This window comes from Hydra viridissima, unplaced genomic scaffold, assembly GCF_058129835.1.
Source record: "Hydra viridissima isolate aposymbiotic clone 2 unplaced genomic scaffold, HvirCarnegie_v1 scaffold_5, whole genome shotgun sequence".
Taxonomy (NCBI): Eukaryota; Metazoa; Cnidaria; class Hydrozoa; order Anthoathecata; family Hydridae; genus Hydra; species Hydra viridissima.
The window spans coordinates 7172777-7227818 of NW_028324304.1; the positions used below are offsets into that span (position 1 = coordinate 7172777).

The 55042-nt window shown below is 30.3% G+C and overlaps 3 protein-coding genes and 6 pseudogenes across 5 annotated transcripts; 5 read left to right on the plus strand and 4 right to left on the minus strand.

Moving 5' to 3' along the window:
- The first annotated feature begins 5046 nt into the window (after positions 1-5046).
- Positions 5047-6648, plus strand: LOC149888310 (uncharacterized; annotated as a pseudogene).
- Positions 6649-11088: 4440 nt separating this feature from the next.
- LOC145189413 (uncharacterized) lies at positions 11089-13513 on the minus strand (annotated as a pseudogene). The gene is made up of 2 exons (XR_016452988.1): positions 13298-13513; positions 11089-13196 (listed from the first exon to the last, which is right to left on the minus strand). The product of XR_016452988.1 is annotated as an uncharacterized LOC145189413 (transcript).
- Positions 13514-16823: 3310 nt separating this feature from the next.
- On the minus strand, positions 16824-17446 carry LOC149888311 (uncharacterized; annotated as a pseudogene).
- Positions 17447-25178: 7732 nt separating this feature from the next.
- LOC149888312 (uncharacterized) lies at positions 25179-30504 on the plus strand (annotated as a pseudogene).
- On the minus strand, positions 26239-28447 carry LOC149888313 (uncharacterized). Its single transcript, XM_090089241.1, has 2 exons — positions 28065-28447; positions 26239-27923 (listed from the first exon to the last, which is right to left on the minus strand). The coding sequence occupies exons 1-2, from the start codon at positions 28420-28422 to the stop codon at positions 26332-26334; spliced, it is 1950 nt and encodes a 649-aa protein (XP_089945367.1). The 5' UTR covers positions 28423-28447; the 3' UTR covers positions 26239-26331.
- Positions 30505-40911: 10407 nt separating the features above from the next.
- On the plus strand, positions 40912-41706 carry LOC149888314 (general transcription factor II-I repeat domain-containing protein 2B-like). The gene has a single exon (XM_090089052.1). The coding sequence runs from the start codon at positions 40912-40914 to the stop codon at positions 41704-41706; it is 795 nt and encodes a 264-aa protein (XP_089945178.1).
- Positions 41707-41721: 15 nt separating this feature from the next.
- On the plus strand, positions 41722-42237 carry LOC149888315 (general transcription factor II-I repeat domain-containing protein 2B-like). The gene has a single exon (XM_090089053.1). It carries the CDS (start codon positions 41722-41724, stop codon positions 42235-42237), a length of 516 nt encoding a protein of 171 aa, XP_089945179.1.
- Positions 42238-50058: 7821 nt separating this feature from the next.
- On the plus strand, positions 50059-53143 carry LOC149888316 (uncharacterized; annotated as a pseudogene). The gene is made up of 3 exons (XR_016452992.1): positions 50059-50100; positions 50246-50473; positions 50553-53143. The product of XR_016452992.1 is annotated as an uncharacterized LOC149888316 (transcript).
- Positions 51625-53713, minus strand: LOC149888317 (uncharacterized; annotated as a pseudogene).
- Positions 53714-55042: the final 1329 nt, after the last annotated feature.

Below are 55042 nucleotides of genomic sequence, written 5' to 3' on the forward strand. Positions count from 1 at the left end.
TAAAGAAAAAAATTATTTGGAAAGGTAAACTTTCATAGAGAAATAAAAAAGGGCTTTCTTTATGTTTTTTGCTAAAAATGTTCTAAATAATTTTGTGTCGCCATGAAAATAGCCGTTTTTGATTTACACAACCTTAGGCATGAACTATAACGAATGTTACGTTTGATGCACACAGGATATCAAACAGGATATGCTGTTACAACTTGATCCCAAAAATGAAAAAAACCGATGTTCGGAAAATCTCTGCATCCACTTAAATTCGGATAAATAATCAGCTATTATTTCGCGAATAGTTGGCCCCATAATTGACTTAAATTTGCTTTCGCTCGTCACCACATTGCTTCCACGTGATTTGTTGTTACCCTGTCTGTGGATCTACAAAGTTAAGTGTGTGCTTAACGGTACCATGTAAATATGCAGGAGCTTACAAATCATTATATGCTGCCCATATACACTACAGACAATAGAACTACCCAGCAAACATGCTTTCAGCGGACCGTGATGCGTAAAGCCACAGTCGGTATGCCGCTGCTGGCCCACTGTGATGCCTAATGCGGATTGCCGCTGCTGGCTAACCGATGATGGACCGTTATCTCGTATTGTGGTATCTTACCGCCTTTGGCTGAAAAACGGCAAAACACTTCGTTGTGGAAACGTTTTTAAATCGGCATGCCAGCTTCGGTAAACACATGGCGATACATTACAGTTTTGCCAACACAAATCCAGAGTTGGCTTTTAGATAGCGGTAATCTGTCATTATAACACCAAAAGAAGGCATTTCAACTGAAATGCCTGCTTTTGGTGAGACTTAGATTAATCGATGTTTAAATTGTGACTGTTTTATTAAAAATTCACCGAATTTAACTTATTAGTGTTTAAATATATGCTCAAAATTGTTATTACATTTATTTTTTAACAATATTTTACTTGATATTTATAACTCTGATAAAAGTATATACTAAGTAAAACAGTAAGTATTAAATAAGATGTAAAAAAAAAAATCAAATTAGTTTTTAGTCTTAAAATATTACTTATATAAATTTATATTGAATCTATATCTATACTTTATGTTATAAAATATAGCTATAATTATTGCTTATAAATATTAAAAGTTATATGATTTTAACATTCTTATAATTTTATAGCTATACTTATAGCTATATTTTATAATATTAAGTTTAGATATTGATATAAAGTATGAATATAGATTCAATATATATTAATAAGACTCAAAATTAAAAACACTAATTTATATATATATATATATATATATATATATATATATATATATATATATATATATATATATATATACATATTCAGTCAGTCACAAAAGTTTTCGTACACCTTACCATTTAGAGAAAACACTTAATAAAAACCATTTTAAATGCAAAAAAATAATTTTATATCAAAGTAACAAGAATATATTGTACAAGAAATAAAAAATAGTTAACTATATAAAAATATTAAACCAAATAAAAATATTTATTTGTAAAACTGAAAAAGTTTAATTTTTGAATTTATAATGTCACAAAAGTTTTCCTACACTAAATAAAACTTGTAATAAAAACATAAATATGAAAAATTAAAAAATCTTTAGCATTTTGATAAGCATCCATTGGCATTTACACAAGCTTTTAATCTTCTGTTCATCAGTGACATTAATTTTTTGATATAAGAAAATGGAATTTTATTCCATTCTTCTAGTAAGATATTTTTTAGCATATTAACATTTGTTATTCTGTTTCCTGCTTGTCTGTCTAAATAATCCCACACATTCTCTATTTGGTTAAAGTCTGGTGATTGGGGAGGAGAATGCAGTTGTTTTGGAATATTGTAGAGTAACCATGATTTTACAACATAAGCAGTGTGTTTTGGATCTCGATCCTGTTGAAATATCCAATTATTTCCTTACTTTAATTTAGCAGCATCTGATTTCAAATTATTTTTTATAATGTCCAATTATACCCAGCGATTTATATTATATGTATTTTTTAATATATACCAGCTTTAGTAAATAAAACAATTTATGTAAATTTATATATGTTTCAATAATGAGCTTTCGGACAAAATGGCTAAGAAAAAACTGATGCGTACATCAAGCTTTCCAATGCCATTAAATAAAGAGGCATATCTTAATTCAGGAGATGAATAACATTTTTAAATAAAATAAACATCTTTATTTACAAATTTGTTATTTTTATTTTACAATATTTTATATATTTTTAAATATTTTATATTTTAAACTCACTGGAGTAAAGTATTTGTGCAATAAATATTACTGTTTCCATGTTTTTCATTTTCATTCCCTTTTACTGTAACCTCTTGTATATGAGATTGTTAATGAGAATTTAAATTGATCGTGATATTAAATGTTACTAGTGAATAAAGTAAGATAGATTTTATTATTTTAATGTTATTTGTTTCAATGTTTTTTTTGAAAGATATCCAAAATATAAGATCTGGAGTCTGTCTACTGTTTGAAAAAATTTTATACTTATTTACTAAACCATTTTATTTCATTCAACTATTTGGCTTTCTTTATATTTTTTTCAAGGTATTTTCAAAGTATATTATATCGTGCTGTGTTTTTATTTGCATGGTTAAAACTATGTTCAATGTGCAAAGTATATTTTAGTTCATCAAATTATATTTTTATTGATGTGTTCTGTCTTTGATTCATTCTTTTTCAAATCTGCACTTGTGTCTTAGGCCTATGGCTTGCAAAAGGTTCACTATTGCCCTTAAGTTGCTGTGGGTTCCACAGTTTGATTTCCAACCTGGCATATAAGTACATCATTTTTAAACACTATTTTATTTGTTAACTTAAAATTAAAAGTAAAGATAATTCTTTTTAATGAAATAACAATTTTTTTTTTTATTGTTCATTAGCCCCTCAAGCGCATTCATAGGAATTGGTATACCAGGTAGAGTATTTAAGGTTACTGTATATGAAGTGTTATTTTTAAAAAAAGGCACGCTTTATGACTTTGTTTTTATATAGTTTTTTTTAAAGATATTTCCTTAGTTAAGATAATGTAGCAATATAATTAAGCAATGTTTAATTGTTTTTATGTTTTAAATTATGCTTAAATAATAAAATTAAATTTATATTTGTTCAATGTAGATAAACTTAGTATCTGGAGTTATTTGTCAATAACTGATGGTCAGACTATTTCAAACAAAAACGTTTTTAAGGGCTGAGAAGGTAAGTTTATTATCTTTGTTGTAATATTTATTTTCTTTTGTTGTAATATCTATTTATTTTATATTTTAAACGTTCGCTAAACGCAAGTTAAGCAATAATCTACAGATAGTAATATTTTATGTATTCTGTTTTAAATAAATAAAAATTATTGTGACTTTAATATTCATATTGTAATTGTAAATTGCAATCTTAAAATGATTTTTATAATAACTTCTGACTATTCTTTTCGTTCACCGAGCTTAAGCGTTGCCACGTATGACCTAATGATTTACAGTTGGGGTTGTGTTTTTTGGTACAAGGAGCATTTTAGTTTTGTAAATTCGTATTTAATGGCTATATACCTATGCACAAAGTCAAAAGGTATTTAATGTGCCCTCCAGGCATCGGCAGGATTTGCCATTCTTTTATGAGTAAAAATTGCGCTGAAAGATGTACACAATTTTTCTAACGACAAGTGCGTTCTATTCAAACAAAAAAAACAAAAATAATATTGTATATCAATGCATTTAAATCTAATGAAAACTTATTATAGGTCCTATGCTATTCCGCTATCGCTTTATCATCGATTTGCCGCTGACAGACCGTTGTTCAAAAGTTGTCGATTTGCCGCCATCAGTCCGCTGCCGAACCGCCTGCAGCTTTCCGCTAACGGACCGATGGAAATACGATGTGCAAGCCTACGCGGCAACGCAGCGGGCGGCCGACGTCGGCACGGCATAAGTGCTGACAGTGGTCCGTTGTCGGTCCGCCTGCTTGATGTTTGCTGAGTAGGAAGTATCCATTGATTTATGATTGGAATTAATGTTGCAGCATGGCGATTTTGGACAGGAACCAAAAAGCCTTTCTTCGTTGCAGGTTCATACCCACCAAATATCCACTGCTGCAGGATTATTTTACAAACTTGATATTTTCTTCTACAAAAAACAGATTCATCTATATTAACATTGCACCCTGTACCGCCTGTTGGATCAGGATTATTGAGGAAATATGAGACGTAAATGTCTCTTCAAAATTGATTCCAATAAACAATGATACTGTCGTTTCCGATAATTAACTCTTGCCTTAAATCACTTATTGATAATCCCGAGCGCTTGACTGGACATCTCCAAAAAACTTGATCAACTGACCCATTCTTTGTTTGCTGTGTCCAGGGCACGTTACATACACTACAATTCATACTTTCAACGAGTAAACTATATGTTCGGCACCAGTAAATTGTAACTTCGATATCGCATTTGATTTTTGCTCCTATTTCTGTCATAGAAAGTGAGTCAAATGCGACTATCGTTGGTCTTCGAAGAGCCATGATATGTTGATAAATGAAGAAGCAGAAAAACTATTCTCCGTTTTATATAACAAAAATAATGAAAATAAATTAACGGGGGGTTCTCAGAAAAACACTCCTTTTTATATAACAAAAATAATGAAAATAAATTAACGGGGGGTTAACTTTTAGTATTATAAGAAAGTCAATAGTTTTAAAGAGTTATTTTTTTTTAACAAATAATTTTTAGTTTATTTTAAAGTTAATTTTGCACACATTCAGTGTACTTGTCCGAGGGAAAAAAAGCTGAAAGAGAACAAACGGGGTCACTATCAAAGTATCAAATGACTTGTAAAGATACTAAGGAAACAGCTAGACAGGTTTCTTTAGAAAAGAGGAAGCTGAAAAGAAAGTCAAATCTAGAAAAACAAATTAGAAAAAAAGAAGAGGAAGAAACTTCAAAAAGTAAAGATTATGTTGAGTCTTTTATATTTATATTTTATATTTATATTTTTCAAATAGAATAGAAATGGAAGATGAACCTGCTTCAACAGATAAATGGAATCTAAATTTTATGTCCATTAGTCATACTGCTGAAACTTCTTTGAGATTTGATATTTCACCAGCTGCAACATCAGCAGTAGTTTCAGCTTTTCTTCAAGACTTTATTCTTGTTAACTTTTTAACACCTGAAATGTCCTATTTAGCTATAGATCCTAAGAATGTTATTAGGGTTAGGAAAGCAGTAATGACTAAAGCAAAGACATCTGAAGAAATGAAGTTTCAATTACAATCTATCAAAGGTATATTTGCTGATAGCGGAAAAGATTTTACCAGAGTTTTAAAGCACAACCCTGTAACAAAACGATTTCATCAAAGGGTTGTAAAAGAAGAACACATTACTGTTACTTCTGAACCTGACGGTCACTATATTACACATTTTACACTTATTAAGGCAATACCTCCTAATAAGCCTGCTAAACAAGCAACTATTGGACTATTTAAATGGATGGTTCCTCGGGGAGTACATAAATCTCTCGAAGTAATAGGAAGAGATTCAACAAACGCTGTAACTGGTTCAGGGAAAGATGGAGGTTTTTTGACAAATCTTGAACAATTGTTAGGTAGAAAGTCTTTCTGGTCTATTTGTATGCTACATTGCAATGAGCTTCCTTTGAGGCACATTATTGTCACTCTGGATGGACCCACCAATTTAAATGTTGGTTTCGCTGAACCAAATAGAAAAGCTATTTTAAAAATAAACAGTATGGAGAGAATTGATACATTTGAACCTATTGCGCAGTTGGAACCATTAATCCAGATCCCTGAAAAAATTCTAAGTTCAATGTCAACAGACTCAGCTCTCTGCTATAAACTGATTACATGATTGACTACAGGCAAGATGGACCCAAATCTTAAAATGGCTAAGTGTGACAATTTTTCTCATAGCAGATGGCTTACTATTGGCGAAGCGATTATTTTTCTCCATATGAGTAACCATGGCTTTACTGATGATGTGCTAAGAAGATTTCACTTAATTTTAAAATGGGTAGTTCAAGTGTATTTTCACATGTGGTATAAAATCAAAGTGAAACACAGTATTGTTGAACACATAGTAACGGAACACATAGTAACACTTTTAAGGCTGCTAAGAAAACAGGAGGATGAGATAAAAGAAATTGTTACTCCCTACATAAAAAATGGAGCTAGTTTTGCTCATTCTGAATCTCTGATTCTTCACCTTATAGCAAGCTCAGATAAAGAATCTAGGAGGTTTGCCAATAAAACCATCAAAGAGATACGGAAAAGTTCGGAGTATGGAGACACTCGATTCAGGATAAGGAAGAAGGTCCAACTCAATCTGGGAGCTATATCCATACAAGAACTGATCAACTGGGACAAAGAAGATAAATCAGAACCTGTATTTACATGTCAAATACCTACAAAAGATCTTGACAATTTCTTAGAGATACCTTTTGAAGCACCCTATTTTCCCCTACACGCACAATCTTGCGAAAGAGTGGTAAAAGAGGTGACAGATGCATCTGCATCTGTTTGTGGATTTGAGAGAAGAGATGGATTTGTCAGGGCTAGGTTGGCTCATAGACTATTAATGCCTAAGCTGCACTCTAAAAAAGATCTAAAAAACATTTTTTTAACAGACACTTGAATTTGATTATATATACAGTAAATATGTTTTAATATCAATATGTCACTATGCCAAACAAATGGTTGATATTATTGTCATTTGTTTTTTTCTTTTTCATATCTGACATCTTAAAAATAAACAAATTCTCTGGTAGGTAGAGAATTTTTTTTTCTTTTTAATTTTTTTATTATTACTTAATATTACTTGAAATTTCTAAAAAATAAAAAAAAAGATCTGGTAACCCCCCGGGCTCCCAGCTCGTCGGGCCTAGTTTAAACTTGGTTTTTCGATGCCAATCATTTCCCTAGTTTTTTTCATGTGTTATACACAAATAAAACGAAAAGTTCACAGATGTTCACTGAGATATAATTTTTTTAAATTCGATAACTTTACGTTCTGATATAAGGATAATTTACGATTTTACGGTGACAAAAGAACCAGTTCTCCCCGGTAGGTAAAAAAAATTTTTTCGAAATTTTTTTTCGAATTTTTATTTATTATACATGCTAGAAGTTTCTTTGTTCACTTTTTTTTTAAGTGACGTTCCCTAATATATATATATATATATATATATATATATATATATATATATATATATATATATATATATATATATATATATCTGTACCTCGGAGGGATACAACACTATGTCCATTTTCACAACTTTACAGGAGAGGAGTTTTAAACTTTTTTTCAACAAAAAGTGTTATTGGCACAGCTATTTATTGAGATGTTGAAACAATATTTTACCAGAACATTCTATTTATTGTTATTTACATCATGCAGTTGTTATAAATGAAAAAAAAAACCCTTTTTACGTTTTTTTTTCACTTTTTAATGGACATGGTGTTGTATCCCTCTAATAAAGTTATTGTATTATAAGACCTAATGTGGGATATTCAATAACAAACACAATACTATTTGACTTACAAAATGTATTTAACTATTTTATTTATAATTCTCTTTACAAATACAAATAATACATCTATGTATTCAACTAAAATGGTATTTTAGATGCAAAAAACTCAGTCATCATCACGTAAGTCTCCTTCAGGGTACTCACTAGTGGTATTACTATTATGCTTTAAGTTTTTATAAAAGTCATGGCAAACTGTAGGAACATATGGTAGTAATGCCAATAGATCATTATACTTTTGTTGTGATATTGGTATTGGACTTGGTGTTACCAGTTGCAAATCGTTTGGCAATGTAAGGTGTCGCCTTCGAAACCTAACAAGGTCAATCTCCTGGTTTTCATCAGCGAAATTACTTTTCAAAAACAGAGTTTCCATGCTGTTCTGTTTTACTTGCAGTTGAACACAGGTTGACAGAAGAACTTGTTCTTTGTTGACATCTTTTTTTCTATTAATAAAGGGTGGATTTTCACATGTTTTGACATCGTACAAAGACCTAAAATTTTTAAAATCTTCCAGTTCCATATTATGCGCAGTAAATTTCATTGAGGTCTGTTTAACTGCTGCCAATCCCAGGGCATTAAAATTGTCATGTTAAGTTTTTTTCTCTTCCGCTCTATCAGTGCATGAACAGTATCCGCCTCCATATGCGTGTTGCCCTTTAGTAGAAACTTTTGAGTGATGATTTTTACTTGAGGATACTTATTGAGTATCCAAAAGAAACACATAATAAGGCTAATATTCTTATTCTGGCCGTAACAATTATCCGACCACAGAATGATTTCTTCAATGTCACTGCCAGGAATGACGGTATCTGCCCATTTCAGTAATGCAGATCCGATTTCATTTCCGCCACGAGCTCCTTTGGATTCGTCCCACATAATACAATGGACTGACGAATCAGAAGAATCAAAAAGGGTGTAATTCAACGTCCAAAGTTTTTTCTTGTAAAAGCTTATGCAATTTGTTATAAGGGGTGACGGCAAACATTTTTGAAGATCACCCGTTAATACCTTAAGGGTTTAGTTAGCCCTTTTGGTGTCCTCGCTTTTTAAATTATACCTTAATTTAGATTCATCCAGATGTGCATTATGTTCTTCCTCAATAGAATTTGTTTCATCTAGAGTAAAATTATTATTTTTTAATTTTGCTTGAAAATAATCACATAAGTCACACGTGTCTATTTCTGGTGGTTTGAAATTCAACTTAAATTTTTTGTTGAACACAATTTTTTGTAGAGCCATTTTTTAGCTATTAACAAAGGGTTGAAATCATTTTCATCACAATCCTCTACATACAGTTCATACATTTTCTCTATGTTCAGGTGCGAACCCAAATACTTCATATCACTCTTTTCCCTACTGTAATGACTGCTATAATATGGGAAGGAAAAGATGTGTCTTACTACATTTTCAACAGTGTCATTATGTGTTTTATTGACGGGAGTTTGCTTACCCCTTTGATCGATTTTTACAATTCCACCTGGTTCAATATTTTTCAAAACATTAACTACCACGGTGTTAGGAGGCAAGGTCTCGTTTTCTTGAACGGACAGTACTATGCTTCTCTACACATGAAACAATGAATTGCCGTTTTATCTCATTTCCCTTCTCCTGACTCCAGTATGCATTAAAGATCTCCTGTCTGTCACTTTGTAATAATTTTTCAGAACATTTCAGTCTGCAAGAACAAGGAGGTTTAATAATTCTGGCAGGGACAACTTTACCCTTTTTACTAATATATTCTTCACCTGCAGAATACTTACGTTTCTGAATATTACATGCCCATTCACTGGTATGAACGACACGCTTTTTACCTCTCTGAGTGTAAATAGATTTATTTTTCACTTTTCTCCTTACGCCTACTGTTCCTTGCAAATCTAGGCCTACTTGATTTTCTGCAATCTAATTTAAGTCTTCCTCAAGTAAACGTAGCTCATGTCCATTTGAGTTTGTTTTAGCGCTAGTTTTATTTCTACTGACCTCAATTTGTATTTCATTAAATACAGGGACATCATCACTGGAATCCGTTTCAGAGCTTGGAGGTTCATAATTATTGTCCCGATCAGAATCATCATCATCTTCGTCGAAACGCAAGTCATCTCTATTATCCTCTTCATTTTCAACATCCTTGCTGTTTGTATGATTTGGTTCTGAAATAAAACAAGTCTTAACATATTACATATAAAACATAATATTTTGAAGTTTAGGTTCATGACAAAACATTACATTAACTGTTTGAGGTTATGTATATCACATTAAAAATAATGAGCAAAACAGTAGCTTACCTGTAGTAGAATCTTTTTTAGAACTTTTCAATAGTTCCAGAATCTTTCTGCCACGAGAATTATGGTTCATTATTCTTACTATTACTAAAAAAGAGCAAATATTATGACTTAAATACAACCAACTATCCGTGCGTTCTTTTGTACCCACCTGGTAATTTGCAGTTAACTTGTTTCTCCCGAACGCTTTCGGTTAGTTAGCTATGAAGCTTTGACACTATTGGCTGCTGAGAATAGGTTGCCAGGGCGACAGCACGTAAGCGCCGCCTAGATGACACACTGCGCATGTCAACCGATCTTGCCGAAGTCCAAACTGCGGTAAGATGAGGAAGTAACTGAACTTACCGAGTAACCTTAAAAGAACGCTTGTGGTAAGTTACGATGACTTCAAGTACCCATAAAAGAACGGGAAAGTGACTTCCAGTTAACCGCAAGTCACCAGGTGGGTATAAACGAACGCACGGTATGTAAACTCATCAGAACTGTCAAAAGTACTCTTAGTTCACTAACAATCCGCCAGGCTGTGTAGAGGTATACAAGTAGTAATTCCATATATATATATATATACATATATATATATATATATATATATATGTATATATATATATATATATATATATATATATATATATATATATATATATATATATATATATATATATATTTATATTAGGGTGTAGTGAAAAAACTTTTTTTTTGAAATTGAAAATTTAAATATTATTTTCAGATGTCCATAGACATTTTAAGATATACTATAAAAAAAAATTCTCCATAACTTCAAAATAAATTACCAAAATGGGGTAAAGGGGGGAGTTATTAACAATAAATAGTCATAACTATTAAACACAACATATTTTTTTAAAATTTAAAAACTGCCAGTAAATTTTTATCTATTTTAAAATAATAATTGGAAAAAAATTTAAAAAAATTAGGTAATTAGAGATTTTTTAAAGAAAGAGGGGGTGGGGCTGGCAGGGGGGGATTGAGTTTTGAGACCAAACCTAGATAAAAATGCTTTTTTTGTTTATAACCCTTATTTGCCACATTTATAGAGGGAATAAAATATCAAAAATTTTGGCTAACCCTTTCAAAAAATAAAAAAACTATATGAATATCAGACCTGCAAAATGAGCCTTTTATGGATTATGGACCTTGTTTAGTAAAAATTAAAATATTAATTCAAGAAGATCAAGTAAGTTAAGAAATATATATACTCATTTTCAAAGCATAAAAATTACATAATCATTTGTTTTAGTTTTTTTTTTTTTTTTTGTATTGTTTTTAGATAAGAGTTTACGGTGATGGCAACCTGCTCGGATAAAACCATCTCTTGAATCATGTCCATAGACAGCAGCACAAGCTCTTGTTGTTTTTTTAACAGCCCGCTCAACACTTTGTATGTGGCATGGTATGGAGTCAACAACCATGGGATTCACCTTAAAATCAACTATTGTCTCAGTAGTAAAGCTACATGTTTGAATAGGCTCAAATACATTATGAGTCCAAGAACATAACTCAGTGAGATTCTTAGCATCTATGTTTAAATAAGAAGAATGAGTCCTTTCTCGGACAGATGTTTCTCCTTTGTCAAAACCTCTCCTTATCTGTAGAATACGATCCACTGCAAAAACCCGTTCTTCCACTTAAGAACTGCAAAGCGAAGTGGCTAGAACAGCTTCACTGTGAGAAAACCAGGCTCCTGATATGACATATTTTTCAACAATATCCCTGGTAACCTGGTTCTGCATTTTTACTAATCTTAAGGTTTCTAAAACATGTCTTAGACCCTCAATAAAAGACCACCTCACCTTTATATCAAACCACATTGGATAGTAAACACCAACAACATATTCAACTAAACGACTTAAAGTAATAAAGTTTTGCCCAGACAGTCCATGAACTGATACCCAAATTCGCATCAGTCTATTTGCAGTGGTCAACCATCTGCTGTGATTAACAGGACCACACTCCATCTTTATAAGATCTATAGGTAAGTTACCTGAACGTATAGCCAAAATCATTTTATACCCATAGAGCTGATCAGTTGAAAGATCATCAATCACATCTTGATTTAATTCAATTGGTCTTTTACCAATGGTTATTGTTGGAAATGCCTGAGCTACTGGAAGTAATGTAGCACAACTTAATAGTTTACCCACGACTCCACTAAACCGATTACTAGAAGTTGTTTTACCATCTAGTTCCTGAATAAGATGCCTAAGCGGAAGCTCATTAGTATGCAGCATACATATAATCCATGTTAACTTTTTATTTAAAAGATCCTCTACTGTTTTTATAACCCCACCTAATCTTCCAGTGTTAGTAGCTGTAGAGTCTGCTCCAATATACTGTAAGTTTAAATCAAATTTTCTACACCAATCTGCTATAGGCTTGGCTATCATTAACGCAGATTTTTCGCCTACTCCAGGCTTAAGAGGAGAGAAATGGAATAAATATTTTCCACCTGGTTCACTAGTGACAGTGTAGAAGTCCATTTTTATTGTTTTAGAATAATATTTTAATGTTGCTTTATCTTGGTTATTAAAAAGAGTTAAATTGTTTCTACCGTCAAAAAAATAAGGCTTTAATTTCCTCTGACTGATACAACTGTAAATCTTCTGTCTGGAGCTTTTCCATTACTTTTTTCTTTTTCCTATGAATTTTGTGATGGTCAATAATCAGTTTATTATCTTTTTCATTAACAATCCCAAGATCTATAAGAACTGCAGAAGAAATGGCAGCAGCTTCTCTGTTACTTGTTCCGTATCTTAAAACTGTTTGAGCAAGAAGAGGAAAATGGTTTGTATTAATGACAGATTGCTTTATTCCATCGTCAATTTTGGTATCCATAAACTGGTTAGAAGATTCATTTTCTTTCTCAATCACATCCACCTCTATTTCTTCGTTAAAAAACTTATTATTACTTAACTCTACTTTCTTCTCCTCCAATTTCTTAAACATTAAAGTTTTTTCTTTTCTTTTGCATTGGTTAGCTAGCCGAGTATGTTCTTTTTATCTCTACAATGTATTTGGTACACACTTTTTATTCCAACTTTCAATCTTTGAGCTCTGATAAACTTCAGCTCTATTTCAGGAATTTTCAAACTTAATGGACAATCACAGATCGGAAGAATAGCACAATGAGAACATTTTGGGTCAGAACAAGTTGGATCTTCCTTGCATTAAATACTATGTTTGCAACGAAGAATATCAAATAGTGCATCCATTTCGTTACATAACTTATTCTTTTGAGTATTTGTCACTCTTCCCCAAACAGTTTGAGTAACTCTTTTCCACTCTTTTTCAATTCTCTGAACTATATAGTGATTAGGCTGAATTTGAATATTGATATTCACTTTTTTATACTGTACAACAACCTAAATTAAAAAAATATATATTTAAAACAGCTATAATAATAAAAGAGTAGAAAACAAATATATTATATAATAATTTTCTTAAAATATAAGACTTAGCTAACTTTACAAGATGATTTTTTGGCAGCTTCGTGAATAATTTCTTTTGACACATACTGAAAATTGGTGTCTAAGGCCTCCATTTCTAACAACAGTAATTGTAAAACATTTCTGAGGGTTCGTAATTCAGATGGTAACAAATCAGCACCAAGACCAATGAATTCTTTAACTTTTACGCTGCCTGGGCAAGAATTACTACGTGTCCTTTTTATTTTATTCATAACATGTATTAATCTATAAAAATGATTCTTGAAATCTTAAAAATTAACAAAAGTACATAAACAGATTACGAAAGTTAATTAGTTATCCTGAAATTGATTTATTTATTGAATTTAATTATTTTTATCCCTAAACTTATTTATAATTCTACTTAAAATAACTCTTTAACCTTAGCACATCGGAATCTAGAAAACACTTAACATAATTTTAAAGGTAAACAACGCATAATATATAGAAAGTAACTTTACAGACCAATAAAATTAGAGTTAAAGATTTTTGTTATTTTATGAAAATATTTAATACTGTTTTTATAGTAAAATACATTGTTTTGATAGTATAATAATTAATTTAGTAGTTAAAAAATAAGTGTTATTAATATAATATATCTAAATCTGTATTTTGTTTTTTATGCAATATTTCCGTTTAGTTTTCTTGCGACCAAAAAAAGTAACTTAATTTAATTTAATCATTATAAAAAATTTAAAAATTCATTTTGGTAATTTATTTTGAAGATATGAAAAAAAAAAAAATTCTAGTATATTTTAAAATGTTTATGAACATGTGAAAGTAATATTTAAATTTTCAATTTCTAAAAAAAAGTTTTTTCACTACACCCTAATATATATATATATATATATATATATATATATATATATATATATATATATATATATATATATATATATATATATATATATATACATGTCCAGTAGTAATTCACATGCTTCAGAAGGATAAAACACCAAGTCCACATGGTGTTCTATCCCTCTAAATGAAAGTGGACTTGGTGTTGTTTTAAAACATGCTATATCCGGTTCTAACTGGTTTTGGACATAGTGCTCTATTCCTCTAAGAAATATGAGAAAAGCTGATTTTAACTCTGTGATAAAGTCAATATGGAAAAAAATGGACATAGTGTTGTATCCCTCCGAGGTACAGATATATATATATATATATGTATATATATATGTATGTATAAACACACACACACACACACACACACACACATATATATATATATATATATATAAACACATATATATATATATATATATATAAACACATATATATATATATATATATATATATGTATATATATGTTTAATTATTTAAAGTTCACTGACGTTTTTTATTTTGTTTTTTTTGTCGATTATATATGTATATATATGTATATTTATATAAATATATATTTTATATATTATATATAATATATATATATATATATATATATATATATATATATGTATATATATATATATATATATATTACATATATATATATATATATATATATATATATATACTGTATTATTTTATTTCATTTTTAAATAATAAAGTTAATTATTTTGAGAGAAAAAAAGTTAATTGAGTTAATAAAGTTACTAAACAGATTTTTTTAGTTTATGCTGTTTATAAAGTAGGCCCCCAGTCAGATACGCCGTTTGCGCGTTGTCTAGGCCTGCAGTATAGATCATCGTGGAGTAAAACCGTAATAAAAGCATGCAGCAATGGTGCAAGTTCCTTTTGTTACACATATTTATTTTCTTTATAATTTTCCTCGCCGAGAGAATGTTTACCGACATTTTATACTATTTTTTCCTTTACAATATGGCTCTTTGAAAACCAGCTATTGATGATTTCGACTCTATTTCTCTTTCACAAATTGGAGCACGATTTATGAACAACTTGGACTGCACAATGCTTTACTGGCAGTCTCTATGAATTTTAACGTATGTGGCGTACCTTGCACACAGCAAAATTATATGCGAGCGGTGGATAAAGTGGTTTGTAGTTGCCCCATTAAACGTTACCGCAGAACTTAATCTCGCAGCCTCAGTCATATTCACTCTCATTTATTCTATCTACACCCTTCGACTCAATCAGAACTTCATCTACATTCAAACTATTCTCACCATCAAACAATCCTTCTTCAACCTCCTCCTCACATAAAAATTTTGGTCCAGATAACCAACTGTCACTCAATAGCTTAAAAAAAAACATACGAGTTGGAATATCTGCTAGATTCTCCAATGCTGCTACATGCCTCCATTTCTTCCTCTTAATCTCTTTCCTAATCACAACTACATGATTTTTCACCCAAGGTTTTCATGTTTTCTCTTTCCCTTTAATCAGATGCTAAGCCACTACAGAATCCGTCCAACAACTAACATTACTATTAATTTCGATTTTCTATTACTCGTTTCACTTCCCGTACTAATTTGCTCAATAACAAACAATCCAACAGTTCTAACCTAAGAACAGACAACTCTTTCAATGGCGCTATCTTTGTTTTGGCTGTCAAAAAACTACTCTTACAGCAACACTCGTCTTAACTCTAAGATAAACAACTGTACAATAAATCTCTCTTGAGCTATCACAAAATCCACGTAACTCTGCCGAAATTATTCTCTCCTCAACTCTAACAAACGCAAACCTCTTCATTTTTAATACATTCAACTCCTCAACATTTCTCAACAATTCTTTCCATTTAAACTCAATCTCTCCACTCACACTCGCATCCCACTCCGTTTTATCTCTACATAACATTTGAAAAATTGTTTTTAATTTGGCTGTTATAGGCGAAACAATGCCTAATGCATCGTAAATTGATGGCGAAGTTTTTAAGATATTCCTTTTTGTTTTTTTAAGTTCCCGTGACATTTGTATAAAGTCATTTAATTGAAAAATAAAATCATCATTTTTCGAGTCCCATTCAGTTCCTAAAACTCTTTTATACTCATGATCACTTTTGCCCAATTCTGTTTCTAAGTAAGTACAATCATCAAGATTGCTTATTTCCATATTTCTTATCATTTTATTCTCAGTGATTATAAGAAGGTAAAATATATATTAATGTTTTGTTACATTATCACTAAAATGTAAGTAAAGATAGTCTATAAGTCATTACTAAAATTCTTTTTTGGTTAAAAAACCAACAAACACTTAAATGCGAAACAAAATTCGTACTAACCTTTTGAATACACAACCAAGTATGTTTCAAATATTCTGCCAGTTTTGGACTATTTTGCAACTCTTGCGACTCTTCTAATTCCTGCACTTTTTTTTTGACAAATTTCATCAGTTTTTGAACATGCAATAGGTCGACGTTTTTCCTTTACTTTATTTTTCACCGAACAACATCCATTAGGGGTGTAAGAAAGCCATCGTTCCTATGCTTGTTCACGATGAAAGTCACAAATATATACCCGACATCCTAGTAAATGAACCATTTGTTAATTTTAAAAATAAATACATTTTATAGCACCAAAGATAAATTCGCTAATTAGATGTTTACTAGAATTAAATGGATTACTAGAGCACCACTATTAGTACATATAAAAGTAACAAATTTTCAAAAATCCAGGGAAAACCGAAAAGAAAAGTGACTATTTCTTCATTGCTGTAATCAGTTAAAAAATAAGTTGGTTGAAACAATGGATTCCATTTTTTGATGTACATTAGGGCTTCTGTTATTCCCACAGTTGTTTCGTTTTCACAAACGAAAATTGCAACAACTTGATAATCAGTGTTTGTTTTGACAACAGGAAAAAAAAGTTGAAGCGCATATCGCGTTGTACGATATGTTGCATCCAGAAAGGCAAGCTCATTCCCATATCATAAGAGTAATAATTGTTGCCATGCATCTTGATAAACAAACAAAAAAAGAATCTTGAAGATATGGATTGTCTTCTGGACTGCATTCTCCATTCGGCCGAAACATTATTGTTGCATCTGGAAAATAAAGTTTCAATTCATTTATCTTTTCGCGAAGACATTTTTGATCTGCAAAGACTTTGCCTTGCATTCTTTATATGATTACCAATCGTTTCATCTCGTGGAAAATATCGTTTGTTGGATTTCTTTGCAATCACATCTGAGTTAAGTTCCAGATGAACAAAGGCATTCAGGTGACGTCTCATCTCCGGAACCGAATTGACAACCGTTTTTAACAAGTTCAGCAATTTTTTCAATAATTTCTTTTGATAAAGGCTGATTAAGACATGCTGCCTTTATATATGTAGATATATGTAAATGTGTGTGTGTGTGTGTGTGTGTGTGTGTGTGTGTGTGTGTGTGTGTGTGTGTGTGTGTGTGTGTGTGTAAATATGTAAATGTTAATGTAAATGTATAAATATAAATACATATACGTATATCTCGAATCTCGGATACTATCAGAATCTTGGGGTTTTTTTCGTCTCAGTTCTTACGAGACAATATTTTTCCGAGTCGAGATAACGTACGTAACCAAGATAAACTCGAGATATTTTCAAAAATGTAAAAGCTATGAAAATAAGCTGAAGTTTTACTAAAAATTTGTGCTTTATAATTTTTTATTAGACCGAGGTGTCCGAGACGAGCGAGATCTGAAATTATAATATATATAAAAACACACACACATAAAAATATATACACATACAAAATATTGTAAAAAACTAAAAAAGTAAAGAAAAAATAAAATAAAATCAATCTTTGATCAAATGTAAAAGTGAAACTTATTATATTAACCCTCTGTCGGGCGCAATATTGAAACATGTGAAATCGGGCGCAATGTGCGTATTAGGCTTAGAGTTAAAAGTTGCTGCTTCTAACAACTCATATTAACATATACTATATTAAGTAATCACTGACCTTTGTAAAGATATATATAAAAATAATATTAATTTTTTTTTAAAGTCAGTCTTATGATAAAATACTGAGTAATATTACAATTTAAGTAATAAATAAAAAAAAAATCAAGTTTCAAAATAATCGTATGCATAAATAATACTAAACAAGACTTTTTAAAACATTCCATTTGTAAGTCACATTAATGTACTTAAATCATATTTATTCTGAATTGGATATTTCATGTTCACTTAAATTGATGCATCCGTATAGAGAAAAGGATTGGTGACAGACTAAAACCTGATGACTCATGCAAAGTGATTGGTGGCATTTTCGACATCCGTATTGAGATAACCTTCTTACACCCGTTTCTAAAGTGCACGTGACACATCTACGCCTTTTTGAAGTTGTAGGAAATTGTGATTTTTCTTGATCAATTCTTGGACGGAATCTTTGCATCCTAATATGTAGACTAATAGGTATTCCAACGATATTCATGCTTCTTCTCCGTAGGTGTTGCAATACCAATTCATGTGACAACTCTTTTAGAAATAATCTTCATCGTTTTTTTGCGAGGTTATTCCTAATGTAAATTACTTGCGAACTGATCCCAGCAATTATTGTATATTAAATTACCATAGACCAACGTCTGGTGTTTCGGTTCACGTTATAAGAAGCTCACATTTGATCTGCTACTTCAACTCCACACTTAGTTTGATTGTTAAAAGTGATTATATCTGGTTTCATTTGCTCTCCAGATTGAGGATCAATGGCATCATCACCGTACAAACTTGAAACTAGAATGACATTCTGTCTTTCGCGCGGGATGTTGGAGACCAAAGTATTTTCATTATTAAAACCAAACATGCTTGTGTTTACTTTTCTACCTTTGACTTTTATAAATGCAATTGGTAGCTGTTTTTTGTTTTTTCTGACAGTGCCGACATATGAAAGCTTCTTAGTTTTTAATTTATCTATGAGATCGAAGCTAATATACCAGTTATCCGCTGTTATATTCCGATCAAATTCAAATAAAGGTTCAGCGATTCTCATCAGCACATCATTTGGTTTGTTGCTAAAACAAAAAAGGCCTTGTGGTTGTTGCCCAGTGTAAATTTTCAATTTGACAGTATAAAACATCCTGACATTAACTAGACTATAAAGTTTTTACCGTATTTGTTTGGTTTTGAGGGTATGTATTGCCGAAACTGACATCTACCTCGAAAGCAAGATTTTCCCCTGGACTAAAACTTCTCTGACAATTATTGACAAATGTTTCAAACATTATTCGAACTGGGGCAAGGCGGTCGTTTTCTTTTCTTTAGTTTCGAGTTCTTCGGTCATCAAAACGAAGACAACAAATAAGTGTCTTAAACCGTTTGAGACTCATAACAAGACAGAATTTTTCGATGCCATCTCCTTCTTTTCCCCAAAGATCTTCCTAACTCATTCGATTTGCTCTCTATACTCCTGCTAAATGCAATAGTCCGATGAATGCTTTTACCTCAATTATGTCAGTGGATTTGATATCTCTTTGCCGCACAAGCCTATCCTTTACGGAGTCAGTAAAAATATTTGTGTATGTGTGACAATCAATTCAATTATATTGTCAGTAAAAATATTATTCCAACATTCATATGGAGTTTTGGCATTTTTTGCATTTCCAATGACTCCTGGAAGATGAATGCAAATGTTGTGTGACTTTCGACAACAACTTTTTTTTAGTGATTTAGTTAGCCACTCCGTTTTTTCATCTTTGCCCATAAAAGAGTTTCCATCTTCTTTGTAATCTTCTTCCGTTTCGTTTTCAGATTGCTCAGTTTCTGAATTAAGAATGCATTGTTCAACTTCATCTTCATAGTCAATATCACTTCTGCAAAATTGTCAATTTGTGTGGGTTCTTCTTCAACTTCTTCCTCAAGTAATTTCCTTAGTTCATCAAATTGAGATGCCACTAATTTTTTCTTTAATAAATAAATTAAGACATAATTAAACGCAATGCGCATATTAGGCCATTTGAAGATTTTCTATTTATTTATATGAAATACGCACAGTTAGTTTAATATTTACTATTTTAAAATGTGCGAAATAAACAAATCTGAAAAAAAAAAATTAAAAATATCTGCCTAAATAAATTTACTCAATCGGGCGCAATGAGCCCATCAGAACACACAGGTCAAACAATACTCTTTACGTTATCTGTAAAGTAAGAGTTTTAGTGAGAGGTTTTTATAAGTCCTTTAAAGACAGGAAATTACTAAAGATCTATAGATTTAAAAGCGCTCCGGTGTGGAGAAAGTAACAAATGAATGAACCATGTGCCTGTTAGATCAGTTGCGCCCGACGGAGGGTTAAGTATAAAAACAAAATTTACATCATTAATAAGATGGTTTTTAGGAACGGAAATGTCAGGTAACAATAAGATATACTTTCTAGGCATTGAACATTCACTTAAAATTGGCAAAACTGAATACAATTTCTTTGATGTCTCTCTTCTACCTCTTAGAGAATCTCTATTCAACTGCAATAAAGACAAACAGATTTAGTAAAACATTTTAAAAAAACAACCTAATTGCCAAAAATGAGCACAGTAAAATATATAGACTTTAGAAATTTGAAACCTCCTAGAATGTCACTTGTAATTAGAGTGTCCAATACCGGTCAAAAATCAATACTGGTATTTAGGTGTTATAAAAATATAATACAGGAATATTAAAATCGGTATTAGTTATTTAAAATTTTTAAAGCAAAGTAAATAAATTTAAGAATCACGAAAAGAAGAATACAAAGAAGAATGAGAAAAATTGAGAATGCAAATTTATTGATCTATTTGGTTGAACCTTTATCTTTTATTCGATGAAAGTAACCTTTTCAAAAACAAAGATCGTCCAGAGTTTTGTTGTCCATTCTGCACCGCAACTTGTTTAAAATAATACCGGCAGCAGAATATGCGCTTTAGAATTCAAAGCTAGTTGGCTGAGTTGTTTAAAGAAGATCATGAACCTGTTGTAGATATTTTCCTCGCACACCTTCATCTTTGAAGAGGCTCATTTCTTTTTATAGACACTTGATTATATCACCAGCGCGTTGATGTTTCCCGACAACCTTATAGTTTATTTGTGTACATGTCTTTTCTCATTGATTTTAAAGATTTTTTTCCTTCGTCAATCTCAACTTTGCAAACCTCAAAGTGAAGAATTTTCTGGGCTTGTTCTACAACATCAGTGCTTTGTTTCCAAAGTCCCTTCTGATTTACGAATCTCATTTTTCCTCATTTCTTGTTTATTATTTTAATTTAGAGTTATCTATTACCTCCTTTGTTTTTCATGTCATGGGAGGTTCTATATTTTTTTTTTATTGTAAATCAAATTATCTACGCTTGTACTCACATTGGTTGATCGTTTTTTACCAGATGTTTAGGATTACAAATACATAACCTTCTATACTTATCTACAATAATGCAGGGTCTATGATGCTTTTTGTGAATTTCTCCTACACTCAATATCTTATCATCTAGGCTTCTAGCCTCTATTTTTTTCTTCTAGCTGTTTGCTAGGTTTGGAAGTTTTTTTACAGCTTTTAAATCTTCTTTACAGCTAAAATATATAAATATTAGGTAAATAATACAATCTAAAATATATAAATATTAGGTAAATAATAATATAAAATATTAAGTAAGATGTATCTATCAAATAAAAAAAACTTGCGTTTTTGTTTTTTGGTATTATGCAAATCTTCATTTTCTTCTTCCGATGGAAAATCAAAACCATCACATAATTTTTATCAACTGTGAATAAAAATAAAAAAAAAAAAAATCTAATAAAATATTAAGTAAATGAAATTTTAAAAAATGTGGAACAATAAGATTGTCATAAAAAAAAACTGCAAAATACCTGATTGAATTTAAATTTTTATTATAGGATATTTAATCCAGTCATCTTTTGGTGGTCATTGCTGTGAGCAAACTCTAATAACAGTAATGGCTTTTGGCCAACAGACATTCTTATCTACTATCCAGAACGTGGGATTGGTCATTTCTTCCTCCCTCAATAACTCCTTCCATACGACTCTTGACCATGACATAATTTTACATGTACTGCAAAAGAATAGCATATTATTGAAAAAATATGTAACCTTAAAACTAAATAAATGAACCTCATGCATATATACATCGCATAATAAGTATTATATAGGCTGTTGCACAACACTCTTAACTGATTTCAAACTATAGTGATATATAAAACAATGTCAAATCATAAAACAATGTCAAATTACTGTTTCAAAAAGAAAGAATGACCTATTTAGGAATGATAGTAATTAATGTTTAAAAAAATAAAGATAACTTGTTATGTTAAAAACAAATCAAATATGTAAGTGCAATACCATGCCTGAGAAATAAATTAATTTTCATGACTTGATAATTTCATTGTGAATTTCTATATTTTTATATTTTCAAATTATTGCATTTAACTTATATTATTAAACAAGTAACTTTAGGTTTACATTTACAAAAAAGTGTTTTTGCTCTACTACATTACTTACTAAATAAACAAAAATAAATCACAATGATCCCGTAACATAAAAAATATTTAGGAACTTCTTATTAATATACATAAAATAAGAAACTTTTATTCAGATTCACAATTTTTGCAAACATAATAATTAGTTTGATGTGCACAATCCTCGTGTGCCCAATTTTTGCAGTCCATGCACTGAACGCACTTTTCCTTAGGTTTGCTTTTATAGAAAAGCTTCAAACAAATTAAGCTTTAACGTTCGTCGCTATCGTTATCGCTGTCTATATTTTTCCTTACTTTCCTTTTTTTAGCTGCATGTTTTGTATTGTTTTTATCCATTTTCATGACCTTTTCACGATTTTCAATTCTGATTTTTTCTTTTTCGGGTGTATCTGTATACACAGCCGACTTTCTTTTCAATTTTTTCTTGTGCTTTCCTTTTAAGTTGGAGCTTTTAAGAATGAGCGAACGATTTCAGGATTAAAAGCTGTTGACGTGGACGTTATTGGATCATCTGCAAAAGTTTGTAGCCTGTTTTCTGACAATGGTGTCACTTCTGACATTTGTCTATCGTTTATCAATGGACTGTCTTCTGTAACTGGTCTGTTTTCTAGTATTTGTCTATCTTCTAGCATTGGTCTGTCATTAACAAATGACGGCGCAAAATCTAAGTCTGTAAAATCTGTCTTTTATATGGTTAAATACCGGTACACTTAAACCCAGCTTGAATATTAGTAGACGTATATGCTATTGGTAAAACCGTTTGAACAATAGATGGTATGTTATTTATGGTCATGGTTGTACCTGGATTATTTCACATCCAAGCATCACTGGTGGAGTAAACAGCTTTTTTGAATGGGCCATATACAGAACGGTCCGAAGGCTGCAATTTGTGTGAGCAATGAGGTGGGAAATATTATTCTACTGCTCCATTTTCACTACAATAATCTAACGCCCGAATTGAAATATGTGACGAATGATTATCCAAAAGGAGGAGAATTTTTCTGTCTTTTGATGACGATGTGTACTTTTGAAAGTACTTCAAAAGTATCAAGAGTTCATCTTCCTGCGCCAATCTGACGAAGTGATACTGATATCTAATCCGAGGAAATACAAACATAGGGGGTATATAATTTCCTATAGCATTCACTGCACATACAACGGTAACCAGATTTCCACGTTCGGCAGAAGTTAAGGCGCCGACCTGACGAGATTCTCTTTTCGTCACAATTTTACATGGTTTCTGTACCGTCCTGACACCGGTTTCGTCTACGTTTTATATGTCTTTTGGTTCAAATTTGTGTTTGTTTAGAACCTTTTCGTAATTTTCAAAGAATAAATTCACGTTTGCTTCATTGAAGCTTAAAGCCCTTGCTAAGCTAGTGGGTTGGGCGCATCTTATTGACAATTGCGGGTGTCGTTTCATGAAACCGCTGAACAAATCTTCCTTTAACACTTGTTATTTTTCTATTGTAACGGCATATTGAGCTCGTATATAGATGCAATTTCATATGCCAGTCTTCTTATTTCCCGCGGCGAAAATCCGTAATATATATCAGCTGCCTTCATTATACGTTTCTTTATAGATATTTTGCTATCAGCAGTAAAAACTTTGTTTCATCCTTGGTAACTAAATTTACAGGTTAGTTTGATGTTTTTCTTTTTAATATATACTTTCGTAATGACGCATAGTACAAACCATACTTTTGTGCAGCTTTTCTATTAGAAACTCCCTCTTTGACTACATCATTTTAGGCAGATTCGTTCGTAGATTGGGGTTGGCTACACCTATCTGTTCTTTTTATGCGGTTTCCGGGCATCCTGAGGTAGAAAAAATCCACATTAGTTTACAGCAATGAGTTTAATATGTATTCAATAAGTTTTTTTTGACATTATCTGTGCTCTTGTCAACATTTACTAAATATTATATAAAAAAAACTTAAAATATGAAACCTGTATACTTCGTTACCTACAAGTAAAATACAGAGTTACGAACCACTACGAACATAAAAAATATTTATTTTATCAGTTTGAATGCAAATAAACCATAAGAAATATTAAAAATGATATCGTGGGGTCGGTTGTATTAGTTCAATTGACCCCGGGGTTGACACAACCGCCCCGGTAGGTTCCTTTTTATTTGACATATTTCTTTTATTTAATCGTAGTAAAGATAATCTAAATTCACACTAAATTACGTAAAAATAACGACATTTTGAAATTACCAAAACAGAATGTACTCACCTGACACAGAAATTATATTATTGTCTTCGAAATATGTTGTAAAAATGTTAGTTTTGCGCAAATAAACACTATGCGCCACAGAATACGTAAATGACTCATGCACCGGTGGCAAACAACCTAAAGCAACAGTGGACATTGATTGTAGGTAAAAGTTATCGAACATGGAGGCGTCCTACCTATAGTATGTACAGAGATATTCACACTGATACAACCGACCGACCCCTGCTTCTTTTGACCTCGCTCAACCCTAGATATTTTGTTGCATGGATAGTGTTTTTAGAAACATTGTTTGATGATATTGATGCTAGAAATATTTGTCAAGACTGGACATGGTCTAACTTAATTGATTAGAGACTGCGCAAAATTTAAATTTCAACAACCAACTAATTTTGATTTAAACACTCTTATGTTTTCTCATTATAAAAGCATACAAGCAGGAAAAGAATTGATAGGTAATTTACCTCATCCGAGGTGAATTACCCATCAATTCTTTTCCTGCTTGTCCGAGGAAGTGATCTTTTGTTCAATGATATTTGAAGACCGTTTTTTCAAAAGGGATATAAGTCACATTTTAAATATTTTGAAAAAACTAAAAAAAATTAATAATCTATTTAAACTTTCAACAAATAAAAATTTTTCTTTTTGTAAGCGGTAGTTTATTGTGATTTTCATAAAAATAATTTTACAATTAAAATTTTTCTTTTTTTGAAGTATACTTATAACGGGTTAAAATGTAAGAAGTTTTTCAAAAAGGGCATAAGTCCACATTTTTTTAGAGAAAAATAAGTATTTGTGACAAAATTATGTTTTAAATTGTTTGCCAATTAAGTTTATTTGGATGGACTTACAAATTTGTAACGTAAGTTCTTAAAACACACCTTATATTTTGACCACCTCATCCCTTGTTACATGATAAGTAAGACCCTCTCTGTGATTTTTCTTTTTTTGTAAAAATTTAAAATTCATACGTACGCTGTTTATAAAATAAAAAACTGTTGTTTTATGCCAGAAATATGTTTAATGGAGATTTGAAAAGCGAAAATATTTTAAACGTTTTTCGATGGTTTTCAGCCATACCAGTTCAAAGCATGCTGCAGATCAGTTTTTTTATTTTCATAAAAATACTAAATTGAGTTAATCAAACATTGGTTAAAGAGTTTTTAAGGAATTAAAGATGCCTATGATATAATTAAATTGTTTAATTAAACATTTTTGTTTTAATTCAAAATTTTACCAATAATTACCATCTGAATTAATTTACTGATACTCCCTTCAGCAGAGACGTCATTAATGTATGAACCCTTAATGTTTGGGACAAAAAATTATTTGAATGGATTTAATATTTTATTCTTTTAGTACATATTTTTAGACAATCTCATTTTAAGACAACAATAGAGAACATTTTATAATACAAAAAAACAAAACAAAAGTTTAGTAAAATTATTTTATTAAGTTTAAACAAACGGTTCATTTTCATCAAACTCATCAACATCATTCTGCATTACTCCCTCAATACCATCAAGAATACAGGCATAGAAGTCCTTTGCATCATATGGTACCTCAAAGAAAGCCATTAACTTTTTTACATCTGCTTTCTTTTCCTTTTTGACTTTGTTTTCTAATGGTCTTGGTATTGCTTCAGTCATTTTTGCAAGTAACTGTCCTTTTTTTAATAAAGAACTAACTAGACAAGGCTCTGCAGAATATGCACTTTGCACTTCGATTTTCTTTTGAGAGTAAATTATAATTTTCTGATCTCTCATTGGAAATGGCTTTTTTTTTTTAAGAATCTGTTTAGCCATTTTTTGGTAATCTTTAAGAAACCAATCTTCTCCTAGTTTTTGCACTGCTCCATGCTCTGAAAATATTTTGTAATATTCCAGAGGAGAAAGAATGGTTTCTTTTTTGCGTACCACTTTTTCTATACGCCCAAAAACTCGATCAGGAGGTAAAAAACTATGACCCCTGATTGGAAAAAAATGTTTAACAGCATTAAACATAACACTCGTTTCCACAAAATTTTTCAAACAACACAAAACAACAAAGTTTTTGTTCTGTGATGAACAAGCATCAGAAAATAAATGTAGATCTAATTTCACTTTAGCTCCTCTTTCTGTAATTAAATCTTTTTCCAACTTAGACAAATAGTGAACCAGGGCTGAAGAAACTTCATTAGATCCTCTACCACTCTGAGTTTCCAACCAGGTATAAACAAAAATGTTATCTTTGTTTTGTACTATTTGATCATGTCGAACAAATGTTAAATTATAGAGCCAAATTTGTCGAGCATAAAATACTTCACTAACACTTAATTTAGGAAGTGGTTGGTTTTGTTGCATGTCAAAGCACACTTTAATGACATTTTCATTTTTCTCTTTCATAAGAGAGTAGAATTTTTTTGCTCTTAATTTGTGCAGACGATATTTAGCAAACTCTTCTCCCTTTAACTTTGTATCAAATGTTTTTCTTATCAACTTCTTTTGTGCTTCACAAAAAGAACAGATATCTGTTCTTGGGTTTCCAAATCCAACATTAAACTTTGTGTAAAAAATGTTTTCAAATTTAGAAAGTGATGAAATACCCATATTTTCTTGGTTTCTATGAAGTTTCCAGTTTCTCCATAACTTTACAACATTTAATTCAGGTGAAAGGTACACTCTAACACTTTTCCCTCTCCCATAGTGTGAAACACAATCTTTATATCGACTTATAAAATTCACTATTGAATTGGTGATTTCTTTATCACCTATCGTTTGTCTAAATCCTCCGCGTTTTTCAGGTCTCAGACACCCATTTTTAGAGTAATATTTTATAAGATTATGCAATCTTTTTATTCCAACACATGTTATGGAAAGAAATGTTTTTTTACAAACTGGAACTGTTTTACAATTTCTGTCAGCAATACTGTAGTTTATTGAATGTTTTCTCAAACAAAAATATTCATTCCTTGGCCTGTGTCTTTTAACTTGAGTTAATTTAACAAACTTCAGAAGAAAATTATCCTGTTTAACTTTTAATTCTTCATTGTACAGCTTCTGGAAAAAACCTAAAAAAAATTTTGGTATGTCAAGATTGATATAATAAAGAATTATTTGTATTTTAAATTCATAGTATAGATTGAAACTCATAGCTAACTATAATAATTCTGAACTAACAAAAGTGGCTAGTGTAATACAACTGAGCTCACCAACAATATCCAGGTTGCCAAGATTGCCTGCTTTACATCTTTTGTTGTTGTGCCTACAAGCTATGACAGGTAATTTTCCAAGAGATGAATATCTCTGGCGTTTTTTCTCTCCTGTTTTGCTTATTTTCGATCTTTTCCGACCATGTCCAGGGGTTAGAGAGTAAGAAAATATTTCCAGTTCTGAATCTATTATTTTAGATACCATTTTTAGATAAAATTTGTTACGGAAGTTGCTACTGCGCAAGCGTGAACTTAAGTTTTTGCTATACTTTTTTCTAATGCTGGGACTTATGCCCTTTTGAAAAAACTTGGTGATTTTAATATTGAAAGTAAAGTGGATAAATAATTTTCTATCCATGTTATTATAGTTAGATTTGTTCCATTTACACTATAGAATCCAAAAGTAAAAAAAGCTCGATTTCAGCAAAAATGGACTTATATCCCTTTTGAAAAAACGCTCTTCATTTATCCAGGTTCAATATCTGATGCAATAACAGAAATAACTAAAGTGTTAAGTTGGCTCACCCTTGAACATGAATTAATGGCAGATCGAGGTTTCGTGGTCCAAGATTATTGTTCGATGAAAAGTGTTTATTTAAACCGACCAACACAAAAAAATTTAGATAAGTTTTCACATGGGGATGTTTTAACAAATTTTAATTTTGCTTCAACCAGATTTTACGTTGAACGATCTATAGAACATGTTAGAGATTGGTCAATTCTTAGTTTGGCCTATGCAAAGACTAGACTTACTTTCATCAACATGGAAGACTTTGTGTCATATTGTTAATTTAACAATGGTTCCTATTGGACCAAATCCTGAAAAATAGTATATAAAAGTATAAATGTAAAAATGTTTTTTGAAAGTAGTTTGATAGTATTTTAATATTATTATTTATTAAAAGGTCCTAAAAATTACCATAGGAAGTTTACGTATTAATTTTTAAATATGGGTTCGTGAAGGAAGTCGACTACCAGTTTTTTTGTTTTGTTTTTTCTTCGGATAAGCCAAGCGTCTTTGTTTTGCTCAACATTTTTATAATTTGCATATTAACTAGGATCATTTGGTTATATGTTTTGAATGTTAACATTTATTTGCATTTAGTTGCATTGTGCATTTCTGTTAAATTTCTGTTTTATGTATTGCTGAATACAATTGCATATATGTTGCGAAGGTAGTAAATTGTTTTCTGTGCTTGTTAAAATATTTTTATTATTTACAGTTATTTTAGGAATATTATTTTCTTTAGTATATTTTGTATTAGTAGACTTTCCAAAAGTACATACTATATTATTTTTAGGAACAGTGTAAATCGTTCTTTCCATTACACAATTGATATTATATTTTATAGTGGTTAACTTTTTAGTATCTAGAAAAGTAAAGTTAGCATTATAGGTTTGATTTTCTTTAACATAATTATGATCCATCAAGCAAAATATAGTAATTTTCGTGAAGTGCCAATTAAGGTAGTGAAAAAGTGATTACGACTTTACACTTGATTTAGATAAAACTTTGTAACAATGCGATTCAAAAGGAATTTGTGTATCTTTTATTTTAGACTTTATATTAAGTTTCATTTTAAGAATATCTCTTGAATTTTAAATTTTCTGGGTCTGCAACAATAATTTTTTCCTCGTGTACGTTTTCATTATTTTTTTTAAAAGCAAAATGAGCTAAAGTAAGTATAGTTTGACGAAGTGGAGCCATAGTTATTTAACCTTCTTTACTCCGACAGTGCTATTTTTGAAGTTGTTTGGTACAAGTAAGGGATATTATTTTTTCTTTTGTTTCATAAAAGTGATTTAAAAATAATAACAAAGCAAGATCATGGCAACATAGCCCACTGATACCAACATGACATTCACAATAAATTTTTGTGGAAAGTTGTTTTTAAATAAAATTACAGTAGGACGAATTTGTGCTCCGTAAGATTTTTTTATAAGTCCTGTAACAAACAACGTATCAGGTAAACTAGTTATCAGGTAAGTCTGTTAAAGCTTCAATAGTCACAATTTTTCTGCCTGTTAAGATAATATATCCTTTGTGTTGCTGTCCCAAATGCCTTTTCTTTTATATGAAGCATACTTTTTAAACATAGATGAAGTTATGTAAGGATGCAATGAATCGTGACTAGTCCAAGGAGCAGTTAAAGACGGATCCAAGAAAGTTTTAAATACTAAAATTATTTCTGCCTTTCTTTTTAGTTTTTCAGTTAGGGATGGAAATAGTTTAAATTTATTGATTCTGAAATATAACTCGTCTAAAGTGCCACTTCTTGATAAGCCATAGTCTGTTAGCCATTTTATACAATCTTTTTTTTTTAAGTAAAGTATCATCCATTGTAGTTTATTTTCAAAAAACTGATATTAAATTTTTTTATGCTATGATTACGGATTCATATATCCCCTATGAAGATTTCACCAAAATCTCTTACGCCGAAACCACACCTTATGAAAGTCCCTAATAAATAGCTCAATATAAGGTAAGTATGGGTATTAAGGCCCACCTAACAGACTTTTGGTCATTTAGGCTTTAAAAATTAAGTTTAAAAAAATATTTTCGATTGCTGCTTAAGATTAATCATTCCTTGATGTAAAAATCTTATCTGCATATTGAGGAAATAATTATAACAAAAGTTATTCATGTTTTTGTAGCATACCTTAATTGGGCCTTATTACCCCCTTATGGGGGTAATAAGGCCCATGTAAAAAATACAAAAAATAAATAAAGAAAAACCAGAAAAAAGTTTGGAAACATTCTTTTAATGCATAGTTTATCTCACATTTATAAAATAATAAGTAATCTTGCATATTTATATACTTTAAAAGAATCAATTTTTTATACAACAGTGAATAGCAACAGAAAATTAAAAAATTCAATAAAGAAATGTTACAAAGAAAAACATTATTCTTCGCAGAATGCACATACTAATTCTTCCTCATCTTCAGAATCATACCCCATGCACCCCTCGTGGTACCATACTTTACATTTACAACATTGTCGCATACTTTCTACAGACTTTTGCTGGCATAACAAACAAAACCAATCATTCACATCCACACTTACAGACTTACTTTTCTTTGCACTTGGTTTTCCTTTGCCTTTATTCTTTTTATTAACAGCTTTAGAAGTGGAAGATTGAGAATAATCGTTTTTCAGGTCTTTAGAAACATTTGCTTTTCCTTTGCCCTTATTCTTATTATTAACAGCTTTAGAAGTAGAAGATTGAAAATCTTCTTTCGTTAGGGCTTTAGCAACATAGTTAAAACTTTTTTTGCGACCGACCATAGCCATATTTTTCTTTTTAGCAGGACTCGGCATTAAATCATTGAAACTTGCATTAAGATTAATTTCAGGTTGATCGACTGAAACTGTTGAGGGACTGGGTTGGGTGACTGAAGCTGGTGATTTTTAGTGGGCCTTATTACCCGCTTTGAACCTGTTACGTTTATCGATAATGTATCCTTTTGTTTCAACACTTGCATATATATTATATGATGAGTAATGATAACGAATAAGTACTTAATGCAAATAAATGCAATTGAAAAAAATAGAAGCTTTATAAAATATTTTAAAATGTAAAAACACGTATCTTAAAAATTAGACTTAAGCAATTTTTGACGAAACTAACAAAGTAATCTTGCTTTGTCGAACGCGCGGTAAAGAAATGCTGATTTTTTTTTTGCTGCCAGTGATAAAACCAGATAACTCTAATATTTTAATGTCGAAAAAAAGTTTCACAATTTATTTTTCCCCTAACTTTGGATTAGTGGGCCTTATTACCCGCCGGGCCTTAATACCCATACTTACCTTACTCTTTTATTACAAATACTTTACAGTACTATTTTAAATTTAATATCAAAATTCATAACTTTAAAATAACAGCTTTTAAGAATTAAGTTGGTTAAAGTGTTCATTATAAACTGTAAGCTATGATTTTCTGCTCCTTATCTCTAATAGCTTTTTCCTTATATCTTTACCAATGTTGATAAAAATCTCGATAAGCAGTTTTCAAAGTTTGTTCGTTATAGGGCCCCAGGGGGATTCTTTATGACTTATGATATCCTTGATGTGGTAAAAGACGGTGTGATTTTTAGGTGTCACACTTGCACCACTTATAACTAGGTGACACCTTTTCATATTTTCAATTCTTTCAGCGAAGTTCTGTTGTAGAATGAATTCAAAGCAAGCTTTAACAAACTGATTGTAACTTATAAATGCTTCAAAAATGTGAAAGATATTCGGAACCAAATAGGAAAAGGAAATATTTAACTTTTTTCTATAGCGAAATAATATGATTTCATTATTTACATCACAGGATATCTTGATGTGTTCGCTATCACCCCGTATAAGTTGCGTTTGTGGGTGACCAAGGTTGGCATTATTGTGATTCGTGATAAGCGTGCTTCGGTGAATACCCCGCTTCCAGTCCCAGCCTGCGCCAACCCCCCACTTCTTGCATTGTGCAGCCTCATTTACTCTAAAATACCTTTACATCTTGCACCCTGCAGAATCTTGGTTTTCTGAATCACGTTGAGCGATCGTGCGTTACCCTGTTCTTCTTAAAGAACCTATTTCATTACCATCGCGGATGGTAGGGAGGTTTTCTCGGCCAGTTCCCACAGCTTTTTTCCTACCAAAGAACCTCATTTTCTGTTGCAACGACTCATTCCGATTGCCAGGATGTTTCCTCCAAAGATGCACTTGCAGTCCTGAGAGTAGCTCGTTAAATAATTGGACAAGCGAGCTATCTACGCATGGGTCATGTTACGGCTACTTATTTAACGACTATATGCGTTAAATAAGTTGTTCGTTAAAAAGGTAGACAAATTGCACGCATGCGTTGTATTAACAAACCAGCAGCCATATCTCATGCTAAGTTTGGAAAGTCAAAAGCTATTAATTGATGTTTTATTTTTTTAGCTAATAGTTTTGATTTAAATTCTCCGTTAGACTTAGAGATTTTCCGACTACAGAACGCTTTTTGAGCGTTAGATAAGAATTCAGTTTAAATTATATAAATAGATATACACTTACGCAGATAAACAGGAACTTAAAATTTATATTAGAAATAACAACGCAAATTCGTGTAGAGTTATTCTGATATTTTTCCAGAAACAGTTCGGAAGAAGTAAAATTAATTCATTTACTTTACAGAAAATATACGGGCTTCTCTCGACAACGATGTCACCTAAATAGCGCATATTACAAAATACAAAATGTGACCTAAATTAATAATTGTTTCTTTCGCTGCAAAATGCTTTAAATTAAAACGACGTTGAAGATACTACACAGTTAATAATAATCATTTTACTTCCAACCTATATGTAAAGCAATTTTGGTGTTTATATAAATATTTATATCAATTTCAATAAAAAAGTCCTAAGTAAAGTCAGCCCGCCCTAAGACAATAAATTCAAAATTTTTCCAGAATATTGAACATAGCGATTTCTTGCACGAGGATTAGGATGAAGCTCTTTTTCTGTCTTATTTATCCATCAAGTACAGATAATTGAAAAAAAGTCAATCTAAACTCTAAAAACTAAATTGTTTATATATTTTTCCCTCCTGTTTAAATGCAAATGCAAACATTACTCTCGATACAGTGCTTCTCAAAACTCCAAGCAACTCTGCTATTTCTCTAACACCTAGCGCCTGCCATACGTGCACTAACAAACGTCCTTATTTGAAATCTGATTAAAAGTCTGTCAAGAAGTTTTTTTTTGTTTTGTTTATTTCTTAATTATGATATCTGAAAAAAAAAAAAAATTTAGATCAACAGGATTAAGTGCATTCATAATAAACTAAAAAGCCAGAAAAATTCTTAATTTTGAAGATTTTGCTTTTTTTAAGCTGGTGTTCTAAGTATTTTGACTAACCCCTGTAAATGTTGAAAATCTAAAAAACATTGATACCAACTGAACTCGAATGTTAAAGTTTATACAAACAATACAGAAGAAACATTCCTATATGACTCAATAAGATTTCTAACAAAAGAAAACATCTCTAATCTACCATTCTCAATGCATATCAGGTGATGTCTCATTATGTCTCCATAAAATTAAACTTGGATCAATACCATGGCATAAAGCTGTTCTATTTGCAATTGCAAAAAGACCACAATCATTTCCGTTTTTTTTGTGTTTGACAATTCATCACTTCCACTGATGAGTAGTTGCATGTTTTACAATTCAAGTGGGAACGTGCAGCTGTGTTTACTGATAATAGTGCATCATCTTTATTTGAACTATTAAAAAGTGAATCATAGTACTGGACACACTTTGAATGTGAACCAAGATCAGAAGAGACATTACATGAAAGTACCAAGTGTGGTTTTCTAACATTAACCTTTGCACAATTAGATAACTTTCGGAATGAATATAACTAAATGAATTAAAAGAGCTAAAAATATAAGAACTTTGAAGCCCAGATATTTTAGGAAACTAAAATGAAAGTAAACTGTGCAGTATCAACTAAGGTATCATCTAGCCAGCCTGATGGGTTTTTTAAAATATTTAGAGCCTTAGCTTTTTGTAAACTCCGTTCTTCTACATTTTTTTTTTTTTTTTAAATGATATTTTAAAAAGCAGATTCAACATTTTTGTAAACTAAGTCAACTGGATTCCCTTCAACAACAACTAACTTTGTTGTTTAATTTTGTTACTGTCGTAATTGCTAGGAGAAGAGGAAGATTTTCTCACATCATTAACTTTTATTTGCTTTCTCCCTAAATCATACCTTATTATAGACGTATGTTTTTCATGTGTTCTTTTACCTAATGCTGATGCTGTGGAAGAGCAACTATAACTTTCTTCATAGGATTCTTCAATCATATATTTTAGATTAGTATTTTGCACACATTAGCTATGCTCTTTTAAGATGTTTGTAGGGGAGAGGGGGGTACATTAGGACACTTTTTTAAAAAGATATTACAGATTTCGTACTGTTTGACAAAAAATTAAATTTTTTGCTGAAAAAGGTAATTTAGGCATTCGTTCTTCAAAAAAAAAGCTAAGTCGAGCTAGTTCAAATAAATTATAGTTATTTTTTTTTCTTAAAATTGAAGCTACCTATTGTCCAAAACTACCCCACAAGAGGGGGTAGTTTAGGACAATGTTGGGGCAGTTTAGGAAATATAGTAAAAAGACAAGAAATGTTTCTTAAAGCCTAATTTTTTCGTTTAGCAGTAATTATTAACAATAACAGAATCAACAGAATTATTAGGAGTAACATAATTATAAAGATCTCAAACCATTAATGAGTTTTTTTATATATTCAAATAAACTAAAATGAAAATGCTTTTCAATCACATATCACTCTTATTAACAAAAAGATATTAATAACAAAAACAAAGAGTGTGAATATAAAATGGATGTAGATAAACATTAAATTTTTCTTTTTGTTTGAATTGAGAGAATTCATAACATTCAACCAAGTTTAAATGTAGAAAAATCAAATTTGAATATTATACCAGAACCTCTTGAAATGCTTCCTGCATTGTTTGGCATAGGAAGTTTAGCTAAGACTTCTGCAATTGGCACCGACCACTTATTTTGTATATCAGGAAAGTAAAATATATTGAATCCTACTTTTTTATTCAACAAATTAACAACCAAAATGTTTCCATTTATTTCTTCAATTCTGCAAACAAAAGCTAATGTTGCATTGTTAACTGTTGAAGCACATTGGACTAAACAAAAATCTCCATGATTTAATGCTTCTGTTTTCAATTTTTCTGTGTATACAACAGGCTTGTCTTTAAAGTTTAAACTTGTTTTATTTTGCAAACAAGAATTACTTTTATTGTGCATACAGGTAGAGCTAGAGACTGTTGCATTAATTAATTTTTTTGGGGGTTGATATGCTTGTTAAATATTTTCTGTTTTGTGTAGGTGATAGATTCTGTTTTTGGTGGTCTTTCTGGTGTGTCTGTTAAAATTCTTAATCTTCCTCTTTTTCTGCCTCTTGATGTTTTCTTTCTTGGAGGTGCTTTTGGGTGTTGTCTAATAATTTCAGGAGATAAAACTGGTGCATATGGCTGTGACGGCTCATCAGTTGAGTTTTTATATGCATTAAGTGGCTCATTATTTGGCACAGTAGTTTCAAAAGTTTTTACTATAGAATGATCATTAACATTTAAAATATTAAAATCTATGTAGCTTTTTTTATTATTGTCATTATTACTAGATTGATAAGAGATGTAATTAAGGCTTTGATTTGTTACCTCTGAACAGTCGAAATCTTCATTTGTGAATGCATTTCTTGAAAAAGGAAAAATACCACATTTTTTGAACCCTGCAGTAATATTATTTGGTGTAAATGAGCTATTATATGCAGGGGTTACTATACTGGCTAAATCATGAATTGTTACAGTTCTTCCTGGGTGATTTAACAACCAGTCATTTTGAGATACAGAAAGTTTTTGTTTAAAAGGACCCAATACTGAAACATCAAGAGGTTGAAGTCTATGTGTACAATGTGGTGGGAATGTAAGTAAAACAATTCCATTTTCTCTGCAAAAGTTGATTGCATTAATAGTACAATGGCTTTCGTGGTTATCTAGTAATAACAAAATCTTGTTTTCTTTATTGCACTTTGAATAGAATTTTAAATGTTTGAGCACTCGTATAAAAAGTTCTCCTGTCATCCATCCACTACTAGGGTTGTTAGCAAATTCAACACAACCATTAGGTCCTCCTGTTAGCATACGCTCTTGAAATCTTGCTCTAGGATAAATAAAAACTGGTGGTACAGTGTTTCCGACTGCATTAATAACAGCACACATAGTTACAAGCTGTCCTCTTTCAGCTGAGATGTTTTGACCAACTTGCTTTTGACCACGCTGAGCTATGACATTTGGTGCCTGCACAACAGTCATGACACTTGTTTCGTCTATGTTAAATATGCGTTCTGGAAAATATTTTGACTTACAGAGTACTTTCTCTAAGTTGAGTTGAAATTCATTCACATTTTGTTGGTTAAAACTTGTTGCTCTTGATAGACTTGTATTTTCTGGTTTGCGCAGAGAAAGCTTTTTGTGTCTTATCATAAATCCTTTCATCCATTCAATGCCAGCAATTTAATTTGGCTCCATAGTTCAGGACATTTTTTCAAAGCATTACTATATTCATATGCTAAAATTCCAGCTTGGTAATAAGTTAAACCATAATTTATTTTTGATGATTTCAACATAAAATTTTCTAACATAGCTTCTTCTGCATTAGTAAATACTTGATTCACAGAATATTTGGTTGAAAATTTATCACTTTACGATTTTCTATTATTTCTGAGCATTTTTATTCTGTAAGCTAACGTACTTTTAGAGAACCCAAATACACCTGCAGCTTCTCTTAACTTCATTGTTTTATCAAAAACATGTTTATCTGCAGTTTTTAAATTTTCCTCGTTTACAAATCTTTCACATTTTTTTTTTATAATTGCGCACCATTTTTAATTTTTGTATAATTTTATTTGAAGATAAGTTTGTTATGATCCGCGCAACACGTCCAAATGTGCCCCGTGAAAATCGTCTAACGCTGCCTCAACCCTGATCTCAGGAAACATTCCACAATTTTTTTGTGAAGAATTTATGCTTTATCGTTGAATTTTTTTATTTTACGTCGCAGAACATATACCTTTCAGAGAAAATGCAAAAAATAATTCCTTGGGTGGAGTAAATTTCTTTGTAAATCCTTACACTTAAGAATTAAATAAATTATAAAAAATATCAAAAACCACAAAACGTTTGTAGAAAAGCTACCTGACTGCCTTTGTGAAAGAAATCCTATGACGCTTACGCGTGAAAGTATTTTCAGTCGACGAATATATTTAACTTTGTTGAAGAGTTAGTATTTTTTGGATTATTCGCATTGTCCTAAACTACCCCTGTCCTAAACTGCCCCCCTCTCCCCTAGAGATCAAACCTTGATTTTCTTCTAAGTACGGCGTCATATTGGGCAAAGCTACAGTTGACTTCCACAGTTTACCATTTAGGAACACAACAGCATCAGTTGGTTTAAAATAAATAAATGTAGCATGCCCAAGCCAATCATGCTCCATACGGCTACATTTACGACCAATCTTTTTATAATTGCTTACAAAAACATTTTCACGTACTTTAAAACTAAATGTTTTGAAAACTTTCGATTGTTTTTTATCATAATACTTTTCCTTTTTTCTTTCTTTCTTTTTTTTGTGCAATACAAATATTGTTATCTACTATAGCATGAACTGCAATACAAGAATCCATTCTTTCTTGAATTTGTTTTTCAGTTGCATTACCTTTCAAAATGAAAATGTCATGAGCAATGAAATTATTATTACTATCATTAAGATTTTAAGTTGAACACAGGCGTGCTTCTCTTCCAAACAAATGGTGTGAACTTAAAATAGGTGTGAATAAAACAAAAAACAAAAAATATGGTGTGAACTTAGTAGATGATTATATAGATGTACGGACATCAAACAAGACTGGCTCTAGTAAAGAATCTCAATAATCCTGAGTTTCATTAGCTACTTTTGATAGAGCTCTCCTTATAGTCTGATTCGTTCTTTCATCTAGTCCATTTGTATGTGGATGAGAAGCTGAGTTTATCAAATGCTTAATATAAACAATATAAAATAAAAATTCATTTAAGTCATATATAAACTCTCTTTCTTGGTCTGAAATAATCTTTTTTGGAGGACCAAATCGATAAAACAACGTAGTTAGATATTTAGAAACAAAAGAAGCAGACTTTTCTGGTATTGAAAAAGCTTCGACATAGTTACTTCAAAGGTCAGTAAGAGTTAAAATATGTTTTATAGATAGTGTTGTAAGTGGAAGGGGACCCATAAGGTCTATACCTAAAGTCTCACATAATTCATTAACCTTCATAGGTTTCAGTTCTCGAGTACAAGTTTTAATTTTCTCCATCCTCTGACATTTGTCAAGTTCTTTTACCGATTTGGTCATATTACTAACCATACCAACGTAACATTATAAAAAGTATGTGTATAACTCTAGATATTGTATTAACTTTACATTAAAACTAAAAATAACCATGTTAAAAGTCTTTTAATGTAAAAAAAATTAATTACTTTCAGAGAATATTTAGTGAAAAACAAACTGACTCTAACCCAGCCAGTAAAAGGCACTTTTTAGCTTAACTCTAGTGTTATTAAGACCAACATGGGCACCATGATTAGAGTTATGCATATCTCTGAAAGGAAGTTTCTTTTCTTCGTTTGTTGAAAAAACTTGCAGCTTATTACAAGGGTTTATATAAGTACAAAATTCCATCTAAAAGAAAAGGATTAAATGAATATAAGTCAAATGTGCCACATTTAAACTAAACAGTACAGGTTGTGGCTGAATTTCAAATTTAAAACAGTTTTTTTTATTAACAAAGTCAAAGCATTTATATAGAATATTTTTATATATGATATCTGCAATATCTTATCTCCAAGTAAACTCAAACTTAAAACCCGATATTCTTCTAAAATTCAATACATAACAAAAAATTGAAAATTATTTGCATATTTTAGAAATGATTTACGTTGTGTCAAACTTAAAAATTCCTCAATTGTCCCATCACAAAGATGTCGTTTAACATCAGCAGCAGAATAGTCATAGACCACCATTTTCTAAGTTTAAAAGCTACTTTTTTAATGCTGGGGTCTTGGATCCTTATTTTTAGGTTTACAGTATGTTTGTGCATGCGCAGGGCTGTTTTTCTACTTATTTAATCGTCTGGTCAGTAACTGGTTACCCGGGTATCCATTCCAGTTTCCAAAGTAGAGTTTGAACGTCCCTTTAAAATATTTTTATGACTGCTCAGATTCCCAAAGTAGTTTGACACTAGATTTTTGTCAAAATTCTTTGGGATCAATCATTCAATAGCAGTTATTAACTATCAAACTCAATACCTCCTCCGTTCAAAAACCGGTTACCCCGGTACTAGCTTAGTTTATTATATATGAAAGCCGGATTTATACACAATAATAAGACTGTTTATTAAAGTTTATTTTTTAAAAAACAACTTGGCATTAAAAATGACAAAAAAATTTATTATTACACACACTCCTCACATGTCGTTGTTGAAACACAATGCTCATCACAAATAGGGAACTCACATATCGAACATGATTATTGAGTTTTGCGATGTTTTTTAAATTCGCTGGTGAGAAAAACATGGCATACCCCAGCAATCTTTTTACTATCTGTTGAATCAAGTTGTGCCTGGGGTTTAGAAGATTTAGATGCTGTTGGTTGCACATATTGCTTCTGCAAGCAGTGAATGGACTTCATAAATATAGAGCCGTAAACATTTTTTTTTTTTTTAATTATCTTTCTTTGGTGTTTAGCGTTCGATAAAAATATCTTACCTTGTTGAAAATATTTCTGAAAGTTTTCTATTTACTATATAAAAAAATCAATATCTTTAAAATATCTTATTCAACTTTTTTAAAATTTGTTTTGATATTATAAAAAAAAAAAAAAGTTTTCTGTTATGAAATGATGACGCTTACGATGGCCATTGAATGTTTTGACGACGAGTAGAAGTAGAGAAAGAAAACTGTTTGAACAATAAACAGCTAAAAAAGTCTTTTTTAACTAATCAAACTTCTCTAATTCAAAAATATTCAGCTCGTGCTCATTTTAGTTTTGAGGTGAGCGTAAATAGTGATGTAGATGATGGGACTTTAAGGTTCTGTAGCCTGTTTGAAATATCATGGTGAGGCAATTATACCCTGGAACAGGGGTGGCCACAATAAGGCCGGCGGGCCAACTCCGGCCCTCAGTAACCTTTTATCCGGCCCGTCAGTTAATTGTAAAGATAACAAAAAAAACTATAAACATATGTAATGTTAAAAAGGGGCAACACTGAAACAGAAAATGCTGCTATTGCAAGTTATGAAGTGAGTCTTCTTTTAGCTAAAAATTTTAAACCATTCAGTGATGGGGAAATAATTAAGGAATCTCTTGAAATTGTGTTCAAAAACATTTATCCTGAAAAATTGAAAATTTTAAATAATATCTCCCTCTCAAGACAAACAGTTACACGAAGAACATGTGATATTGCTGATGATCTGAGTTTGTCATTAACTGAAAAAATAAAAGCATTTCAGTATTATTCAATAGCCTTAGATGAATCAACTGATATATCACTAACTGCTCAATTAGCTATTTTTATTCGTGATATTGATAATGATTTTCTTGTTACTGAAGAGCTACTTGACATCTGTCCTATGCAAGGCAAAACAACAGGAGAAGACATTTTTCTTGGCATGAAGAAAGTTTTTAAAAAGTTCAACTTGAATTACAACAGATTAATTTCAATTACATCAGATGGTGACAGCTCAATGATTGGAAAAATAATGGGTGTTGTTTCCAGACTGGAAAATGAAATGGCAGAAAACAACTTGTCATTAATTAAGCTGCATTGTATTATTCATCAGCAAAATTTAACAAGAAAGACTGTGGATGTGGAAAATGTAATGTCTGTAATAATTAAAGCAATAAACAGCTTTAAGTCCAGTGCATTACAAAGTAGGCAATTTGAGGCTTTTCTTACTGAAAATGACTCTGAATATGGTGGTATGCTTTATTATACTGAGGTGAGATGGCTTTCTAGAGGTAATATGCTGAAAAGAACTTAAGATTTGAGACAAAATATGTTGGATTTTTTCAAAATTATCAACAAAGATTATCCACCAGAGCTAGAAGAAATAGAGTTTATTGGAAAATTTGCATTTCTAGTAGACTTGACCCAACATTACAATATACTTAACAAAGAACTCCAAGGAAAAGATAAATTAATTGGAAAAATGTACAACCTTATTCTAGCTTTTCAGTTGAAATTAACTTTGTGGGAGCAGCAGTTAAGAACTGGAAATTTTAGTCATTTTCCAACTTTGGGTGAGCTGAATCCTGGAAACACAGCAAAATTTGTTACCTGTATTGCTGAATTGAAAACAAGATTTTCAAAACGGTTTGCAGATGTTAAGAATCATGCAGACAAAATCCAATTGTTCACAGTCCCATTATCTGCTGATATTGAAACTGTACCAGAAAAATTCCAAATGGAGTTAATTGATCTTCAATGCAGCGATGTTTTGAGAGAAGCATATAATAAACAAAATTTATTGTTATTTTACAAACATTTTGACCAGAATAAGAACACCAACTGAGTCAACAATGCAAAAATGATGGGTGTCTTGTTTGGTAGCACATACTTGTGTGAAAGTGTTTTTTCTCGTATGAAATTTGCAAAATCCAAAACAAGATCTGTACTGACAGATACTAACTTGCAGAATACATTAAGAATCGCAACCAGTCAGTTGCCTATTGACATTAAAAATATTGTGAAAAAAGGCAGGTTCGTGATTACCAATAAACTATAATTTGTATAATACCTAATAGCCTTGTGACCAGCATATGTTGTTAGCTAGTAAATATGTGTGTTTAAGTGTTATTCCTTTGCAAATCAATATTTTTAAGTAAAATATTTTAAATAAACTATATTATCAAAAATCTTCGGCCCCATTTAACAGTTGAAAAGATAACTTTGGCCCTTATCAAAAAAAGCTGCGGCCACCCCTGCCCTGGAAGATAGTGTCATCTGACAAGCTGATGTGTATTTTGCAATCCTCGTGAAACTTTTTAGGACATTTTCCCTAAAACATTTTCGCTACTCTAAAACTTAAAGCTTACGCTATTTCTTCCTTGAAATATTCTTCCTCATTGTTGAAATATTAACTTCCTTGAAATATTAACATTAACAAGCAAATAAAAAATAAATAACATATCTCGCGTTATGAAATAATAATAAGATTGGATGAGGACGACGATAAATAGAAGAAAGAAAACAGTTTACTAAAACAATGAAAAAGTGACCTATGAAATGTTTCAACAAGAATTTTCTCAAAACTACGCTTTTCTTAATAAAGAAGAGGTATGGAGTTACCTATAGCATATAAATTTGCAACCTATATTTTTAAAATACAAAAACGACTTTATAAACAATATATCTTGCTATTTTACAATGTGATATAGTATGATATATGGCTTCTAAAGATATATGGTATAAATCTGATTTATGCTTTGAAACTTTAAATATTTTCCAATTTCGATTAAGTGACGGAAGATCACCAAGTGACTTAATAAGATCCACTTTCAAAAGGTTAACCGAAAAAGTTTATCGCAAAAGAATGACAGCTGAATTCCCTTCCTTTTTTTTTTTTTAAATCATAACTTTTTTTTAATCATGATGAAAACTCGTTATTTTCTCTACTCCATTGAAGAAAATGATTAGATTCTTTTTGGAAAACGTTATTTTTACGTTATAATATCATTTTGCCTATTTATAAGGGTATAAAAGTCTTAATTAACTATATATTACAAAGAGATAATAGAAATTCTTTTTTTAAATAAGTAACTTGAAAAGTTTGAAATCTTGTAACTTAGAAATAAAAAGTAAAAAGTTCATAATTGCTAAGTAGAGTACCTTACTGAATGAAATTTAATATCTAATTTTCTATTTTAAACGGGTTTTGTTAAAGATAGCACTTATGTTAAAGATTTTAGTAGCAAGAGTCTGACTTTTAAATGTCTGTTAAAAAGAAAAGGATGTTGACTTGAGTTACTCCAATATATTTTTTCTTCCTATTTGATGCTTTTATAGCAAGTGTTGTTTTCCTTCCCACCTCCGTATCGTTATTTCTCTTTCAGTCGCTCTTTTCTCTTTTTCCTTTTCAATCCATTAGACCTTTTAATGGCCCTTGTCATCAGGAAAGAACGCAAAACAGTGTGTGTTTTCTTACGAATAAACGGAGCCATTTTCTATTAAAATATAAACATAAGGTCATTTTGTAATATAAGATTTAATAGCAAACAAATTTTTAAAACTAATAATTTGAAATTAAGTAAAAAAACTTCATTTCAAACCGGTAATTTAAGAAAGTTAATTTCAAAGAGAACTGGAAATCAATCACTTGACTCTAAAATGTGAGCGTGTTTAATTTTGGAATATTGAAATCTTTTTTTGAAAAAAGTTTTAAAATCTTCTAAAGCTTGAAAGAAATTTCTTTGAGAAAAAGATTTTTGATAAAAACGCAGCATTTCTTTTTCAAGCAACCATATTTCTATGACAATCTATGTTTTCTTTTCAATAAAACGCGTCTCTTTCGGCTTAGGCTGGCCCAAGAGTATTCTTTTTCTTGTTAAATGAAATTAAAAGGAAAACAATTTCCTATATACATCTTAGAAATTTAATTAAATGATATACGATTGATTAATGAAAAAAACCTTTGGCTTTTTCTCGCCCTAACGATTTTGTATGTCCGAAAAATGAAATCTTTTTTCGTAGAGTTTAAAACTTTCTGGCACCGTTAAATTAAAAACAAATAATTTTCAAAACTTTTATTTGAATTCTACTGTTTTACAAAGACAGATATTCGAACCATACAATTTTCTTTTACGTGTGTTTGTTAGAAGTTCAAGTTAATATATAGTGTTTAACTTTTTAATGTGAGGTAGTAAATAATATATTATGCGCGCAAATAAAAAAGTGTAACCTATCAATCTGGTAGTAATTAGGTGTAGCGTTGTTAATTAAAGTCTCATTTTGACAAATGTGAAGTGTTAATGGAAATCTAGTTGAAAAGAATAAAACATAAGCAAGTATATCAATTTCTTTTCGCATATAGTAAATAGAAATAATATTTATCAAATACCTTGCCATAATTATTATCATTTTTCTATATACTTTAAAGGTTTCAGGTGAAAAGAATCTCAATTTAACGTCACAGTAAGTTATTATTTTTTTTATTTTAAAATAAATAGTATTACTTTATAGAATGTTTGAATAGTTCAAAAAGTTTAGATTTTAAGCTAACAATTACTAAGTCAGATAAATCGCTTAAACATAGTTAATATAACATTAGCAAAAATTATTATATACTTAAATTACTATCAATATATGTTCCACCATAATATATCTGTCAATACGTCAGGTATTAATATACTGCTTAAATGAAACCGATGCGAGTTACTTTTTAATGATTATTCTATCCACTTTAAATTGTGGAAAACAGCCTCTATAAATTAAGTAACAGACCGACCATAACCCGTATTACGGGTTGCTTTATTGCTAGTAATATATAAACAGTGCATTTAATTTTGATATAAAGTATTAATACATATGGGAACCATTTTCCTCGACATTGCTAAGTTTAAAACAATACGTTTTTAGTTACTGACACAAAATAATAACACTTCGTCATGCTTTAAATTGACGAAAAGGTAAAGCTTAATTCTTGTAATATTTTTTATAACATGAACTTTAATTAATAAGATTAATGTAAAGCGAACGTAAATTATACATAAGTTATTAATTTTTTGGTATCCCCTTGATACATGTTTCTTTAAAAAAGGAAATTGTCTTTAAAACTGTAGATACACACATAATAACTGATCATTTGACCATTACTGTATATGGCACTAATCTGACCATTTTTATGTATACCCTCTTTGTTTTAATAGTTTTTAGTAAAGGACCTCCCTTCCCCGTTTTTGCCTTAATGGTGGTCAGAAGAATAGAGTTATTTTTATTAAGAGTAATCAAGTTTTTGATGGAGACCTTTTACCAGAATAATAAAATGTAAAACAATGATTTACATATATAAGAATTTTTTCTTTCCTCAAAAGTATTGCAAATGCAAGCTAAGCTAATTAATTAGTTACACACCTTATAAAATTTAAGTAACTCGATATTTGACAAATGCGCAAAACAACAATATTCACCCCCTGTTTAAAAAGATCCCCTAAGTAACGTACAACAAATCATTAGGCAAAAAATAGAGAAATTTAAAACAAAATTGAGCTAATTGCATGTATTTATCATTTTAACTGACAAAAATTTACAATAAAAGGTAATCAGGCTTTTTTTTTATAAATCGTGTAAATGCGTCAATCGTAAATCTTAAAGAGAAAAAAAACACCACATAAGAACTGAAATTCGATTTACCTAATTATAGTAACCTATTTTGACATGGCAGTTAATATAAACATTTATCGAAAATGTAACTATAAAATCTGTTTCGAAGTTCAAAAGGATTAACTATACTAATATTAAAAAAAAAAAAATCAAATTAAGATATAAACTGCATTTTTAGCATAATGTTAGCTTGACTTTTAGTAAATAAATAAAAGCAGCAAGTTCCAATAATGAAACTACCTATTATTCATTTTTAACAATAGACACCAACGTGAAGGTAAGCCAAGCAGTATATCAACACAAAACATCACAACAATAACACATAACAATAGGATATTTAAACCCTTGATCCTAAAATCCAGCGAAAATAACAAACTAAATTAAAATATAGAAGGAAAATTTAGAAAACCATTTTAAAGTTAACTATATATTTATCTTTTTACTAAACATATAACTACATAAAAGTATATTTGTTTTTATTTTCAATATTAGTTATTCAATTACTTCAAATTAAGGACATTAAAACACCCTAGATTTAAAGACCAAGGTTGCATACTCTCCCATACACATTACGCTAAACATTAACAGACATTATTGTGTTTCCATAATAATTAAAAATGGCTAGACAACACAACCTAGCTCTAAAGCAGTAACACCACCTGACACTAAATGCTGCCAAGTCACACCTCTGCTATAAGTACACCACTTGGCTGGCAAAGTTATCAATCTTGCTCAATATAATGTCAACTCACACCACTTTGAAAACATGGAAACAACATAATTGAAACATATATACAGCTATAAACAAATATGGTTTCATATAACGCATATAAACATGTTAAATGACAGGTATATTTATCAAAAACTGAAAAAAAATATTAAAATAATAAAAAATATATAACATTATTTGTGTAACACTTTTCACCTTCCATACCTTGAATGAGATGTTTATCAATTTTGAAAAACAAACTATTAAATGCCCTAGTTCTTGAACATGCAACATATAGTTGACCATGAGAGAAACACCGTTTTTAGAGATATACCCCAACTCTATAAAATGTTTGACCTTGACTTTTGTTAATTGTCATTTAATAAGCCAATCTGACAGGAAACTGACGACGTTTCAGAACAAAAGGTAAATTAGAATCTGATGGAGCATGCAACATATAGTTGACATGCAACATGCAACATATATTTGACATGCATCATGCAACATGCAACAACATATAGTTGACATGCAACATGCAACATGAACATGCAACATATAGTTGACCATGAGAGAAACACCGTTTTTAGAGATATACCCCAACTCTATAAAATGTTTGACCTTGACTTTTGTTAATTGTCATTTAATAAGCCAATCTGACAGGAAACTGACGACGTTTCAGAACAAAAGGTAAATTAGAATCTGATGGAGCCGACTGAATTCAAGGAACAAAAACCCATTTACCACCAGAAACACCTGTCAAAACCTCTGCATCAATATAATTATTTTGAAGAGCACAAACTTTCATTTGAGTACCATAGCATAACCCAGCTTTGAGATCTAAATTTCTAAGTAGCATAATTACACAACCAATTTTCAATTTTAAACAATGAGGTAGCATACCTGGAGGTGTTAAGCTGTTCGAAAACACAGGGAAATTATTTCCAAAAATCCTTTCAACAATCGATTCATTTTCTCTAATAATGCACTAATTTGGTATTTCAATGCATCATTTAAAAGGATCCTCCTCTTTGACAGGTATTGTTCCATTCCCAAGTTTTAGTAACTATTGGGAAACATCACCTTTCTTGTACTCTCATATTTTCAGTTAATGCAAACTTCTGCACCCAGTACCAACGCAAAGAGCATTTTATACACAATTCTATTATTTCAGCTGGTTGTTTTTATACACAGTTCTACTATTTCAGTTGTTGAACATTTTCAGCAAAAGTTTCTAGATTTAAGCCTGTAAACTCAACAATAACCGGCATATTGTAATCAGCCAGCGTTTGACCACTTTGATTAGTAAGATTTTCAAATTGATGAAGAGTAGCTTATTCAGCTATTAGAAGTGGAATCGAGCAGTGAATGAAATCTACCATCATAAAAGCTTTGCATGTATTCCAGAGATGTAAAGGATTGTCAGATTCACAAAAGGTAAAAATAATTGAAAAGAACTGTCTAATTTGTCTACATACGAATAACAATGTGCTCTTTAATTTTCAGTATTTAACTTAAACCATGCTGTTAGGTGCGTATCACGTTGAGCTACACAATCTAAAGCCATTTGTTCTGCTCCTTCTCTAAAATACAATAATTGATTTTCAGGTAGATGTTTACCAAGTCACAGCACTTTGAAAACACAGAAACAACATAATGTAAACATATGTACCAACTATAAACACAATGAATGTGTTTAAATATGTACATAAGGTTAAATATATACCTTATATACACATTTATAAACATTTTTAAAACAATTATATAACACTGATTAACACATGCACAAACAATAAAAACACTTTACATTATTGTACTACTTCATATTATTGTAAAAACACATTGATAAAACAACTATAAAGTACTTATTACCACATACACATACATATCAAAAAAGCATATATGCAAACAATAAGTGTGTGCAAACAAAAATTTTAAAATTGACGTGAGAAAATTTTGAAAGATTCAAAATATATATTTACAAACAATACTCTTTACCTTCTTTTTTTTTTCTTCATAAGAACTGTAATTCTCATAACAAAATTTAACCTTTACATACAATAACATGTGACATGCTATGTCAGTGTTGGCACAAAAGTTTAATTTATTTTTCTAAGTTTTCTAAAAAAGAACAAAAATAGTTAATAGCATCACAGAAATTTCAAAGTAGTAATAAGTTCAAAGTAGTAATAACCATTTTATGGAAATAGCATAAGTATAACTTTAAATAACATCCATACACTTATTTTCCTTCTAAAAAATAAAATAACAAAAATAAAACTGCTAAAAGAAAAGCTAAAACAAACAAAAAACAAACGATTTAAAAATTTAAAATCCTTTCAACTTTTTCTGATAAAAATTTAAATCCTTTCTACTTTATCTAATAAAAATGTATTTATATCTATTTTATATACCTACTTCAATTATAAGATGATCTTAACGATTATCATTTATCTTAAAATGATTCTTTATGTAATATATCTAAACTAATAATTAAATTTCAAAAGGAAAAAAGTTTTAACTTGCTTAAGAGATCTTTCTCCAATGGCCGCGTGCATTTCAAAAACGCGCTCTTTCAAAGCCTAGGAACTAATGACGAAACGACTTTGAACATTAAACGTTTCTGTACTAATTATATTAAGATTATTAAGTCTCATTATATTTCAGATCCATCAATTATCTGATGAGAGCAGCCAACGTTTTTATTTCGTTTTCCTTATGAGACCAGGTTTTTTGTCGCTGAATTTATTTAAATTCACTCTGTATGTTTAAACCCGTGATTCTTTAAATTTAGATTGGTTTTATTATTTCTTATTTAAAGTCATCTGAGAAAAGTTTAATTTTGAATGTCGCTGTAAGATGTTGTACATTAATTTTGTTAAGCCCTTCATATCCAATGTTAAACATTCAAAACTATATAGGGAGTTTAATGCGACATCGTTTTGAAATTTTACACTTAACAAGTTCCGTGTAGACCTAATCTCCACTTTTATATACTCGGTTTTTGAGTTCCTGCCACCTAGTGCGTCGCATGCGCACTAGGTGGCAAGAATTCAAAAACCGATTTGTAAACAGTGAACTTTTATTGAACAAATATTTATATAAAAAATCTGCATTCTAGCTTAGTAAGATTAAAGTTTTTTATAAACTCTTAAAATATAATGCCTGACAGTTGTTGTGCTGTAGAGTGCATGAATAGAAGGATAAAAGGCGAGTTTTTACCGAATTCCTTTTGGAAATACAGAAGAATTAAATAACAGAAGAGTTTTGTGGTTGCAAGCCTTAAAACGAGAAAACTGGTCAACAAGTATGATTGACAACGCAAGATTATGTAGTAAACATTTTTTTCAGGTAATTAATTATTTTTTTTGATAACTAGAAGTTTTTGTAATGTTATTATTATCTTTGTTTCAAACAATGTTTGTATTTAATTTAACATAACCTCTTTTACTTTGATAAAACAAAAGAAGTTTGCATTTTTATTTTCTCTATTTAGGAAAAAAATTGGGTAATTCTAGAAGTCCTGATTATGTTCCATCTGCTTTTTTATACAGACAGCAATTCTTTTCAAAAAAACATCCAAGTATTAAAAGATTTGAAAGAAGCTGTAAAAGAACAAAAATAAATACTGAAGATAATTTATCTCAAACAAGAGCTGAAAATGAACAGATATCAGTTAACATGGATGCAGTAACATCTGTTGACCCTTTCAAATTAAATCAAGGTAAATAAGTTGTAATTTAATTTTAAGAAGTTACTTGCGTTCTTTGATAAAATAAACGGTTACATGTTTACTTTTTTAGAATCTCAGACTGATGATGTTAATTTTGTTGCTGAGCTAATTTCCAAAATCAAAACTTCGAGTAAAAACAATGTTGAATTAAAGATTACCTTAAATAAAGCCATAACATCAGCATATGTTTCACAGTATATTTTGTTTGAAAAACTAAAAGATGATAATTCACTTTTATCTTTTTATACTGATTTGCCAAATGAAAATTTATTTTTGTGTTATTTATCATTATTTAATTTAATGATTTTGTAAAACCAATGACATATATACCAATGGAAGACCATTTATTGTTAATATTAATGAAAATCAAACTTTTTTTAAAATAAAGACTTGAGCTTTTAGATTAGGGTTTTCTGAGTCAACAGTTACTAGAATATATAAAAGCTGGCTTCCAACTATTGCTGAAAATGTAAAGTTTTTAGTTGTGTGGTTAGAAAAGCATGTTTTGAGAAGAAATTTGCCAACATGTTTTCGCAAAAAGTTTTGTAATTGTGTTGCAATAATTGTTTGCATGGAAATATTTATTGAAAGATCTTTTAGTCTTCATGCTCGAGCCCAAACTTGGTTAAATTATAAAAACAACAACACTATTAAATATCTCATTGGTATAACTCCATCAGGTGCTGTACGTTTTTTTTCACCTGGATGGGGTGGCAGAGTGTCAGATAAAGAAATGACAATTAAATCCGGATTTTTAGAAAAAAATAAACCATGGAGATTGTACTTGCTTATAGAGGCATGGATTTTTGTGAAGAACATGCAATCCAGTTTCTGTAACAACTATATTTGTATGCGTTTTCGCGATTAGTTTCTTGTAAGAATTTATTGCTCCATTTATAGTCTCCATTTTTTTTACCATAATTCGTAGGTTTTGTAATGAATTCTGCACTGTATTGCATTATTGTGTTTATAAACGACTTAGGGTATTTATCAACGTTTATGTAATAAGCAATTTTCAAAAACGATGCGGTTATTCTACCTGCCCTGTGCAACTTCCAGATTCTGCTAGCGCTTTGAATCTTTGTAACTTGAAGTAAATTGCTGTACATGTTAAAACTCTGAGTGATTTTGTACTCCTAGTATTATTCTGCGCAATATTTTGTTAAGGCATTCTTATACAATTTTTTGAGTTCAAACAATTTTTTTTTACTATCTGAAGTTGGTATAGGATCTTTAAGGTGGTAGGCCTATTAATAAAATTTTTCAAGTTTTAAAGTTATATTTACAATAAAACTAAGCAGTTGTTAACAATAATTATGAAACTAAACATAAATTCAAAAAATTATATTAAAAAAGTGCCTCGCTTACCACGAAATTTTATTAAAAAGTATGAAAAAAACGAAAACTTCAAAACACAATTTCTCAAAAGAGGCAATAAATCAAAACTTCAAATTTGATATGGTAGATCTACATTTGTATAAAATTCATTTGTCATAGGATTTTTAAATTTACCTTCCTAGTACAGATAATATTGACTTCTAAAATTAAAAATATATTTTTATAAAAAAACTCTGGCAGATAAAACCTTATTGTAGCGCCGCAAAAAAAGAAATTTTAAAAATCTTATGCCAAATGAATTCTACATGTATGAAGAACATATCCTGAAAATTTCAGCTTAATTGCTTAATTTAAACTGGAGATATCATTTTTTAAAATTAAAAAAAAAACTAAAAATCTCAAAAAGAGAAAAATCGAGTCAAAAGTTTAAAATTAAAATTTACGTCTAAAAACACTCCTTAAAAGCTACCAGTGCTATATGAATCAGTTTTTTCAGTATTATTATATTATGAATAAAGATAGGCAAGTTAATTTTGTTTGTGTGAGTACTTGTACCTTTAGGCTTATCTAGTTGCAACTTGCACCAGGAATATTTATCCCTAGGACACATAGAATGACGAATGCTATTATCACTAAAATTTGTGTTGTGCCACAAAATTGCTCCTATTGCTTTTTTCATTTCATAAATGTTGTTAGTAATATTTCTAATTGCAATACCATAATAATTTTACATTGAGTTAATTGCACTATTAGTCAAATTTCCTTTTCCGTGTAGGGGTTTATCTGTTCCTTTATACTTCTGTACAATTTTTGATCAAAAATCTCTGTTTTTCATAGGCCTACCACCTTAAAGCTGTAAGGTCTTTCATCCTGTGAGTTTTCATTGTCACTAATATTTGGAAGAGTTTCACGCTTCTTTGGTCGGAAAAAATTGATTTTTTTAAGTGTAGCTGGCGTTGCTGATTTACGCGATTTTTTCCACCTGCACAATTTGCTTGTGTAAGATATTTTATTTAAACCGAGCTGTGCACATGCAACAAGCTTAAGAAACAAAGCACCGATGTGACTTCACACAGAGCCCAATCTATAATTTAAAAAATATATGATTAATTCAACTTCTTAAAATACTTGTTTAAAAAAAAATTAGAATTAAATTATTTTACTAATGCGCTCACCCTGCCATGCATTTGCAATTTGTCGTTAAAATCCAGCAATTAACTTTATTTATTGCTACCCACACTTCGTAACATTTCTGCTTCTTTCCTTGTCTTTGACTTGGAAGCACCTAAGACAAATTAAACGTCGATTAAATAAAAAAAAAAAGATAAATCATATTACATTTCACTCAAAATAAAATTTATGGTTTTAACTTTTCAAACATTTTTTTTTGTCACTTTCACTGTGGACTTAGTAATATGCAACGATATCTCAGCTAAAATGAAACAAAATTGATTCTTTTCTTCAATTAATAAAGTATACATCCTGAACATGCCCACAAATGTAAAAGTTGTACGATTCCAATGATTTATAGGCTTTCATTGAATCGTGTGTAAAGTTACTTAGCGAGTTAATAAGATAATTGCACATGTCACCCCATGTAATGTCAGGCACGATTGAAACGTCATTCTTCCAATTATCAAGTACGTAAGGGTCGGGAAGTAACATTCCACTTGACAAAGTTAATTTTTTTTTTATATGTATCTTTATTGTTTTCTTCTAACGTTGAAAAGTATTCAGATTCATTCCACATTTTCTCTTGTTTGTTTTATATTTACTATTACTTTCGGATATTACTAGAAAATACCCATTAACATAATTAGTTTTATTGATTGTGTGTAGGCCTAATCTGCAAGTTGATGCATTCAAAAATATCTTTGCAATAAAGGGCAACATCTTTGTAAAATATTATAAATATCAAAGCCTTTTTTCTCTGTTGAAGTATAAGAGAACAAGTATGAAGTATCAGGTGAAGTTACTGTTGTTGACTTTGCTGTTGAGTTAAAATTGACTTTAAGCACGGTTTTGAAATTATGCTTTTAAAAAGAAAAAAATCTTAGCTAACATCAGATCTTGTGTAGCGCAAAAGAAATATAAAGGAACTTAGATTGTGTAAATAGATTTTTAAAGAAACTTTGATATTAATTATATAGATAAAGTTATAGTTGTTTACACGGTAGTAATTGAATATCCATCTGATTTTCATTATTTAAGAATATTTATTATAAGGCTTATTATATTAGTTTATTATATTAGCATTATTATAAAGTTATAAAATGACGTAAATCCGATTCCGTGCCAAACTGAATTTTTGTTAGCGGAAAAACTTAGTTATATATGACATGTATAAAATATATTTTGTTGTATGGTATACCAATAAAGGTATATTTGATAGCCTCAATCAAATAAGAAAACAATAACCATATTATTATAATGAGTAATTATAACTAGGTAATATATTTAATATAGGTTGTTTGTTGTATAAGAAATTGTATGTGTACAGGATTACTCTTTACTTATATATTTGTCATTTATATATAACTTTTTAAAACTGTAGACATGGCAAAAAAAGTTTTTAATATAAACTTTAAGTAAAAATAAATAAAATTTAAATAAAAAAGCTAAATTATATTATTTAGCGATCACAAACTTTAAAACGAATTCTGTGATATTAATTCCTTCGTTATAAGAACTAAATACAAAAATATTGTAAAAGCACACACTTATATTTATGTTAAATTCAAAAGTTATTAAAAATATAGTCAAACCAAATATCTAAAAATAGCTTAAGTTGATATACTTGTCACGGGTACCCTGAAGGTTACTTAAGACCTTATATCATATCCGATAAATTATTTTTTTTTTTGATTTTGAAAGTAGTCCATTTATAACTTCCAAAACTGTCAACATTTAAATCCTTTTTTGGCAGCTTCTCGAGAAAACTTAGTCACAATAATTATTTAATCTAGAAGTTATTACCCCTCTGACTTATACTAAGACCTCTGAGAGTGGATCAAATGGCCATTTAAAATTTGTTTGGTTATTTGTGCTATTTTATTGACACTTTGTGGATCGGATTTAGAAATAATTTCTAAATCCGATCTCTGAGAGTGGATCAAATGGCCATTTAAAATTTGTTTGGCTATTTGTGCTATTTTATTGACACTTTGTGGATCGGATTTAGAAACAACTTGGGTTTTCTAGTTTGAATATAGACAAATTTGC

Excerpts from the sequence above, each read along its gene's own strand:
- LOC149888313 (XM_090089241.1), bottom strand. The coding sequence starts at position 28,422 with ATGGATAGAAAATTATTTATCCACTTTACTTTCAATATTAAAATCACC. Across the intron at positions 27,924-28,064 it reads TGGCAACCTGGATATTGTTG|GTTTTTTCCAGAAGCTGTAC; the intron begins GTGAGCTCAGTT and ends AATTTTTTTTAG.
- LOC149888314 (XM_090089052.1), top strand. The coding sequence starts at position 40,912 with ATGTTAAAAAGGGGCAACACTGAAACAGAAAATGCTGCTATTGCAAGT.
- LOC149888315 (XM_090089053.1), top strand. The coding sequence starts at position 41,722 with ATGTTGGATTTTTTCAAAATTATCAACAAAGATTATCCACCAGAGCTA.